This window comes from Diadema setosum, chromosome 4 (genome assembly GCF_964275005.1).
Source record: "Diadema setosum chromosome 4, eeDiaSeto1, whole genome shotgun sequence".
In the NCBI taxonomy this organism is placed as follows: domain Eukaryota; kingdom Metazoa; phylum Echinodermata; class Echinoidea; order Diadematoida; family Diadematidae; genus Diadema; species Diadema setosum.
This window is the reverse complement of record NC_092688.1, coordinates 43,131,894-43,203,982: the sequence shown is the minus strand read 5'-3', so window position 1 is coordinate 43,203,982 and position 72,089 is coordinate 43,131,894. Positions and strand designations below refer to the sequence as shown.

The following is a 72,089-nucleotide window of genomic DNA, read 5'->3' as shown; positions in this document are numbered from 1 at the left end:
TATGAAATTTTCTTACAAAAATTATTAGATTATTGTGATAAACACATTCCTTTAACTCCCAAAAGAAATGGAAGGAAAAAAGCTCGGCAACCCTGGATTACTCAAGGTCTTATTCTCACTCGAAACCGTCTTTATAAAATATCTCTGAGAAAACTTACTCCTGAAAACGTGAAAGGGTACAAAATATATAGAAATAAACTAACTACTTTGATTCGAGTTTCACGTAAATCATATATTTCGAATAAACTCGAATCTAATAAGGATGATAAAAGTGCTCTTTGGCGGACCGTTAATGAAATACTGAAAAAGAAACCTACGAAATGTCCTGACAGCTTTACTCATAACGATAATGTTATTACCAATCCTGACCAAATTGCAAATATTTTTAACAATTTTTTTTTTTGTTAATGTTGGTCCTTCTTTGGCAGCATCTATTCCCATAAATGACATAAAGAATTATAAAGATTATTTATCTGAAAGTAATCAAAATTCTTTGTTTTTCACTCCAATTAATGAATCGGAAATTATTGATACTGTTCGATTTTTGAAATGTAGTAAATCCTGTGGGCCTGATAACTTAAGTGTGAATTTGTTGAAAACAATAATTTACCCCCTAGCAGCCCCTCTCACCCATATATTCAATCTATCCCTACTCAACGGAAAGTATCCAGACTCCTTCAAAACGGCCAAAGTTATCCCCATTTATAAAAGAGAAGATCCCTTAATGGTGAAAAATTATAGACCCATTTCATTGTTACCTGCAATATCGAAAATTTTAGAAAAAGTAGTTTACAAGCGTCTCCACTCGTTCATGATTGAAAATGAAATATTAAATGCGAATCAGTTTGGTTTTAGGAAAGGATTTTCTACCGATTATGCTATAATTAAATCTGTTGATAATATTTTTGATGCGCTTACTAAAAAGGAGCACATAATTGGAGTTTTTATGGATCTTAGTAAAGCGTTTGACACTATTGATCATGACATTTTACTTGAAAAATTACATAATTATGGTGTGAGAGGGATTACTCTGTCGTGGTTCAGAAGTTATTTAAGTCATCGAAAACAATATGTTGCATTTAAATCCACTCACTCAATATATTCTAACGTGTCATGCGGTGTCCCTCAGGGATCTATCCTCGGGCCCCTACTTTTTTTGATTTATATTAATGATATTATCAACTCCTCTCCTCGTTTAAATTTCATCTTATTTGCAGACGACACCAATGTTTTTTTATTCCCACAAGGACATTGTAACACTGGTTGATACATTAAATACGGAATTAAGCAACATCTCGAAATGGTTTAGAAGTAATAAGCTTTCATTGAATATTGATAAGACATGTTTTATACATTTTCATACGTTGCAATCCCAACCCACCCTTCCTCAAAGTATTTTTATTGATGATATAAACATTGCTGAGAAACATTCAACCAAGTTCCTATATAGGAGTGACCCTAGATAGCAATCTAACTTGGAATACTCATGTTCAGAATATCACAACAGCAATATCTAAAGCAACTGGTGTTTTAAGAAGAATAAAATATTTAATTAATGATCAAACTTTAATTATGTTATATAACACTTTATTTTTACCATATGTAATGCACTGTATGGGGCAACAGTAGCAAAACAAAATTGAACACAATTTTTCTTCTCCAGAAAAAGGCTCTTCTTATATGCACACATTCAAATTTTTTGGCTCACACTGATCCCATATTTTATCGCCTAAAAACTTTGAAGGCCCATGATATACATCTATACCTACTGCCATATTTATGTATAAACACACTCGAAATTTATTACCATTTTTTCATAATACCCTAGTAACCAATGACCATATTCACTTGTACCCTACCTGTCGTTCCCATGATTTTCATTTAAGTAATCCGAAGCTTTTACTTGCTCAAAAGTCGATTAGACATCAAGGTCCGGATACATGGAACACTCTTCCTGAGGAGTTGAAACAGTGTGCCTCCTTGTTTTCATTTAAAGCAAACTTAAAGAAGTACATTTTATTACAGTATACTTCAAATACGAACTAAAAACAAACAAATTATACAACTAATGTTGGTCTCCCGATAGCAACAGCGCATATCGTCCCCTCTTTCAGGAAACCAATTTTATTATTCTAAATTCCAGCCTATCTGCCATTGTGCACCTTCAAGCACCTGCACACACATTCACCACCACCACCACCATCACACACTAGAGTTTATTTTCCCCTGCTACCTTCGCAGCAGAATTTATATTGTTACGAATCTAGTACGTCCTTATCTTTTCCTCGGGCCGGCCATCTTTTCAAGCAATGCTTATAATGGCGGCCCTCTGCATAATCGTTTCTTAACTATAAATGTTATTCTTATCACTGCTGCATAGACATGCATATTGTATATTATATTTCTCCATATCGTTGTTTATGCAAGTCAAAAGACTGTGTTAAATTTATTTTATATATTTCCTACATGTTCATGATTATGTACTTATATGTATCGTGGTTTATGCAAGTCAAACGACTCTGCGTTGAATTTACTTTGTATATTTCCTGCATCTTCATGATTATGTAACTTATGTATATTGATTTGCAGAAAATAAAGTTATCTATCAAACAAACAAACAAACAAACAAGTAATAAATTCCTATACTATACCAAAATGTCATGTGCATTACCTACATATTCCCCTGAAAGAAAACATCCAATCTGTTGACGATATTGGTACCAAAGTTGTACTACTCCTTGTTGAATGAGGAGCGAAGTGAAGCTTTATTGAAATTGATATCACATCTGATCTTTGTATATTTTTTTAAATATAAATCTTGAAGGATACAAAGTATTTAACTCTACATATATCTACAAAATGTATGAGAAATACATACCCACATAAAAATAGAACAGTATTTTTATGCTAGCATCATGAGCGATTCCTCTTTAAAAGGAAATCCAGTCCAAATATAAGTTAGTCTGATAAAAAAGAGTAAAACTTTAGAAGTTCAAATGTAAAAATTTGACTGAAATCAAATGAAAATTAAGGAAGTTATGAAATTTTGAAGTTTTGATAATTTTTCCAAAATAGTTCTTGTGCGGTGGGTATATGAATATGCAAATGAGTGAGCTAACCATGTCATACCCTCAAAATTTTGCATTGATCGTGTACTAAAAATGATGAAAATTCAATGTTTCTGTCATTGAGGTCTGAAAAATTATGTTATTCCTGGTTAATTAACTTCAGAATAGTGACAAAGTAGATATTCATAATGTATGAGGATTTCAGCCTTAGTCATAATCGTGTTTGAATGAAAAACAGGAAATTTCAAAATTTTATGTACAAACTACAGCATATGGTAGGTTGTGAGGGAATGACAGGCTCACTTTTCCATTCGCATATTCATATTGACTGTTAAAGAACCGTTTCCCCCCGATAACTTCCTTATTTTTCATCCGATTTTGATCAAATTTATACCGTTGAAATCATAATATTTTGCTCTTTCTTATCAGACTAACTTATACTTGGACTGGATTTCCCCTTTTATACAATGAAAGGATGTTATAAATGAGTAGGAGCCTCCTAAACTACATTTAAAACTTGTACAAAATTATAATGATATTTTCCTGTACATTAGAAATACATTGTACATGTATAAAAAGCTAGGAAAGACTCCAAACTCCACAAGAAGCCGTGCAAACCTACATGGAACCCATTGATGCAGCCCTCTATACAGGACTACTGGTACATATACTGGATCATAACGGTTTAATTTACATGTACAAAATGTAAGCTCAAGCTGCCACCCTGTCGTGATATATGCACCAATAAATGGAGACAGCAGCATGTCATGTCACTCTAAAAATGATAACGCTCTCTTTTCATACTGTCCCAGTATGTTTGAAGATGAAATTTGCTATGAGAACAGCCACTGCATAGTACACATCGTATTAGCTCAAGCTACACAATGTATTGACAGATTTACATACATGTATGGGAGAACTGAGAGATTCTCATTAAAGTATTTTCTTAATTTCTTTGAAGACAAACACATTTTAAAAATTCCACTTCGCAAATAAGAATCCCCTCACATGCAACTACATGTTAATATGTGTATGATTGTACAGTACTTACAGTGCATTTATGAGATTTGATACACTTTAGTATTTTCATGTTTGTTTGTTTTTTTACAGATTTGGCATTTAAAAAATTCAACCCAAATACAAATGTTATGTATGTGATAAAATATGAAGAGTTTAAAAGCCCAGAAACAGACATACAGCTATAGTCATTCAGGTATAAATTTGAGACACATTTGAGGTTACAGCTGTTGGAAAAAAGAAGAAGAAAAAAAAAACAATGAAAATATATGCTATGATTTTTTTATCTTCAGAAATATCTTTCTTTATGCAATTTAATTGAAGAGATTTCACTTTCCTCAATTTGATGATTACCTTAACAAAATTTGAAAAAAAGGGTTTGTTTCTTGCATTCAAACTCTTCATACAGTTAAGTGTATGTACATATACTGCACATCATACACAGAGGAGTTGTGAGTCTCTTGAATCATATTTCAGAATACAATTGTATAACACCGTCTTGTTATAAAGAAACAAAAGTCTGTACCAAGAGTTTGCTCATGATCTAGTGTTTCGTGCAAAAACATCTAATTGTGAAGATATTTTTCAGTACATTTTTTTTTTTTTTTTTTTGGGGGGGGGGGGGGGCTCGGCATATTAAACACAATTGCATATTTTGATTCCATGGACTTTCAAACACCTGAAATTCATCTTACCAGGCTGAGCCCCAAAAATTACTCGCGCAAAAATTTCCCACACTACATTTTCACTCTACACGCTGACAGAAAATTTTTAAATATACATGTAAAATCCATAATTTTAGGTGTGTCTTGTCTACACAATGCAAATATGAACCCAGTGATATAAACAATGAAAATTAGTTTTTGCATAACCATGTCTTTTCCCTTTGTGATGTCAAATAATTCCGACATTCACACTTTCTTTCATCACGGCTGAAATATGTCTGTACAATTATGGAATTTCATAATGTATTCTGATATTGGAATGTTTCTTTGAGATGTTTTGAGTAATTTGCGATCCCTTCATCTGCATCACCATTTTGGTAGGTCCGACTTTAAAACCAGAAACATTCCCTGCATGAAACTTTCATGAATTGAAGCCAACTGCTTCTTTTGCGGCATGAAACATTTGCAAATTGCCACTGGCATTGAATGCATTGTGTAGACAAGCAACTTTTGCATAAATTTAACTTTTGCAAATCTTGGCTCCATGCGAAATTTGCAAAAGTTTCATGCATGTTAAAATTTCTAGTTCTACAGTACTACAACATGAGTTTCATCCCATTTGCATTCATTTGCTGTTGCTGGATAGGACATGAACAAACATGATGTCTTGTAAATGAAACTCTTTCTCAAGTTGTGTGTAGCATTTAGATACATATATTAAACTTGAAAACTGACCACTACACATATTAATTGTCACTTGAATATACAGTGTACATTGTATACTGTACATATAATTTTTCTGCTGGAAGATAAGAACTCTTTTGTGAACTTCTGAACTTTTGTTAGCATTTCATTGCATCAGTATTATAGACAATGGGTGTAACATAATTTTGATTGTGTAAGTAAATGGCATCATCTTAGTGATGAGCATGTAGTGTGTGAAATCCTTGCATGAAAAATAGTAATTTATCAACACTGACATACATATTCCACTGATTGAACCGTTCATTTACTTGATAAATCTGGACATTGGTTGGTGGTAATGAGTTCTCATATAGGCAGGCACATTACTAATTTATTTCAAATATTGCGCCATGAAAGAATGCCATCTACTGGCATCACAACCACTTACCAGTAATCCAAGACTTTGATATCGCTGAATACTTAAGGTGCTCAAATATACACCAAGCTGTTTTCATATACTTCAGCTGAAACTGTAACTATTGCATTGTACAAGTACAGACTGCAAACCCTGCACTTATTGCACCATCACCCTCCCCCATTAAACCATTGCAGATGACCAGTGGAGATCATCGACTTTAACACACATGTTTAATAATGAATTAAACTGAGTACCAAAAGACCCTTTATCAAAATGTCCAAACGACATATAATTCAAAAGATTATTTCACTTTATGATACTAGTGTTTACTGTTATAGGTCTTTGGGTGAACACAGTCATGAATAAATACACATCTTCAAAAATTTAAGTACAAAATGCAGCTTTGTCTTCTTAAAACACCAAAATACATTGAATTCTACAATCTACTCTAGTCAAAGCTCATTGCACAGAACCTGCACTCAATTGTGCAACAAATACCTAATAGTCTCAGGACACACATCTCCAGACCTACATCTTGCCAAAGATTTTCACGTTTCTTCAAAAACCTATTTCATAAAACCGTACTTGGTTACAATTTGCCAATATTCTGTGGAAGTACATGTATTGCACATACACCTCTGGCCTTTAAAGACCTTATTCTGTGAGCTCAACTCGAACGTGATTGGCCAATTTCCTACTAAGACACTTTTTGTGCATCTTTTCCCTCCAATCACAGCCCTCCTTGTATTGACAAAAATTGCACTTCCATGCCTCCTCCACATCCACGCCAGTTGGCTCCCTTCGACCATCCCAGAATTCACTGAAGTGATCCAACCGATCTTTCAGCCACACAGGATCAAACTCGTACTCGCTGACGAAAAACGGCGCCTCGTCCTTTTGCGATGAGTACTCCACAGAGACGGAGTCAATTTTGGCCAGGAACGGGAATCGCTCCAAGACTGCGGATACGATGTCACCGACGGTGGTTGCGACAAGGTTCACAGTGAGCGAGTGAGCAATGATGTCATCATGGAGAGGTTTATCAGGGTCCAGTTTGAGTGCGTCCATAATGCTGTCTTTCCTTAGCAAGCCGCATACTGCCTCGTCAAAGAGCTCCTTGTACACCATGACCTGGGAATTTGTAGGATTAGAAACTGGTGTCATTGTTGATGACGGAACATCAAACTGCAACAATATGTCATTCACATCAGTAATTTCAAATTAATATGATATGAAGAGCATCTGTCAATTCATTGTTGAGTGAATTAAAGAGCACCATCATTGGGCCTAGCAAAGTTCAGATTTCAACTGAGAGGAAAAAAAAAAAAAAAAGTTGAATAGCCTTGGAGGGACCCAGGACACACGATGGGTTTTTATTTCATGTTCTCTCTCGCTATTTTCTCTCTCTCTCTACTTACTACATGTACTCTATTTTGCATTTCGTATATATCCACTCTTACAACTCTAACTCCTACTAAAGTCCCGTTTTAACAGAGTCTTTGAAACCAGAGTTACTGTGACAATGTCCGGGCAATTTTTTTTTTTTTTTACCCTGCCTGTTAAAATGGTCCATGCAAAATTTTACGCAGATGTTGTGACTTTTGCCAAATTCTGCTCTAGACAGCTTGGTAAACCAGCTCATGATCCTGGCATTGCCCTGATATTACCGCGGCAACACTTCTGTTTCGATGCTCTTGTGATAACAAATACAGTGCACTCCCGTTACAACGAACACGGTTATAACGAAGTAAATCTTCTGGTCCCAAAATTATCGCCATTAAAGTCTATGGTACAAAATTCGTTTATATCGAACACGGTTATAGCGAAATTTCCGTTATAACGAAGTCTTTTCCGAGCGCCACAGACAAAGAAAAACAAAAGAAATGTGCTCCGTTATAACGAAATGCGAATTGCTTTCGAAAATACGTAGTGGAACAAGCATCTATAGCGTCTCTGCATGGGTGAACGCTTGACACCACTGTGTGTTCGCTCCTTGTGTCACGCATAGTTTCTGAGGGGAACTTGCGTTTGCTATTGTAATACAGTTATCCCATCACATTTCACATAGCTTTCCAGTGTATGATGAGTGTTCCGCAAACAGAATATGATTTATACACGTGGTTTCCTTGTTTTCGTTATACATATATTGTATTTGTTCGGTTATAACGAAATTTCTTTATACGAAAGAAAACTGCCGGTCCCGAGCATTTCGTTATAACGGGAGTGCACTGTAGTCTCATACACACAGAATGACACAAACCGTGCCAATAATGTGCATAGATTAAAACATAGCCCCTTCGCGCATTAGCAGGTAGTTTGTCATGGAAACATGCACAGAGGTTTTTGATGTGTGTCTCTTATTAAAGACGGTACCCCTCACTCTCTCCTGTGGTTTTGTTGCCCAAGGTGAGAAACTTTGTTCTCTGGGCGTTGTCCCTACATTGTTGGTGTAAGGTCTGTTGAAACAGGGTGCAACAATCAATAACTTGGAAAGGAAGAAACAACTCACCTGTAGTTTGTCCTTGTTTCTCTGTGCTAATGAGGGAATACTCCTGGTATTTGCCCTTGTTTTGAACTCCACAATCTCCAGCTGGCCTTGACTATTGTATCTCACCTCGTCTATCACACCCACTTTGGCATTTCATGAAATGAAGACAGGAACGGGCAATGATAAATGGAGGTTTAAAAACACTGGGCAGAAATGGGTGGCTGCATCTTATGGGATACATACTGGATCAAATTTATGATAAATCATCTAAATGAGTGTAATAACGACACACGGATGCATTTCATCTCTTTCTATCGCTAGTACTGTAAAAGTGGACATTTTCGCAAAGTTAAAATTTTCACACATTTTGCGCAACCAGAAAGTACTGCGAAAATAAAAGTACGCAAATATTTTTACTTGCCATACGTTCCTGTGCGTGATGTATTGAGTCTGCGGAATCGTAAACATGTGAAATCCTCCTTACCTGGCCAAGCGCGAAAAATAAGTCGCGCAAAAATATCCACATTTACAGTATTTATACAGTTTCTAAGGGTTTCATTGTATATATGTATATGAAAACTATCACTGTCATAAACAACTATTTTGAAAACAGAAGAAAACAAAATTGGATGGGGTATGTTATTAGTATATGCAATCTGATATATGTAATACAGTGCACTCCCATTATAACGAACACCATTATAATGAAATTTCGTTATAACGAAGTAAATCTTCTGGTCCCAAAATAATCACCATAAAAGTCTATGGTAAAAGATTCGCTTATAACGAACACGGTTATAGCAAAATTTCCATAATAACAAAGTCTTTTCCGAGCGCCATAGACAAAGAAAAACAAAATAAATTTGCTCCGTTATAACGAAATGCGAATTGCTTTCGAAAATTTGTAGCGGAACAAGCATTTTATAGCTTCTCTGCATGGGTGAACACTTCACACCACTGTGTGTTCGCTCTTTGTGTCACGCACAGTTTCTGAGGGGAACTTGCGTTTATTATTGTGATACAGTTATCCCATCACATTTCACATAGCTTTCCAGTGTATGATGAGTATTCAGCAAACAGAATATGATATATATACGTGGTTTTCTTGTTTTCGTTACATATTGTATTTGTTCGGTTATAACGAAATTTCGTTATAATGAAAGAAAACTGCCGGTCCCGAGCATTTCGTTATAACGGGAGTGCACTGTATAATATATATATATATGATTGTTGCAAAATCTCACCACAAATGGTCCATTCTGGAAAGGTCTGCCACAGATGGGGATCTCCCTGACGATGCATCTGGATGCCACACCCCCTCCACCTCCACCTCCTCCCCCTCCTCCTCCTCGTATTAACTGATTCACAGAGATGAAGAGATTGAGAAACTTGATGGCCCACTTGTCCTCTCTGGTCTTGGCCTTGACTTTCTTGATTGTGTGAACCTCAAGCTCTGTATGTGAAATAATTACAATCAATGATAGAAACTATTGTAATCTCAATTCATTGTTGCAATTTATTCTGGTAAGTAAAGACAATTGCTGGTGTGTTTTCTATGCTGCTCAGCACAATAACATCCTTACACTAATTGTCAATATGCACCGATTGAGAGGGCTTGGGAGTTACAGCTCAGTGGATGGCCAAATAAAGGCTATCCAATAGATTGTTCACTTAAATGTCATATGAGATATCAATTGACATTTGTGTGTTAGATATGTTAATTGTAAAATATTTTGAATATGTGGATTCGCATCCCAATGGAATCCCATTTTCTGTTTCAATTTTTCAAGAATAAGATATGTGCATTCTCAAATTGTGAGCCTCCATGGCTCTGATCAAAATCTTCAAAGTATAAATTACCACTGACTGTAAATGCATTCACCTGTCTATGCTTGTGTTTTTTGGATGGATACAACATTACAAAATATTTTGATACATTTCCAGTTGCTAATTACAACTTACAAGACTGTAACAGTATTTCACACATTTTGATACTTGGAGCTGGAGTAATCTACAACACATCACCTTATTCCTCTTTACTTTACTTTACTTTACTTTAATCCATCGATGCTAGTACAATGTAGGTCTGGGCCTGTTCATCGATCGATTGGTAGTCATTTGAATCAATCTTTCAATTACGAGTGGTTCTATGGCAAGGTGTGTGTGTGGAGAGGGAGGATCCTCTCCCGAATTCCCACCACAGTATTCTACACCTGGAGTGTTGGTCAGTGCTACAACATTTTGTTGTAATACAGGGGAGGAAATGAAATTTGTTGATTACACATAGGTCTGCAAACTTTTAAAGGTGAAAAGTGATATTTTATTCTTTTAAGTTTATGTTATGAAAAAAGAACAACACCTCACACTTTTTTATAAGAATTTAATGTAACTAGATATATGAATTAAGTCAGTATACATGCAGTATACTAGTCAGTGCAAAATGCTTGAACTTGTGAAATAATTTGCACTGGACACACCTCTCTTCAGATGAATATTTGATCCAACTTTCATGGTCTCAACTTTAATGGCTTCCATTTTTATTGCTTCTTGGCGATCTGCAGTGTCGAGGAATGCCAGAACTAGTTGGCCTTCTGGAGAACTATCGTAGACCATCTTTCTTTCACACCAAGCCTGAGAAGTCAGATCGGTTACAGAGAGGTAAGTTCCCTTCAGCAACTGGAGTGGAGTCTTGTCCGGATCCCCCTTCCATAAGAACGAAAAGTCATCGACTACCTCCACATCAGCGTTTGATTCCAGTGGATGCTGGTCTGTCCTGTTTCTTCCTGGCGCAAGAGGTGATGATTCATTGTCATTGGCCAGCTTTTCGCCATGCTCTGTATTTTCAAGATTGTCCATTAGTTGGTGGAGGTACGGTTCCTCGTCGTCGCAGTCATGCCAGTCATTGCCAAAACTTTCGTCTCCTTGGGCACTGGAGGTGTTCCCGGCTGCATGGCTATGGGCGTTTCTTTGAACAGAGTTAGCTACAACAGCGGGGTTGTTGAGAGCTGCACCGTTATCAGACGCCTGGCCGACCGCGGCCGCGGCAGCCTCCTCACTGGTCGAGTTTTCCGTGGCCGTACCCTTGGTTTCCATTTGTGCACACCTTTCTTGTTCTGATGTTGGTTGGCTCTGTTCTTCTGCAGCTCACGCTCGCGATCTCGGTTGACAGGAGAATAACGGGAGTTTCCGTAGGTGGTTCACTTACCTGCGACATTTCCCCTTTTCTTCATAAACACTTTTTTCTAATACTACAATATTTTACCGTAGAATATGAAAGTTTCACAGTCTGTCAACAACCACGACTGGACCGCACTCTTATAACGCGTTGCTGGCGCAGCCTTTCGTAACCAGTGGCAGGTGAGTAAAAAAAGCTTGCGTAACTCCCGCGCTGGATCTCCGGTATAGTCTTTCTTCAGACCAAATTGTATTTACCATTTGAAGTGGGCTCATGAATAACTTTCAAGATTGCAATCACAATCGTAAAAAAAAAAAAAAAACAACCCACTAAATATGAAATCAAATATTTGTTTATATATAGAGTGAGAATGATATTTTGAAATTACACAATTATGTTATCTTTGAAATTAGTAGTTTGTAGTGCATCAGCAATACAGCCTGATATAACGGCTACGGAGTGGTAGATAAAGCTGAGCATGTGCGCACATGTTTACGGCGATTTTTCCCCCCTTGATGCACATGTAGTGCGTGTACAAGTACTGAATACCAGTGTACGTGTTGGGTGAATATGCACACTTATCAACATGCATGCAGTGCTTGAAGGCATATATCTGTACCTGATCTGTACTTGAGCTGTCAAGTTGAGCAGGGAACATTATGATTCAATTTCGAAACACAACATCTCTGGTTATTTGGGCATTGTACTCCATTTAAGCTCTACCGTAGAACATGGACGACGGGTTTCGTGTGGTTTCCAAGAAAAACAAGAGGCGAAATAGGCATCCCCGCGGCGCTGCCTATCCGAGAGTTGATCCGCAGCAAGCAGCAGCGAGTGCCCGCCATGGAGACCTTGACAACATTGATGCAACCACTCTGTCATATAAAATCAAGAGTTGTGTGTGAGCATTTCCTGCAAGGCATTTTAATACTGTAATTTTTTTTTTCATAGCTATCATTTCAATGAAAATAATTGCGTATGAGAGTTTAAAGGGACAGTACAGCAGTAGGGCCTACTGGTTGAGGTGGGGATTCATGTTTTTTAAACATTCCTAAGTGAGATATTTGCTTATGAGAAACCTCTTTATGAAATATGAAAGAGCATGTAATTTCAAGAAGGATTCAACATTTAGGCCTATTTGATGAAAATTGGTTTTCAAATGGCTGAGAGTGAGATATCCAAAAATGTGATAATAATAAAAGGCGACAGGCCACGCCTTAATTAGGATCTCTTTGTTTCACCTTGTTTTGGGATATCTCAGCCATTTCAAAACCGATTTTCATCAAATAAACTTTTGATACCCCTTCGAATTGCATGCTCTTTGACATCTCATAGAGTGGTTTCTGAATATCTCACAAAACGTTAAAAGCTTAATCCTCAACCAGAACTGTACACACCCTTTAAAAATGTAAGTAGACTCTAACGTTCTAGGCCCAAGCTAGCCCGACCAGACGCTGTTAGTACGCTGTGCAAATATAGCTACTGTAGCAGCTGTCGCGCTACTTACGGCTTATGCCGAAAGGGTGGGTTGGGTGGTGGCGCGTCGCGTTAATGGGAACACCACCCTTCGTCCAAAGCCCCCCCCCCCCCCCCCGGTTTTGCCGAAAGGGTGCGTTGGGAGCGTTGGATCGCGTCGCGTTGACTGGAACCCCACCCTTCGTCCAAATCCCCCCCGGTTTTGCCGAAAGGGTGCGTTGGTACTTTTTCTCTTTTTCTCATGTAACCCTATAAAGCCCAAGCTATTTTGATGTTATTTTTTGATGTTTCATCGTCACATTTGGCACATGGGTAGAGCAACTCATAGTCTACATGACCACATACTTGATTTTTTTTCATGGTGACACATAGAGGGCGCTATTTACCATAATATAAAGAAATACATAGGAAATATGCTAAAAACATGATTTTTCTGTATAATTTCTTTATCCCCAGTATGTCTTATCATAGACCAATATTTTTCATATTTGCCACAAATGATCTGCAAGTCAAAGCTCATTAGTTTTTATGGTTGAAATTTCTCAAGGTCACTACATGGGGGCGCTATTCATAACAAAATAAAGAAATACATTATGAGACCTGTGATGTATTGTTAGGGATAGGTACATGCATAGTTATCATATTTCATAGTCCAATAATATCGGAATTTTAAGTTTGCAGATTGATAATGTGATAAACAAATGATATTAGAGGTATAACTTGGGTGGAGGAATCAAAATGACACAAAATAGAATGGCAATCTTTGGAAAATACTGTTATTTTCAAGTATCTCTACTATAGCTACTGTTTTATGGCATTGTCACAGAAAAACAAAGGAAATAATAGGAAAAACATTTCAGGGCGATAATTACTTCACATTTTGCTCCTTCAGCAAATTTCAGCCAACAAACGCCCATTTTATACATTATAATATGGTTAATTGGAATTGGAACAGAAAAATATGCAAAATCTGACTGACATGGTTGTCAGTTTTATTGTTGCCATGGCAACCAGCAATATCAAATATAGCTAAACTTTATATCAAAATGTTGGGAATAAGATTTTTTGGAAATAAGATTTTTGGAAAAGTCACCAAATTTGGTTAAAACTGGATTAAGGGCGAAGGAGTGCCGAATGAAAATCTGGTAGGGGGCACAATGTGCCCCCCCCCCCCCCCCCCTTGGGCTTTATAGGGTTAAAAGACAAGTTTTGTATTAAACAACAAATAGCAATTAGACCAAACAGTAATTGGACGAAATGATGACTAGACCAACTGGTATATATCAGACCAACTGATATTTAACAGTCTATTAGACCAACTGGCTGTAGACCAAGTTGTAATAGAGTGTAAACCGATCCGGACGATAGCCTCTTTGAAATGGTTGTTTGAAGGTTAAATATAAATTCAAAACGCGTCTTTTAATATTACATGAGAAAAAGTACCAACGCACCCTTTCGGCAAAACCGGGGGGGCTTTGGACGAAGGGTGGGGTTCCAGTCAACGCGACGCGACCCAACGCTCCCAACGCACCCTTTCGGCAAAACCGGGGGGGCTTTGGACGAAGGGTGGTGTTCCCATTAACGCGACGCGCCACCACCCAACCCACCCTTTCGGCACAAGCCCTACTTACAGCGACTGGGCTGTGTATAGTTAGGCCCAAGCCAAGTCACGTCAGTATTGTCACTGTCACTAAGTAGTTATAATCTTATGGTATTTTGTTGACAATTGCCATTTAAAGTAATTTTAAGCAGAAACAAGTGTATGGTGGATCACAAATTAATGTCGGAATGAAATACGTACACAGTGCTAATCTATAACCCAGTAGATTGAGACTTTGTATGTGATATAGGCCTATAGACAGAAAGATCCGTCTGTTTGGAGGAGTCTTATTTTTTTTATGTTATCGCTCTCCTCCGTATAGGAGGGGATCCGTGAAGCCAGACGCAGTCTCCGCAGAACATTTCCCTGACGACCAGATACAGACTAATCTTTTGGTCAAGCCTATATAGCGTCTATGCCAACACTAAACAGTAATGACAATGTTACTTGCTAGATGTTGATTGTTAGTCTACTACTACAATAGGAATTGGGATTAGTAGGAGGTTTTGAGGATCATTGAGGGGTATCCTGAGATTTACCCATTTTCATTTACATCCCAAATTTCATTTTTGAAATGAGTCCTGTCTTCTTGTAAATGGGAAGTTGTCACTGCCCAGAGGGTTTGCATTTCCACATTGGTCATCTCGGTCATAGAAGAATAGACCTCTATAGCTGGTGGAGTAGAAAGAGAAAGATCCGTCTGTCCGGAGGAGTCTTTTATTTTTTTGAAGTTATAGCTCTCCTCGGTATAGGAGGGGATCCTTGAAGCCAGACGCAGTCTCTGCGGAATATTTCCCTGAGGACCAGATACAGACCGATCTTTCGGTCAAGTGGAGTGTGTGCTGTTAATAGTAAATGATGTAAGGTCTTAGACTTTGTCAAATACTGTTTAGGCTCCCTAGAGGAAACCTCACATCTAGGCTCAACAATTTTTTTTTTTTTTTTTTTTCGTTTTGGTGGCCCAGTCGTCACCAAAATCTTTTCTTAAATAGTAGTGGCCCGACATCTATTTCTGATGGCCCGCACCACCAGACTACTGCTAATATCAAGCTTTGTCAACATGTTGTTCAGTGTACTAAGTAGGCTCCCAGAGGTTTAAATAATTTAATCCTCATCTGGCAAATGCCTTATCTGATCCTGAAGATTTGTGCTGATATGATATTATTAGGAGTGAAAAAGATAATCTAGCTGTTCACTTTTAGTTGTAGTAATTACGGCACAAAATGAAATATATCATGTTTCACTCTGGGAAATCTGCTCATGATGGGGACTCCGTCTCACAAGGCACTCTCTCCCTCATGAGCACCTTTTGAGCTGGAATACTTATGAGGCTCCCTCCCCGCAGTGCTCATGAAGCCTCCTCTTCACTTCTCATCCATCTCACATCTGATATAAATGGTCATATTAAAGTTCTCACTGTGATTTTTTTTTTGTTACACACACATGTCCACTCTCCATGATGAGAAAAAAATTCTGTTTTGACAAATATTGAGTTTAAATCAAAACAGATAGATTTTTTCTTTTTCTCACCATGGAGGGTGGACATGTGTATGTAACAAAAAATCACTGTGAGAACTTGTGACCATAAAATATCAGATGTTAGATGGATGAGAGGTGAAGAGGAGACCTCGTGAGCACTGCGGGGAGGGAGCCTCTAGAGTTCCCCAGAGGTGCTCATGAGGGGTAGAGTGCCTTGTGAGGCGGAGCCCCCCTCACGAGTGGATTTCCCGGACTGGTGTTAACACAAGATCTGCATTTGAATTTGAATAAAGAATAAAAAGACTAATTGTTGGCTAATTTTGGTGGTTTTGTGTTTCATCGTTGACTTTCCAGGAATGATCTCCAGATTAGCAGTTTCTTCAGGGACTTCCAAGGTGAGAAGTTTGTATTCACCCTCAGTGGAAATTATTTTGATCACATGGTATTTCTGCAGATCAGCCAATGGAATCTATTCTAATACATGTATTTTGATGATTCAAGCCTTCCACAAGATGTGTAGTTAATTTTTATGTCATTTCATGTTTGTAGCTGAAGCCCTTATATATTCACATGGAATATTCTACACCTACTCCTGTTGAGTAGATAGATTTGAAGAAGTATTTGTCAAGGCAATGTATTTCAATCATCAAGGACATAATATAGACTTGCAGAAAGCCAAGTAGTGTAAGATCTTCCTTAACAAGCATCCAGGAGTGCATAGTTGGAAGTCTACAATCTCTCAAACAATCTAACATTTCTTTGATGTACACTGTATGTGGTTGTACTTTTTAAACACATGAAAATTCCATTACTTTCTTACTTTGTAGAGATATATCTCATGTTACTCCATATATTTCATAATGAACTTGGAGTAAATTACACTGGACAATGATTAGTTAAAAAAAGGAAAGATATATTTTGCAATGACCTCTCTCAACCAAATGAAAAAAGGTACAATCTGCCACTCAAGTTATGACTCTTATGACTTAGGAATATTGTATTTAAGTGGTTATGTAAAAGCACATTACAGTAAGTAATATCAGTTACTTATTTGTTTTGGGTTTTTTTTTTTTTTCTGTTGATAGAGTGCTGGAAACGTCTTGTGCACCTGCAGACTTTTGACCAATCAAAAGAAGATGCTGCTGCCTCCTGTCACCAAATTAGTCGCACAGCTTTGGAAACACCAGACTGTCAGTCAGGACAGACCCCAGATGTCATTCACGGGTCGAACGCCGTGGAAATGAGCAATAGTGAATCAGGATCAGCTGTGGGACGGAGCAGGTCCTTGAGAAGAATTGAGGGCATTGTTTGCTATGGACTGGGTAACTTTTCATCCTGCGTCACGGCTAGATATCAGCTGTCCCTCCTCATACTGATGGAATCCATGGTAAGATGATCCAGTGCGTTGTAGTGAAAAGCATGAATTTCAAAATTTTCTCCCCCCCCCCTTCTAAAAACTAACTAGCAGTGCACCACTGTTATAACCAGACAGTAAGATGCTTACTTTCCGTACAACCGAACAGTAGACTGTATGTAAAGATACATCTAGATGATAATTTAGGGACCTGAATTTTTACTTTGTTGTTACAAGAATTTCGTTATAACCATGAATATTCTGTATGTACAGGTTTAACTGTAGATAAATTTGACACAGTGCGCTCACTTACAAAGTAAAAACATCCAGTTTGTGACCATGATGTTAATGTGGTTTTCCTCTTTCAGTTAGGACTCTGAAACATAGAAGTGCTGTCATCTAACGTACCAGTCATTCCTTGTTCAGCTCAAGTGAACTTTAGTCTTCATCATATCTCATCTGATGTTCATATGTGGTTGCAACTAAATTACTATTTTCATGAGGAAACTGTCAGATCACATAACTTTCTTCATTTTCAACTGTAACCATTCTTTTTGTTCATTTTTAATCGCTTTGTGTTGGAAGTTAGCTCAACACGGAGTGATAATTTAGATCAAGTGATGTCAGTAGTTCGAAATGTATGTAATTCTCAATTTAAATGATGTGTCTCCTAATGTCGGCAATTCTTGTACATCATTTGCAGATACCTGGGGTAAAATGCAGCTTGTATGACCCCAACTTTACAGAGGTGGAAAAGGAGGTTATTCGAGATCTCGGCTTTTCATGTATTGACCATAATGAGGTACTTAAAGACTTTATCTTTTTCATAGATTGATGTTGTTTCTTTGTGGTAGAAATAAGAAAATCCACTATTCAGATCCAGGCAAATGCCAAAAAACAAAAACAAAAACAAAACAAAACAAACAACAACAACAAACTAACTCTTCTTGTTGTATGTACCTTATTAATGCTGTTTACTGACCATTAAGGGCCTAACCTAGTAAAATTTTTTTTTTTTTTAATCTGCTCTTTGAAGTGAAAGGTGAAGTGAAGGGAGGAACTTATATGCTTGAATCAAGACCATCCCCCTCACTGGACCTCTACTGTATATCCTGTATGTGGGACAGAGTGTCTTGCCTTAAACTAAAGAGCATGGCATCTTGACACGCAAGACTTTTTATCTTGACTGAAATTTAAACTGTTTGGCTGTAAGGCAGGGCAGGCATGTTGCTGAAGAAGCCAACCTGCCACTGTCCATGAAGAAGTACATGATGTCGAAATGATGTTGTATATCCAATGAAAGGATATATATATATTTTTAAAAAGTCAAAATACCATGGGTTTAGGATAGAATCAGTTTGATGAAGTACACTGTATTGCAAATGGGAGAGGATGAGGTGACACTTTGGTTTTGTTGTAGGATGAAGTCTTGAAAATGTTCACGGTAATTTTCAAGGGATGGAGTTGTTGAAATGTGCCCTTCTGTTGAGAAGTTTTTGTTCTCCTTTGTTTTCAGGAGGGAAAACGCCAAGTGGTGGTACCGACTCTCTTTTACATGCCTCATTGTGGTAAGCCACTCTATAACAACCTGTTGTGGGCCAACTGGGGTTTGAGGTTAGCGTCACTCATCATACTCGGCAACAGCTTCAACAATTTTGGCCAAAGGTGAGTAACCTTTTTGGATTAAATGTACTGTCTTTGAAAGAGACAAATGGATATTTGAAGCCTTCAAGCAAGGCAAGTGAATTTGCTTTTAATGTTAGTATTCATTGCTATGTATTCACATAGCATTAAACATTTACACTGCAATTACAGTCAAATATACCCATGCCACTACAGTGATAAAGACCTAGCCCTACATTTTTCCGTATTTAAAGATTTTTTGTTATCATCTTCAAGTGAAACCCCAAGGCATGCAGTGTTTGGGGAAATTCAAGACTGTGCCATACTCATTTTGATTTTGAAAGTCTCTGCAGAGGACTTTATGTACCGCTGTAAATATTAAAACATTGGGGTTTATCACCAATACTACACAGACTACTTTCATGAGGATAATATCAGAGAGTTCATGTATTGAGACAGGATTGCATTTCTTTCAATAAATGTGATAGGAAGCATTCAGCAGCAAATACTAGATCACAAAAGACTACATGTTGAATGTTCCATGTTTTTTGCTGAATGCTGTTTTATCATCAATTTCCAAGCAATTTTACTTACAACCCGTAATTTACTTCTTTTTCTGCAGATTTACCTCAAAACAACTTCATGAAGAAGTGCCTTACATACAAAAGGTAACTCATTATGATTTTATTTTTTGTTTTTGTTGTGTTCTTCTTATTGTTATTGTTATACTTATTGTCATTATTTTTATTGTTAGAACAGTATTAGTATCATACCAGTGTAGGTAATGGTTATGTTGTTACTGTCATGTATTGTTACTATTATCATTGCAGTTGGCACTGTAATGCACATATTGATGTCACTTTTGTGTTTGCAATTTCACAAGCAACAATCTGGGCCACCAGGTTATACACAAACTATTTGTCAACTAGAAAGACACTTAGAGAGTGCAGACCTCTGCCAAGCAGCTTATTTCCACCCATAAAGTGATTTCCAACCTATATTTTAGTCCTTCATATCAAGTGCATTATAAATGTAAATTAGATTCCTTGACTACCAAAACATACCCTTACTGCTCATCAGCTGTAGCTGCTGTGGCCATACTTTCTGGCCAACAGTGCAATGGCTGTGAGGGTTGCCAAAGCAAGCCCGCCATCTGGTGTTGATGACGGAGCTTCTAGGGTTGGGTAATTACCCGGGACCCTTCCCCTGGCCCTAATCCCAATCCTAAACCTGAACCTAATCCTAACCCTTACCCAAACTCTAACCCTAAACCCAACCCAAACTGTAAGCCTAAACCTAACCCTAACCCTAATCTTTTCTCTAACCTTACCACTAACCAGTATTTAGCCAGGGGGTAATTGTCCTCAGGGAGCAATTGCCCTGATACGATGATGGACCCTACCAGTGATAGAGAATCCTTAAAAAAAAAATGGAAGAAAAAAAATTGTGGGTCCAAATGGTGATGCAGATCACTACCGCAATTTATTCATCTGTTCCTTGTGTTATTATCAAAATCTCTATGGGAGGATGCACAGGTGTGATGTCTCACTTGGTAACCTAAACCATCCCTTCTCCTCTTCTTCCTCATTTGCTTTCTCCTCCTTTTCCTCCTCCTCCTCCTCCTCCTCCTCCTTCTCCTCTTCCTCTTCCTTCTCCTCCTCCTCATCCTCCTCCCTACTCTCTTTCCCTCAGGTCCTTCCTTACCACCAGGAGGTCGCAGTCAAAAACTCCTTCCAGTTTACAGACATCTTCAATGACCTAGCCATCCATGCCTTTCCCCCTGATGCACTGGGCCGCGCTCCAGCCAACCTGTGGACAGACTGCCGTGAGCCATGCTATGATCACATGGACAGTGTGGAAATCATTCTGGACTCAAGTAGGAGATGACACGAGCCGTAAAACGTTGCGGTGGTCTCACTTCCCTTGGACTCTGCGTACAAGTGATTGTTGAAAAGTGCTGCAGAAAGGGGCTTTGTTCCCCATTGCTTATTAAAAATTGTGATGGATGTACTAAAAGAGATACTGTTTTTTAAGAATAGTTTTTGCTGTACAGTGCACTCCCGTTATAATGAAATGCTCGGGACTGGCAGTGCTCTTTGGTTATAACGAAATTTCGTTATAACCGAACAAACACAATATATAACAAAAACAAGGAAACCACGCATAGTATTATATTCTGTTTGTTGAATACTCATCGTACACTGGAAAGCAATGTGAAATGGGATGGTACCTTTTTTATTTCGTTTACATATTACATTTAAAACTGTGCGTGACACACGGAGCAAACACATGGTGATGTGAAGCGTTTTCCCATGCAGAGACGCTACAAAAATGCTTGTTCCGCTACGTATTTTCGAAAGCGATCTGCATTTCGTTATAACGAAACACATTTCTTTTGTTTTTCTTTGTCAGTGGGGCTCGGAAAAGACTTCGTTATAACAAAAATTTCGCTATAACCGTGTTCGTTATAAGCGAATTTTGTACCATAAACTTTAATGGCGATAATTTTGGGACCAGAAGTTTTACTTCGTTATAACAAAATTTCATTATAATCTTGTTCGTTGTAACGGGAGTGCACTGTATTCTGTTTTCAAAATAAGATATGTTGTGACGACTTGATCATGCAGGACATGGGCTTTTTGGGCTGCATTTGAAGCAGAACCTTTTCATCTGGGTGGCTTAAAATCATGGTGAAAATGTAAGTAAATATGAATGTAATGGGGGGTGGTCACATTTTGTAGCAACAGGGTTGTGCACTAACACACTACCACATACAGGCTATAGATGTCCCAACCAAAGAAAATGAACTCTATGATGTACATATGTAGTGTGTGTTACGTTCATTTTTCTGATGTCATCATCTTGATACAGTACGCTGGTGTACCACTTTGCTTTTGAGTGCTCTTTGTTACAGTACAATACGATGCGGCACTGTACGCTTTTTTAGTTCATCAAGGAGTGGTCCACTTTTGGCATTGTAGGATATAGTGCTGTGCACTTTATGAGTGTTCAAGCGCTCCTCTGGCACAGGTATGGTATGCTTCAGGAGAGTGGTTGAACACATCCATGGTTTAGATATTCCCTGAATTGACTTGTAATGATAGCATGCATTTTGAGAGGTGTGGGTAGAGTATCAAGATTGGCTATCTTCTTGAAGGAAGTCTGATTTGTTTCACATCCAGTGCAATATATTTCAAGAAACTCCTGGCAAACTGCAGAAGGATTCTTTCGTTAGACCAATTCTTTGAATCTTGTAATCAGCAAAGCAAGTATGGGAAATAAAGACAATTTTTGAGTTAAATATATATACCTGCTATATTTCATTTTATGTGAACTGAAATGTCTCCAGACTGCAGATTATTTCTCATACATATGATATATACAATTTGCAATTGATGAAAAATTGAAAGTTCATGTACACGTGTCACATGTTTTGATACAGAAATTTGAGGTTATCTCAAGATATCATTTGTCCTCATATATTATGCATTTCAATTATTGAATATAAGTATGCTGTATTCATCTGGAAAGCCATTTGGCGTAAAATTTAGTGAAAACTGGGAGGAACAGAGAGATAGAACTTATAGAGATTCGCATTGAAGCTATGCTCATACGCGTACCAAATACTCCACTGAAAATGGACACACACACACACACACACATTTCTCAATAGGCATACATGTGGCATGGTACTATTTAATGTACAGTACCTTACACAAGACAAGAAGTCTCACTGAGATTTAGAAAATGTGAATATTTTTTGTCCCCGCCGAACGAGTTCGAGCAGGGGACTATGGAACGGGCTCCGTACGTGTGTGTGTCCGTGTGTCCGTCCGTCTGTGCGTCCGTGTGTGATCAAAATGTTCAAGTTGCTACTTCTCTGTCATTTATGAGCCAATTTTGATTCTGTTTGCTTTATATGATAGCACTACATGGGAGCTTTGAAACTTCTACACAGAATTTCAGTTGTGACCTTTGACCTTGACCTTTGACCTATATTGTACATTTTGCTTCAAAATGCTACTCCTTTGCCATTTCTAACCCATTTCAATTCCGTTTGCTTTATGTGATAGCACTAGGTGAGGGCTTCAAAACTTCTACACAGATTTTTGACCTTTGACTTTGACCTTTGACCTTGATTTTTGACCTATATTGTACATTGGCTACAAAATGCTACTCCTTCGCCATTTCTAACCCGATTTCGATTCCGTTTGCTTTATGTAATGGCACTAGGTGAGGGCTTCAAAACTTCTGCACAGAATTTTGACCTTTGACTTCTTTGACCTTTGACCTTGATTTTTGACCTGTATTGTACATTTTGCTACAAAATGCTACTCCTTCGCCATTTCTAACCCGATTTCGATTCCGTTTGCTTTATGCGATGGCACTAGGTGAGGGCTTCAAAACTTCTACACAGAATTTTGACCTTTGACTTCTTTGACCTTTGACCTTGATTTTTGACCTGCATTGTACATTTTGCTACAAAATGCTACTCCTTTGCCATTTCTAACCCAATTTCACTTCCGTTTGCTTTATGTGATGGCACTAGGTGAGGACTTCAAAACTTCTGCACAGAATTTTGACCTTTGACTTCTTTGACCTTTGACCTTGATTTTTTACCTATATTGTACACTGGCTACAAAATGCTACTCCTTCGCCATTTCTAACCCGATTTTGATTCCGTTTGCTTTTTGTGATGGCACTAGGTGAGGGCTTCAAAACTTCTACACAGAATTTTGACCTTTGACTTCTTTGACCTTTGACCTTGATTTTTTACCGATATTGTACATTTTGCTACAAAATGCTACTTCTGGCGGGGACATATTTTACGCACCGCGTAATTTCTGCTTTTCCTTGTTATTTCTGTATCTCTAAAATTTGTGCAGATTTATAGGTATAGCGTGTGGTATGTGTGTGTGAATGTGTGTGTGTGTGTGTGTGTGTGTGTGTGTCTGTCTGTCTGTTAGAGCATACAGTGTATTTGTATTTTGGTATTTTGAGCATGGGCGAAAGTATTGATGTTTTGTATGTGTCATGTGTGATACTACAGTCAACCTCGCCCAAGTCGACCTACACAAGTGAAAAAAAAAATGGCTACATCAAGGGAAAATTTTACCCTGGATGGATATAAAAACCAAAAAGGTGTTAGTTCTATTGGGCACATCAAAATTCATGTTAGTGAAAGGTTTTTTTAACCAGTTCCTTTGGAATCAACATGGGCGAGGTTGACTGTATGTGTAGGTGTGTGCAGAAGACATACACATTGTACATCTCGGATCCTTTGCGGAACAAGATCACAGTCGGGGAAATAAAGCACTTGTCACACACATTCCTGTTCGTGTTCTGGCAATATGATATATATTTACATATAAATACATAGTGTTAAATAAAAATCACACATTGTTCATTAGTCTTGTCTTCCATGCTCATCCCATAGTACATGTACTGCCATCTGATCAACTTGCCCCACATTGCCCAAGAATGCCCACAGTGTTTTACATCCATTACACCAGAGCATAACACCAATTGAAAGCAAAGATAAAAAGCAGCATCTATTCCTTTACGGCTTGACACCGGTAAGCCAAAGCTTCCGAGCCAACCTGAAGACTTTTTAAACTTTCATGACTTATTCTTGGGTTAATGATTCTTGTGCTTGAGGCAATACATCTTATCACATCTGCAATCATGTAAAATCTGTCAGGCTGTGGCACAGAAATTCAGTGAAATTTTCCAATTTTCCCACTAAATTACAACTACAAAACAGTAATGTCAGCTTTACTTGCATTGCTAGAAAACAGGATATTATTTCCATCCTGGCATATCTCGAGCAGGATAGTTGCATTTTTCTCTTAACACTTAGAATGATATAAGTCTGATATTCACTTCTTAAAACTCGGCTCAGATAACATAAAGAAGTTTGCTGAAATGAGCAAATATACACAAAAATGATAACTACCACCCTGCATAGCTGATGTATTCTTTTAAAATAATTCTGACCATGAATTCACCAACATCTCCAGTGAGGTATACAGTACAAGTAAACACACACAAACTGCGAGGTCAAGAAACTTTTTCTTTACAGCCCACTGCACACTGCTCACCTTTGGGTCAAGTTTGGTTGTCATAATGACCTTTGCCAAAAAGTGCACTCATGTCACCATAGCTGATTTAATCTGGTACAGGACACATGTAGGGTACATGTACCAATCACAGTTCATCACATTACTATGAATTGTGACAATTTCTATCGTGATTTTCTGGAAGGTGTGAACACTGCCTTGCGAATGCATCAGTTTACTTGATGTACTAAAATTTGGGGGCATGACTCCTGTGCACACATCAATGACAGCCAACCAAAATGGTTGGCTGAACCCTGGTTGATGCTTGCTTGTCCTTGCACCAACTTACATGGGCAAGTTGTGTGGGCAAAAGAGAATTGAAAGGAGTTATGTGGAATTGAAAACTTGTTTCCAAGAATACAGGTCAGAAATGTTCACATTGAAAACGGGTCAGAGTAACTGTCTACTTTGGGGTTGGGTGTAAGAAAGTAATACACTTTGTTGGTCTCTTGACTCATAGAGCCTAAAGAGAGATTTGGTTTGTCCAGCTGGGCAGTGTGGAGTGAGCTATGGTACAACAGGGGTTAACTAATCACTACTGCTGAAAAAAAAAGGCACTGTGCTGGAATCTTATGAATTGTACACACTGGTATTCAGGCAAAGCTCTCTGCAGTTGTGCTGTAGCATTAACCCAAAGCCTACCCAAATGTTCTGGTTTTTTTTTCAGGACATCAGTAGGTACATCATTCCACATAATAACAGGTAACCACATACTGTATAGGAAACATGATGCACACACCAAAGTTAGCATAGCACCATTTGGTTTGGGTAAGAACTTCAAAACACAGCCTACACAACCACAAGAGAATATCAAGTGTCCAAATGTCAAAATACAATAAATTGTAATATGTATTGACTGTAATTTGGCTTAGAGCAGTTCACATATGCCGAGACTGCAGACTGCTTGATATTGCAGCTGTTTCTCATGTTTACAATCAGAACTTTATTCCATACTCCAAACAAATACTGTGGTGTCAGTTTGAACATAGTAGGGACACACATTAAGTTCTTCATTTGGCATACACAATGGCACATCAGCACATCAAGCTGTGCATCAACACATATATTGCCATTGAGTGCAAAGAGAGATGGATTCAGAATACTGCACATGTGTACCTATCACAATCAAATGGTTCAGGACCAGATGAGTTTTAACATGCGAACAGGGCACAGCTTTTAACCCATACCATTTCACAACACTCCACAGATCAACCAGCTTATCACCCCTTAGCATTTCGAGTAGACATACTAGGGAAGCTGATCATATGATATTGGGCAAGATAATTGCGTTCAACTGCAAAGTGCCCAAGCTCAGTTTCTTACACTGCTTCTAACTCTCCACTCTGATCTCTGGTGACGCAGGTAGCTGTATCCTACTTGGTGTATACATAGCTGTTAACTAGTCATATGAAAGAGACATCCAATGTGGCAGGCCAGAGGTTTGTAAGTTTTTAGAGTCTGATACAGCTAAAATCATCATTTGAGAGCAAGAGGGGCACAAACCCAGTGCTCATCATATGGACTTACTGCCCTTTGCTTGTGTCGGCTGGCTGGAAACACGGTGGCATTTAAAATACTGTGCAATGACAGCTTTCCCACCTGGTCTGGTAGATAAAATGCATACTATGCAGTGGTTTGTGAAAGACAAAAATTATCTTGGTACACTGGGATGTGTGCATCATGAGGGGGCATGTGTAGGTTTGCATACGGAATGACACAGAGTCTTGAAAATAGTTTGATATGGTATAACATTTCAGCTGCATACAATCCTAACACAGGAAACAGCATGTCACAATAGTAGGAGGGCATGCCAGGCACACTGCAACACACACTGCTTAATTGTTTTAGTCGAAAGTTCTTGAGCTCACTCCTCAACTTCCCTTTCACACTAGAACGTGTGAATCCAGCGCAGCATCTATTGCTTGCAATTTAATGTAAAATTCAGCCTTCCGGGAGAAAAAAGAATATTCAAAATGGACTCATTTTTTGGAAAGCCTCAATTCAGACAAAAATTCTGTTTTTTGGTTTTTTTTTTCTTTGTATGTTGACATGTTCTCCCCTATTGGAAGCCCTCTGCCTTTCTCATAATGGCCATTTACTAGACAGAGTGTCCTCAGACTCACAATAATATTCAGCAACAATGCTCATTAAAAAAAAAAACATAAAAAAAAAAAAAAAATGGTGAGGAATCCCCAATCAGGGGTGGATCCAGGATTTCCACAAAAAACATCTTTGGTGCCACTGCTGGGTTTAATCAGCTGACAAGCAAAATTGTTAATTCAAAAAAAAGGCTCCCTGCAATTTTTCTGTTTAAGCTTAAAGCTTAAGCACAATTTTCTGCTGCCACTATAATGAAAAAAAAAAAATGAATAAGGGGGGGGGGGCGCACACGCCCCTTTCATTTTTTTTTTTTCATTTCTTTTTCATAAACATTTTATCCTTGGAAAAGACGGAGTTGGTGTGGTATCGAAAAAGAGTGACATTGGTTGGATGGACTGTCCAGTCAAAACAGGAAACATGAGTCACAGGCACGTCCTGTCTGGACAAGAATGGACGATCGCAATGCAGCAGGTGAAATTCTTGGGCTTGCAGTCTGTGACAGAAAGGGAAGAAAATTATTGCCTACGGTACGCTTTGCTCAGATGACTCAATTTGGTGTGCAGTAACAATGTCTTCCTACTTGGATTCACCTGTAAAGACGAGTAGTTGCAGGACAATACAATTATTATTTTTAAAAAACAGAGAAAGTGAAATATATAACAAATAAGCATCTCACAAATAAAAATAAAAAAAATCAAGATAAGTACTGTGATACTGATAATTTAATAGAAATTGATATTGAGAAACAAAGTTGTACTCTTTGTATTATATGATATACATAACATGTAAAACTTGAACATATTTATATCAAAGCCCCAGTATACTTTTGGAAATTTGACTAAAAAACAAATGTCATGATATGAGAGTTCAATTGATCATAGCAAGGAATATATAACTGTGGCTAAATATCTAAATGATGAAATTAAAATTTGGGGGAAGGGGGGGGGGGGGGTGGGGCAAAAATGAACCACACATACACTGGGCCCATATACCCCCATTCCTCTTCATAGCATTGTTTACAGAACAGCTTTTAGCAAAGAAAGTGTAAAACAGAATCAATCCCACTGGTAGTAATGCTTAGTGGAACTACAGAGATTGTTTAAAACTTGACAAAATACAGGTTTTTCCTTCCCAAAATAATATCTTCAACTCTTCAGTATACTAGGGCTTTGACTGGCAAGATAAACTTTACTTTTATGCTTGAATATTCTAGGTGGTTGGACATGAGTTGATGTCTTCGGCAGGTTAGTTGTAAAATATTGCTCTTACTCAGTTCTATTTGACTATATATCTTTTTGGCAAACATTTGTTAATTCAAATTCATGACATTTGTTAAGCTTTGAACTGATTGTGCATTAAGCTTCAGTTACTCGTATAGAATTACTGCCCTTCCTCAGTCATCCGAGGCATAAATATACATTATATCAACCCACATTTGCTTCCTCCCTACTTCTTCTTTTATCACTTTGATGTGCGAGGTGCATCCCCCCCCCCCCCCCCCCTTCAATTTGGGCAATCAGTCCTTTGATCAGATGTACCACTGACAACCTATGCCATTATTTTATGATGTAACGAAAGACGCGGACATCACAAGCAACACTGTCTCCTAAAGATCCAATCTACTCTAAGAAAACAACTGCAACTTTTTGTTTTGTGCTTGCATGTTAATCAAACAGCTGCTCTGAGGGTTACATCAACCTAGCATTACTCTTGAATACCTGAGTCCAAGCAAAATTTATAAACTTTCTGTAGATAGAAGAATAAAAGATATGAGCGTGGATCTAAGATTTAGAATTTAAAATGCAGCTTATGTGACTGAGATTCACTGAGTCTTGTAAAAAAGACTACTGTGAAGCAAGATATTTTCATGGCATGAAAATTTTGGAATTGGAGCCAACAGCCTTTTTCGCGGCATGAAATTTTTGCGAACTGCCACTGGCATTCAATGCATACAGTGTAGACAAGAAATTTTGCATGCATTTCAATTTCACGAATCTCGACTCTAGCAAAATTAAAATGCACGCTAGCATTTCTAGTTATAGAGTATCTAGTCATGACAGAAGTGTTCTACAGCCAGTTTGTAGACAAAAACAAACCGGCGAGAAATGTAAAAGGGAGGGCTCCCTTGTATGCAGGTTATCTAAGAGCCTGGTTGTATGCCTCCATGAACAATGTGCATAAATTATGGTGCCTGGTGAAGGGAGGGAACATACAGACTATTCGCTCTGCAGCACTTGCAATGTTAATCAGAGGCTCAAATCTTTCCAAATACAGCATTTCAATTTTGTGAGTATGACACATTTTGCTGAATACTAAGTACTGGCAATGCAAGTCACTATCTGCTATATGATATGGGCTATTCAAAGTACTATGAAATCAAACTTTTAACTTGTAGTAAACATTGTCTCCAGGCACCTAAAAGTCGTGAGCTATTATTATGCAGAACTTTTTTAAAAATACATTTCTGTAAATCATTAGTTGTCTGTCCTTTTGTTTCGTTTCTTTTTATGGGCTGCATAGAATGTGAGAACTAATTTTGCTGATTGCACGAGAAATATCACTACATTTTTTGCACTCTTTGCCATCTTGTCTACCCCCTCCCCAAAAATGTTCTTCCATCAGAGAACAATAGAGGACATGTTGCCCATGGGTAAACACAACAAACTATTCTACTGTTGCATGATGTTTAGCCCACCACAGGCAGGCGGTTTCTAACCCATATAATATATGTAAGTGAGAGCTGACATTAGACAAAGCTGCAAAAATGTTAATCAAGGCTCCTCTACCTGGCGGACTCACACAGGCGGACATTCTTCACAGAGCAAACTTGAGAAGTCAGTAACCTAGACTGAACATCAAGTGAGTTTCGATAACGTATGCGTGTGAACGCAGACTCACAGAGGGCTTGGAAGTATGAAAAGTACTACTTAAATTGTGGAAAATCAGCATGCTTGCAGAAAATCAAATAGTTGATAAATACTATACATGTAAATACCCTTCAAATTCTTATTAAACTGTTGAAGAATCATAAACAAACCATTTATATCAGATTCAAATATTTTTTCATGAACAGGTGAATCTCCTACTAAGAACACAAAAGAATAAAGGGCATTTTACGTTTCATGAAATGAAAGAAAAAATAATCAGCAAAATGTACCTTCCATTTAATTATTGCACTGCAAAATAACCAACTCTGAATTACCAACATATATAGAGCGCATAATTTACATCTTAAGGTATACAATTCAAATGTGTTTATGGTAATTTTTATTTTCCAGTTTGTATTAAGCCTGCCTGCCTAACTTCCCAAGAATAGAGACCTAAAACTTATTGGTAAAGATGCATGAGATTATATCCTTTAAATGTAGTACCAATCAATGCACTGAAATTCAAAAAATAGATATACCTATAGAGAATACATGGAGATATGTCAGAATTCAAATGCTCCCACGGGGGCACAAGGTCTGTGTGCATGAAATCAAACTTAATTGGATTAAAAGAAGATTATTAGCCAGCTTTACCTTATGGATTAAAGGCCATTAGAAATAACAGCCAAGAAATAAGAATTAAGATCTCCACATCCCCATAATCTCCAACTTGGAACGCCAAAATGGGAAAATAATTTGGCACACCAGGGGACAGTGGTATCTGAATAAAAGTGACATCCTACATATATTAACTGAATAATCCCCAAACTGCAAGGAAAAATGCTTGACATGTGCGCCAATTCACTAGCACCATGAGGTTCAATTTTGCAACTCTGCACAGCGAGCTTCATATCTTTATTCACACACATGAAGATCCTCTTTTTCTCTCATTTTCCTTTTTTATTGTTTTATGTAAGAATCTGGTTCGTGTGGAATCCTGTAAGTTAAGCGAATGCACATTCCTATCATAAATATTTGATACTGCACGCAAGTTTGATAAAACACATCTTTCTTCTTTTCTTTTTTTTTTTTTGCCACAGCATTACCCAAACTTGATAAAGGTCACATCAGTGATAATAGCATAATTACTCCCTGTGTAAGAATATGAATACATCACAACAAACTGACCAAGTGATGTGGCATACGCTCCAGATGTCCTGAACTACAACCCGTACGACAGCGTGAGCTGAAAATTCTGACGATTTCTCCTTATGTACGTTACTGCTAAGCAACAGCAAGGGGGAGCGGATACGTGTGCTCCATTAACGCTGACCTCACAAGGCCTATACATCCTATCTAAACACCAGCACCACTGACGGAGAACTACACAGTGCAGGACAGCGGACCGTGTTCGCAAAGCTGCAATGCTGGTGGACTAAATTATGTGAAAGAGATTAAGGACGTCAATCCCGTCGTCATGTGACGTTGGGGTTCCAGGACGATGACGGGCTCATGGTGGGTGTCTCCTGCCGGCTGGACGGGCCCGAGCTGTTACCGAGGGTGTTCTTGATGTCCATCTTGGGGCTGGTGGCGAAGAGGGCGGCCCGGTCCTGCCCCTGCCCCTTCTTGACCCAATGCCGGTAGATGTCGAAGGCACAGCCGTCCAGCGCCTTGCGGATGGCCTTGATGGCGTAGGGGTTCTCCTGGATTGTCCTGGGCGAGACTGGACGATGACCACTGTGGCGTCGCATCCGGCAAACCCCGTAAACTACCAAGCCTGCAGCCTGCATACAACAGGTCATGAAACAGACATATGGTTCAGAATGTTGGCAAGGGTTAGAGGCAAGTCATCCACATTTGGTGGAGACTGGTAATGAGACAATACTGGCAAAACTGCAAAGTAAATTCAGGAATGAGGTGATGTAAACAACCCCGGTGGTACGACTGACATGCTGGATAATCACTTCTCACATAGTTAAGGGTAAAAAAATATACACATATTTAATACTAACTTTACTTTTAGAGAATTCACAATGGTAGTTAGATCCCTTGATAGTTCAGTATTACAAATCATGTTTGCAGCACTTCTCAAGGCTAATATCTCAATAAGCTGCAGGAGTGGGTAAACACTCGACTAAGAATAAATGAGACAATTAGGCTGGTCATTTGTACATTGTTTATGTTGTTTGTTTTGTTTGTTTGCTTTTTGGTTGCATTAAAAAATAAAGAGAGAGAGAGAAAAAAAAAAGAATAGGTGAGACTACAATCAAGGATGCCAACATTCACACATCAAAATCAGGAAGGTTTAAAAAAGCAATCAGGCAGTTAACTTGTGTTACATGTATCTCAATGAGCAGCTCTGCTGCATGTGACTTGAATGCACTTTCAAGGAAAAAAATCATAGCTTACATTGAAGAAGCATAATTTCTCTTTGATAACAAAAAACAACAAAATACTAAAAAACAAACAATTTGGTCGCTCTGTATATGAAATTACTTGGCACATACACACACATATACCATTGTACATATCTACATAAATTGTTGGTTTTAAGAAAAACTCTATTTTTGATGAAATGAGTGCAGATTTGAAACAAACCTTAAATTTTCTCCTGGCATTGAATGTCGAAGCTGCAGGCACCTCAGACTGCTGAAAGAAGGGATGTTCCAATGCCTCCTTGGCCGTCAGCCTCAACTTTGGGTCTACTACCAGTAACTTTGATATCTACACAGAATGAGGCAAAGAGAGGGATGTGAACTTATATACCTGTGACATAACAACAGTGCAATATGTGTGTGTGTGTGTGTGTGTGTGTGTATGAAAAGGTTTGGACCGTGCATCATTACACCAAAACAATCCCCTGACAAAGACTTATGTGTGTGTGATAGTTTTGTGTGTGTGTGTGTGTGTGTGTGTGTGTGTGTGTGTGTGTGTGTGTGAAAAGATTTGGACCGTGTGTCATTATACCAAAACAAACCCGTGACAGAGCCTGAGTCAAGATAACATTTCAGCAATGCGAATCCTCTGAAGAAAATCTGAGTCAAGTTAGCATTAGAGCAAAAGAAAATGATCCCCTGGGGACAAAATCTGCAAAAAGATGATATTACTGCAAAGTAATCCCTGGCATAATCTGAGTCCAGACACATTACAACAAAACAATCGTCTGACAAAACTGACGTTTCAACTCAATTACACTGCCTGCCGTGAGGTTGTTGAATGCCATTCTCTATACTGTACAACCAGAAATTTTCATGTGCATGAAACTTGTGTGAATTTCGCAAGCCAAGATTCTCTAAAGAGTTTGTCTATACAATGCATTGAATGTCACTGGTGATCTTCCAAAGTTTCATGCCATGAAAAAGGCAGTCCGCACCGATTCACAAAGTTTCATGCTATGAACATTTCTAGTATAAAAGTTAATGGGCAGAAATACAGCAACCCCTTTCTACACTGCACAGATGCCTTTAGTGAATTGTATTCTATGTCCCTTTCATGAATAAACATTTAAATGACTGCATATTATTCATTTCTATGATGCATGCAAAAATCATGCAATTTCTCAAAAAAAAAAAGGAATAACAAATTGACCTAAAAAAAAAAAAAAAATGGTGGTGTCATTTGAGGAGCTTAAAAGGTCCACTTTCCTTAGGGAAAATACTCTGATATATCTTAAGTACTTGTCACTCTCTGATATACAATGGTATGCCAGCGTCTTCTCCAAAACTTGATTGTGCCCTTCTGTATGTATCCAAGTCAGTTATAATCATCAAAATCAACTTTTGTTGCAGCAAACATGAGAGTAAATATAGTGACAGAGAATCACAAAATTAGGGTGTCCATATATATTCTTTTTGCAAAACGATCAAATTTGTTATTATGTCAATGCCAACCACTCAACATATAGCTTGAGTAATATTCAGACAAGTATTACAAAGTAAATGGAAGCAGGATCTGACTAGATTGAGCTTGACAGAAGAAAGCAAAATGATATATAACAGTTGGGTAAACTGATACATATCAAAAGGCGAACTCACAAGATCCTTGGGCATGTCAGTGATGTCGTCCCACTCAGGACTGCCGAAGCGGTATCGTCCCTCCATAATTGCCCTCAGCATCAGCATCTTCTTCCGATGCCAGAACGGAGGCCTGCCGACAAGTCTGTGGAATAGGAATTCATAATCAAAGTCATATCGATTCATTCAATTTCATAATCACATTTACAGCCAAATTCACGTTTACATTCAATTTCAAATTCACTTCTAAATCTCAATATGAAATCAAAGGCATTTCTAAATCTGAATCTGAATTCAAGTTCACCATCAAACTCATATACTTAGTAAGCTAAACTCAATTTCACTATCAAACTCATCTAAATTCAAATTCAAATGGCACTGTTAGCATTAAACATTCTAAAAAAGTCAAAATACACATATCTAATAGACACATAACAGGATACCATTCCTTAAGGACCTTCATTACGAATGTAGTGGCAGGAAGAAAGGAATATGTTACCAGTACAAAATCAAACTCTGACTACAACAGAGCACAGACAAACATTCAAAGTAGATCGCTTCAACACGTATAAGAGTTTCAGACAAATCCAGGGTAGAGATTGAAAAATACATCAAGGGTCAGAGAACTCCTTTTGATGTCCTTTGAGAATCTTTTTGTTCTGGTGTTCTGTGGTTCAATCATGGCCAATCAAGCTTAAAGTAATTATTTTAATTGCCATGCAGCATTGTTGGACTTCACATCCCGTGAGGACCACGTGCAAAACTGTAACAGAACAGGAATTAGAAGTCACTTTCATGCAATGTATATATACCACCCACTCATCACAATGTCTTGCCAGACAGGACACGGTGACCGAACATCAAAGAAAATTTGGAGGACACTTTGTACAGTTTAGTTGTTTCAGTTTTTATCAAGGGCCGGTGTACTTTTACTTAGAAGAATCTTCTCATCCATTTAAAGTGGACACTAATGGACTGAATATTGCATATATGGACTATTTCACATATCAGTTGTATTGCATGCTAGTGACTTTAGAGAGGCAGATTCATCTAAAACATATTCACATATATGGTTCACACATGCTAATCTTCTAACACTGACTTGAACCAGAAATGTCCTCTCATGCATTTCCAACTGGGCATCAATGGTACAAAGTGCACATTCAAATGAAGACCGGCAATCATAAAGTCAATGAGGTCAGTGAATTCAACACTTAAAGAGGCACACACAAACACACACATACACACCAACTAAAGAATAAATCTCTGCAAAATAAGGCCAACAAAGTAGACTGAGCTGATGAAAGCAATCTCCAAGAGGCATTGGTCCCAGAGTTCACTTGTGATCTTTCAGCCTTCCTGCAGCACCCCATACCATTTTAAACAATATCCTCTCCCCTCTCCTCCATTTATGCCCTAGCACATAACTCTGGTACTGTGGATTCACTTCATCTATACAAGAATAGATTGCCAGTATGTGCAACAAAGTATCAAAAACTGCCAGGATAGTAGCCAAATTACAATGCACTAGCATAAAAATCCAATATCTACCAATAGAATACCTTTCTGGTTCATCTATAATCCAAGAAAAAAATCCAAGGCACAATGGTCAAAATTTATATTTGCAAATGAGATGCTTTGATGTCCTGGCCTGCTCAAATTTGTTGCTTCCAAATACGACGAGTTTCACAACATTCACATAAAACACGTCTGTAGGACAGAAATGTTGAATCTTATCTGGCTGCCTGGTGAATGATGACCCAATGTGATAAACTGGATTTCTCTTGTTGTTTATATATTCAGCTGGTTGGCACAGGACAGAGGAACACGACGACCAGAATTTTGCTTCCAAGTCACGCATCGCAATCAGGAAACCAGTCATGGTGTCCAACTTCCCTTCCCAGCGTGAGACATTTGTGACTTTTGTGGCATGTTGGAGTGAATGATCATTGGCAGTTCATTCCCAATGTCACATTCTCAATATCTACACTCTGAAAGACCCATTATTTCCTTCATGAATAGTTTATTTTACAATGTACAGTTGAACCTCTATTATCCGGCCTCCCTTTATCCGGATCTCTCTATTATCCGGACGCAATCTCGCCGTGATTTTTTTTAAATCTTTTTTTAATAATTACGGGAGGAAAGGGGGATTCCCAACTCCTTGAGAACTCCTACACAAACACACATGAATTACATATACTTGATACATTTCTTAATAATCATTTAGGTAAATCATCCCAAGAATTTATAAAAGACTAGAAATGTCGCTTTGGCGACTGGTATGCCTCCGCCATAATGCATGATTTTCCCAATAGGTCTAGATAGTACATGTGGACAATGTGTGATTACATTTTCACAAAATTGGCAAAATATTGAAATGACAAGTTTGTCACAAATGTGTTGAATGTTCACCTTCCTTGACCTAGGTTTAATTGGATGAATAGGAGAGCATGTATCTAGGGATTTAAGGACTTTAACTTGACTTTGACACATTCATACATTTAGGCATTGAGTAATTTTCAAGGTACAGGTGTGGAGAAAAAGTGCAATTTCTGAATTGAATAGTAAATTGTTACCATTTTCATCTGGCCCTTGACCCTAAAATTCATAAGATAATCACTTTCAGGTAGAACATGCATAATATGTACTAAGTTTCAAGATAACTTGAGCCACTTCGAGATATGGAGGAAAAAGTTAGTTCAGCACTTTCACTTGATCTTTGACCTTTTGACCTTTGAGGCAAAAAAAGAAGAAAAAAAAAACTTTCCAGAGAATTTCTATTAGGTTACACATGCATACACCAAGTGTAAAAAAATAATAACCCTGCTGGCATTGCATAAATATGAGGGAAATAGTAAAATTTTGAAGTGTTGCACTTGACCTTTGACCCCTGACCTTTGACCCCATGAACCCTACATTCTCTAGATAATCACTTCCAGTCAGTACATGTATATACTATGTTCCATGAAGATACCTTGAACAATTTTCCAAGGCACGGAGAAAAAAAAAGAAGTTTTGATATTTTTACTTGACCTTTTGACCTTTGACCTTTGACCTCATGACCCAAACTTTCACCAGAGAATCTTGATTGGGTAATACATGTATACACTAAGTTTCAAGAAAATATCTTCAGGCATTCAATAGATATGGCGAAAATAAGGAAATTTCATGTATTTGACCCTGACCTTTTGACCTTTGACCTTTGACCTCATGACGCAAACTTTCACCAGAGAATCTTAATTGGGTAATACATGTATACACTAAGTTTCAAGAAAATATCTTCAGGCATTCAATAGATATGGTGGAAATAGTGAAATTTGATGTATTTGACCTTGACCTTTTGACCTTTGACCTTGAGCATGTGCACCCAAAAGTTGATAGGCACAACTTCACCCCCTAATACACATACATGCCAAGTTTCATTAGGATACCTCAACAGGTTTTGATAGTTACCTTGTCCACAAAATTCATTACGGACGGACGGAAGGACGGACGGACGGACGGAAGGACGGACGGACGGACGGAAGGACGGACGGACGGACGGACGGAAGGACGGACGGACGGACGGACGGACAACCCGAAAACATAATGCCTCCGGCACCACTTCGTGGCGGAGGCATAAAAATGATTTCATTCTTGCAAACACGAACCTCTATTTTGGGGTCTGTTACTGAGTGTAACAATGAAAAGGTTGCAGTATACACATTACTACATGTGGTACTACAATGGGCTACATCAGTACATGTGTATGTATAAATGTACATGTATAAAGCATTGAGTCTCCCGTATCCGGCCAAATCCCTTATCCGGATGAGCCCCGGTCCCGACTTGTCCGGATACGAGAGGTTCAACTGTAGTTGAAATCTATCTTAGCCAAAAATTCTATGCAACAACAGTGCTGTAACCCTCTCTGTGCCAGGGACATTTAGACAGTGTGTACAACCCCATGGGGTTTCTGGGCAAATTAGCGTACACAGGGTCAACCACAGTGTTTGCAGTACTTTGTATTTAACTTGCCTAATGTGAGATTCATATGTTGAGATGTTTCTGCGTCTATTTCACTCAAACCCTAGCATCATGCAGTAATTTCTTCCAAATAAAAGAGACTGGTTATCAATAACTTTCAATGAACTTCCTGCACATTCATAATAATCATTTCTTCTATTTCTTCTATCTATTTCTTACTTTCTCCTGACAAAAGTTCATAAGTAATTGTAGATGACTGCAACCTGACCAACATTCTGCAATACTTCCACCAATTCCTCTATGTACATAAAACACAGTCATCAGTGTAGTATACAGCATGATGAATTAATTTGGATATAAATCATCAATGGACTATCTCAACCCTGAACATGATTTGACAAAAGGTGTTGGGAGTCATTACCACAAATATCTTGTACTGACACACGCTGTGCAAGAATTACTAATAGCATGCACAGACAAATCATTAAATTAGGAATTTCATGAAGTGAACCCTGAGTAAGATAGCAACAGTGTTCCTGTTTTGTGGTTTTCTGGCTCGTGTGACCAAAATAGCAAGCTAGCAGGACAAAGCTCATCACAGAGACATGGTTTACGACATATCCTTCCTCTAGTTGGCTGTGACGTTACCAGACTGTTTCCATTTGTTGCTAGGCAGCACTGTTAACAGAAGCAATACCTTTGCTTCACGCTTCCTTGACCTTCCTTGAGACGGCACGTATTTGACACAATCTAATCCCCATATTAAAAGCTACACAAGATTCTGCCATAACTGATTAGACTTCAGTCATAAGATTCTACTCACACATGAAATATAGTATCTGCACTATTCTATGTCAAATACAGAGAGTTGCCAAGATTACTTTTAACATCCTTAAATCCACATTCATTTCAATTGCTCGTAATGGTTGCATTCTAACAAGGTGTCATACCAGTCTAAGTTGGGACTTAGCAGGAGGTTGATGAACTTCCGTCTGTAACTTTTGTGCTATCTCACATTTCAGTCAATTTTGAAGACATACACTGACAACATACATGCTCAAAAATTTGCTAACAGAAGTCAATGATTCATTTAAAAGCAACATTGTTCTGTGTATACAACATTTTTGTTATGAATAGGTACAGCATCATCTGTACAACTGCAAGTATATATCTAAGGTACTCTTCTTTGAATATCTTATGCATATACACCATGCACACACAGACACACACAAACATTTAAACACACCACACAAACACATTTCTATCAAACAAGTAGTACCCCTTAATCAAGGTGACAGCATAAAGTTCACAATCCCACAACTCATGTGTCTGTCCATTTGTAAGTCAGTCTTTTCGTTAGTCCGACTCTCAGTCAGTCACTTGAATGAAGGAGTCTGTAGAGTAGTCAATGACTTTTTGGTTAGTCATTGACTAAGTCACTCATAGTCAGGCAGAAAGTTTAGATGTCAATTTAATCATTGGTTATAGAGTGTCTCCAGTCAAGGAGTGGGTCAGAAGACGTGTTCGTCATTCAGTCAATAAGAATCAGTATGAAGTCAATCATGAGTCTTTTAGTCAGTGGGTTGGCAGAAAGTATATGTTGGTCAGTCCTAGAGTTAGTCATCAGGTCAGTAAAAGAGTCTGTATCACAGTAACAGTCAGTCAATTGAATGACAGGCCTGTTTAATAGTGAAAAGCTTGCTGGACAGACAATACATCCATTTATCAGTCTGTCTGTCTGTCTAGCATTCCATTAAATACAAAATAAGGACACACAACAATGACAGACTTGGAAATGTCCCACACTCATGAATTTGACAATTTCAAGCAAGTTGTGCAAACTCACAGTGTGAACATAATGACCCCACAGGCCCAGAGGTCAATCTTCTGACCGTAGCTGGTGATGTTCTCCAATCCCATGCTGCACTTCAGCATCTCGGGTGCCATGTATCCCGGCGTGCCACAAAGCTCTGAAAGTTTTAAGTAAGGAAAAAAAAAAAAGAAATAAATCCAGATCCTTTTGCAAGACAATAATTCATGAAAGTCTCAGAGACGACTTGGATGAATATTGGGGGCAATATTGCACACAAAAAAAGAAGTGATCAAATAAATGAGGTGTCTTGACTTTTGTTGCTTGCGATTGTGAAGCTTGGTCTTTGACTTTCCTCTGGGAATTTTGATATCATGATCTTTAGTTTGATCAGTATATTTTTGCACCATAATGTGCATACATTAACGGATGAATTTGCAAAAAATCATACCAAACAAAACTATAGACTTAATAGCCGCACAGCCAAGCAAGAGACACCACACAGAGAACAATATTCCTGACAAAACAAATTTCCCTTCAGTAGTGTATGGCTGGATCATAAAAAGATTAAGTAATGAAGGGAAATTACTGATGACATGAATTAATAGAGGGCAATTTGTCCATCAGTTGCAATTATCTAAATCAGTCACCTCGTAGGAGCACGCCCCCGGAGAGTTCAGCTGCCATGCCAAAGTCTGAGATCTTGATTCGCATGTCGCTGTCTAGGAGAATGTTTTCAGGCTGCAGAGATGAAGAAAAATTGAAAGAAAATATGCATTTTTGAAGTTTTGATACAACAACGGCTCATCCTGTATCATATGTGTTTGCCATTCAGGATGTTGGTTGCCATTACCTAGAATGTACCCTAGAGAAAGTTGTTGCTCGTCACAAAAAGCTTTCATAACTGAGAAATACTAGTTTTGTATAGCCGCGCGTGACCATGCATGCTGCATTAGTAGGCATTTCACAAAATACAGCAGTAGCTGTACTTAGTCCTTTGGCGTGTGTACATTTCCTTTGCTCGCACAGTGTGTGCAAACATTTATATCAAATACTTTCTATCGCTATCACCTCACTTCCTTACACGCTTACAGCACAAATGTGAGACATTCCGACGCCGGGATGCAATTGCAGCAAGTCATATCCTTGCGTGTGTCTACAGTACATACTGTAAAAGTGGATATTTTCGCGCGACTAATTTTTCGCGCTTGGCCGGGTAAGTAGAGTTTCGCGTGTTCTTAATTTCGCGGAATCATGATAACATGCACAGGAACATACGGCAAGCAAAAATATTTGCGTGCTTTTATTTTTGTGCTAGTTTCTGGTTGCGCGAAATGCGCAAAAATTTCAACATCACGAAAATGTCCACTTTTATAGTATGTTACACATTATATGAATGCACGTAAAGCAAGCAAGGTGAAGCATGCATAAACGCACATTGCTTTTATACACCGTTGACTGCACATACCCAAGTGTTTGGTGAAGTTTTGACCAAAAAGATAGAAAAGATAGACAACAATCATCATAAGGATGCCTATCAGGTGCATTAATATTGTATCGTATTGTACCATTACAACCCCAATATCTTTTTACATTAACACTTCCTGAGAAAAATTTATGTAAAAACTTTTAACAGCCTGATATAAAGGTATAAACAACAATGTGAAAGAACTACTTTACTTCGAAATGTACAAGGGAAATAATAGAGTGACATTAAAAGGGAGAGGCTGTACCTAAAGAGGTATGAGAAATGACTTTTTAAAAAAAGTGGAATGGAAAGTATGCAAAGCTCTCTCCACACAGCAGTATCGTGCCTTGCAATTTCGAGGGTGCCCGGCCAGCTGCGCCTGGCGCGCTGGCTCTCTTGAGTCGCTGCTGCTACGCTGCGTCCTCATGACAACACATGCTGCCACGCTGCTGATTGGACTGTGCCATTGCCTGTCTGCACCCAGCTGCTTACGTACATACGTGCGTCTGCGAGTTGAAAAGGCGACACTGAACTTCAAAGTTTGTACAGAAAGTTATCGGACTATGCAATTAATGTGTAAATGCAAACAATAACCCTAGACAACTAGTCTAAGATCCCCAAATGCCAAAAATATACAGGTGCCTTGATCTTAGACAAGTTGTCTTGGGATTTTACACTTTGATTCTGGCTTTGGCCCAAGATGTACATAAGCTTCAAACTTCTATTACACTTTGCGACTACTCTATACCTAGTGATGCTGATAGAGACAGCCAAGATATTACACAAATATATTTTGTCTTGAGAGAGTGTTCTATTACTGAAAAACTATGGGCAGAGGTGACTCCAAAATAGCACTATTCACTGAGGAGGCACAGCCGCGAAGCTAATACTAGCAGTACTTTTGGAGGCACCGAGGCCTACAGTTTTTAACCAGAAACTTGGAATCAGGCAGAGTATATTAATTGCTTTATAGTCTGGATCAAAAATCTAAACAAAAGAACGGGAAAATGTGAGGCGAGAAGTTGCGTCATGGATGTGATGTTGACATGGAATCCTACAATGACCATACCAAGCAGTGCACAATGTCAGAATTGGTTTGTGAGAAATTGTTACATTCACAGGGTGACGGTTTAAAGATGTATTCAATGTCAGAATTGCTTTGTGATGTCACAATTGTTTTGTTAGAAATAGTTACATTTCACAGAGTGATGGTATGAAACAGCGCACAATGTCAGAATTGCTCTGTGACATCATTTTGCAAATAACGTTTGCAAAATGTCGTCATAGGAGTGACATCATTTTGCAAATTGTATGCCATGGAGTGTCAAACATGTAAACATTCTGACTTAGCTGAAGATATTTACAATCACAAGAAGCTCTTTCAACCAATCTTGAGAGGATAAATTTTTCACCAAAATATAACAAGACACTATCATTGTTACTTGCAATTACAAAGGTAAGACTAGACTTCTGAGACACAAAGCAGCATACATCTACACATGGTAGGTGAGGAAAGAAATCTAGAAAATACGTACAACTTTCACGTGTATAAAAAACAGCATATAAAAAGCAAATATTTACCTTTAAGTCTCTATGTACAATGTTATTGCTGTGAATGTATGCAACTGCGCTGATCACACTCCGCATTATTGCCCTGAAAGAGAAAAACAAGAATGCAAATATGGAAGTATATGTGCAGATTAGCCATTCATCAACTTCACGATTCTAAGACTTTGCTGGAAAAAAAGTAGTGTGGTCAACCAACACACTCTCTGCCTCAAGAAATCCGAGTTTGTCTTTAGAAGGTAAATATCTGGTAACATAGAAAAGAAATTTAAATACATACATTTGAAAAATGATGCTTACAATGAATCCACTGAACATCTGAGATATATGCATCAATGCCTACAAATATCCAAGCTGTATTGTCAAGGAATTGTGACATGATGAAGCTTTATTTCACTAACATGATCAATAAGTATCTTTTTCTTCCTTTTTTTTTTCCCAATGAGAAACAGTGAATAGTCTATGTTCAGGTCACTTGCTCAAAGTTGCAAATTCTGTGTGCTGTTTTTGTAATGATATGCAGCTAATACAATGTGTCTGTGGGGGGGGGGGGAGAAGGCTTTAATGAGAAAATATGATTGGCCATAAGAAATCATTATCGTCAGCAGCAAAATCGTCATAAATATCATAATTACAATGATGATGATTAAAATGATACTACTACTACTGCTACTGCTACTGCTACTACTACTACTACTGCTACTACTACTGCTACTACTACTGCTACTGCTACTGCTACTGCTACTGCTACTACTACTGCTACTACTACTCCTACTACTATTACTATTACTACTGAAGAATGAAAACAAGAGAAATAGAAAAAGAAGGAAAAGGAAGAGGAAATGACAAAAATGAAAATGAAGACCTGCCTCACCTTGTTTTCTTCTCTGATAATGTGACTACATCAGTGAGGTAGTCAAAAAGTTCCCCTGAGGGACATCTGGGGGAGGAGAAAAATGAATGGTCTCTGTGAAGCAAAATACTATATACACAATAAGAAAGCAAGTTAACAAACGATGACATGGACACCAGAAAACAAATGAGCAGAGCAAACAGCCTGATGTCAAAATGAGTTGTGTACACCCTATATACATCTACTGCAACAATACTGGAACCTTTTGATTTCACATGCTCACAGATTCAGCTTGATATGGTCATGCAGGCTTACCTACTATCTGGTAAACCAAGTATCATCGAGATGCCAAGCAGGCTTTTCTAAAGTTACCAGACAAAATATAAAGAATTATAAAAGTCAGAGGGAAAGATCAAGAGCTAAATATCTTTACCTTTCTGAAAAAAAAAATACCTTGAGGAAGCACAAAATCAATATGTCGATTTCGAAATGCCCGACTTGGAAATGACATACCCCGCTACCATAAAATAAGTGATGAGTCTGTCAAAATACTTACAATTCAAAGACGAGGAAGAAATAGGTGGGAGATTCGATGAAATCGATCAGCTTGACTGTCGGGGAAAGAGAACAAAAGGGAAATCATGCAGCATGAGTATCATGAGTAAAATATACCTGGTACATGAAGTTGCACACATCCACAAATTTAAACTGCACCACAGAACATAATGCCAGTGTGTCAGGAATACCTCTAACACACTGTATCCATAACAACATCAACTTTCCTGTTCAGCACTTTCACCACTTCTAATAACTCCATATTCCCAAATGTCCAGGTGAGGAAGTGACTCAAATCCTCTCCTGCCATCATATCTATTTTTCTCTCTCTTACCACATGCACCTACAAACACATATCGGTACACACATACATATTGTACATCTATACACACACCCATTCTTATCTCCCGTCTTGGCCCTATTGAGTATTGCATTGCATCTATTGAATGTCCAGAGGCAATGCTCACTGAACAAAAGCACAATTCCGTACCCAATGTCTTCCTCCCTGCTCTTCCCCTATGGCACAGATGAGATGTCTTTGACTTTGGCTTTGGCTTTGGCACTTGCTCCCACTGGATGAAATCGCCATGGCAACAGTGAGTCTCTGGCATATTGGCACACTAAAACTGGATCCTTGATCACCAAGAAATGGGACCAATCCTTTTATAATCAGGGATCTTCAGATTCGAATTCTTGATGAGATCATGGCTCACTTCTTGCTCAGAAGTACAGAGAAAACAGGGAATCCAGCGACATTCTGTCCTTTTTGATTACAGTCTTTTCCTTATGATGGAGTAAAAGAATGAAGCTCCTATACCAAGGGAACAACTTCTTCCAACATCAGTCTTAGTCCAAACTAACTGGAACATTACCCTTCATCACTGTTTTAAGAGTCCACACTGGCATCTACATGCACTCCCCTGGCCCCATTGCTTTAATGTCTAGACTGTGGGTATACATACAATAACAGAATGTACACTGTAGTGAGGGGGGCAAGGCTGATGATGTGGACAGGGGATCTGACCGCCTAGAAACCATGTTGGCAGCCACGTGATTTTCCAGCCAGAGTTCCGTCCTTACATAACTTGGGACTGGCTGTTATGCAAGCCCTCCTGGACTCTTCAAACAGTGCTGACCTCCCCATGACCTATAAACAAGAGAACCCGCCCTCCACACACCCACTTCTGAGATTATTGACCAATGAACAAATACAGAGGGATTATTCCTGGGGATGGGAAAATGCAAACAATGCAACCCTACACAAGCGCTGACCTCGTTTTTGAAAGGGGGCAGAAAGTAAGTTTGTATGACATAATAACATGCCAGCACTTTTTACTACAAGGAAGATATCACACGTTAATATTTCTTTGGTTGCTAGGGTTAACACAAGACTTAATTAAACCATGGGTTGGTTCATGTTGTAATGCTGAATGTAAATCACTGTAAATCTGGAATATGATTTTCTCTTCTCTTCCCCGTTTTTCTTGCAGTTCTACCTTGTTTTGCTTTTCCTCTTCCTTCCACTTGAGACTGGTTTTGATACACTGTACTTTCTGGTTTTTAAAAAGCAGGGCTAAAATATCATATTTCCCTATGGATACTATGTTTGAATTTGGCTTAGAAAGAAAAACATCACTTTTACACACTCACTGCTTGTATATAAATTGTCACAGAATGCTCCAATATGCTGTTTCTTTTCCCCACCATATCATGATCACTATGCATATGATATAATGTCACTATTTTTAAGATAAAAACCTGGCACCATTTACGATGGTACTCTTTACGCTCAATATACCAGACACTACTATTTGCTTAAACCCAGGGCCCTGCAGCATCATACCATAACATTCAACAGGGAGATAATTGACTCACAGGTTATTTAAGTAAAGTGATGTCATATCATGACATTACTCCCATAGCGCTCCAAGTAAATGATGAACAGTGAGAAATTTGAAGGTGTAAGGAAAAATCACTGCATACATTCATAAAAGATCAACAGGTCATAGGGCATTCCACACTGCAGGGATCCCACGAATCACCTAGAAAAGAGGGACATTTTTCTCCAAACCTCCAATAGGATTCAGTGCTCTGCAAGTACCACTGCAGAAAGAGAGATGGCCAAAAATACATGTAACATCTTGCATTTATTTTAATCAATGTCACGTAACTGACAGTAACCCCAGAGCAGCAACCCTTCACATTTCAAGGAAGGAATATACTCAAATAGAAGTCTGTTATCTCATGTGTTTATTCATGTGATGTATACACAGGGGACAGAGGCGAGACATGCAGTTGTATAAGCCAGTTCGGAGTTAGCTCATGGGCACATTGGTCCAAATGACCTTTCTTTTTTCTCAGTCGGTTACGGGGCTCTTCACTCGTTTTCAGAGCGACATAATGCATAAGCTTTACGTAACGATTTGCACATTTATAGTATTCGTCAATCCTGCTTAAACAAAGAATGAACTCGCATAGACCAGATGACCAGAATGATCCGTCAATTAACACTTGGGAAAGCATCCATTTCATTATCTTACATTGAATGTAAGAACAACCTCTTTCTATCGATATTGCCAAATACCACTTTTGCTGTCAGGTGGATGTGCTGGCAAGCAGCATTTATAAGGTTACATGAATAATCATTATACATAATAATACATCACAGACGCTTATCCAAGTGACTTTAAAAACCAACGTGCCTGTTGGTCCGAATGACCTTTTTTCTGCTCATGCGCAGAGTGGAACTCCGAACTGGCTTATATGCTCAATACTCCACAAGGATTCATCGTATTCCACTTGCAGAGATTTAACCTGCTGTGGCAACTGAGAGTGATCCTACTTCATGAGCACTGATTCATTCTACTGATTGTCCAATCAATCACCTTCAGCTATCGTGTATCAGAAACACAAATTACGTGTAGTTGCCCTATTAGGTAATAACACGTCAGGAGTGCCTTCTCCTTCTTCTTCAATGTGTATTGTACTGGATAGCACTTATGACAGTAAACTACAATGATTCCAGTGGAAGGTGTAACTCGATCCCCTTTGCTCATCCCCTCCCCTCACTCCTGGTCATTTTGTTTCCTTGTTATGCCTTCCTCTTTACAGCTCTTTGATCAAAAATTGGCAGCTCTATCTGGTATTGTCAACATGAATGTAACCAGTGAGCAGGCAACATACGGCTGATGTGTACTGTGTGTACCTCAGGGTCACATGACATGATTTAGAGCCTACAGTTGGTCCTACGGTCAGTGTGCAGTTGTTTGCGTGCAGCGATGAATGTCGCCGTACAAAAGTGAAGTGCAATATAATACAGCGCCCGGCTTGTGTTTCTAAATGGGCCTGTACCTGGGTGTTACAATGTGTGTGTGACATACAGTGTTACAAAAATGCCTTCCTCTTTCCCATGTCTAGCTTGAAATTCTCTTCTTGCAGAGAATTTCAGTTTCAAATACTACACGATCAGGCTACGACAAATTTTGAGCCTACAATGTGTGCGGCCCTGCTCCTCAGGCTGACTGCTCACTGGAAGAACAGATAACTCTGGGCCATGGCCGAGTAAGACCCCGTTTACAGTGCGGGGCCGGGCTCGGCCGCGGCCGAGCCTAGCCTCAATTGCGCGGCCGAGCCTCGCTAATTTTGTCCGTTTACACTGCTGGGCTCGGCCGCGCTTTTAATTCAAACCTTTCAATATTTTGTCGTAGTGGCGCTCTGCTTGTAAACAAACGCAATTTGGTATAGCCTGGTTTTCAGACCCTTTGCAAACTGGATTCCGTGGCGACGAAGTCGCCATTTGGGCAAAGGCCTTTGCCGAAGGAAAAATCCTTTGCAAGGCAAAACCACTTTCAACTATACTAGTTTTCCACGTTGAGGGGGTTAATATCGTGAATAGCGAAATATAACGGGCAGAGGGTCTGGAAACCAGACTAAAATTGGCCGCGCACTTGGCCCAGTTTGCGTTTACACCAAGAAGAGGCCGGGCTTGGCCGCAGCTTGGCCGCGGCTCGGCCGCGGCCGAGACCACCTCCAGAGCGAGGCCAAATGCGAGGCCAATTTTGGCCTTGCATTTGGCCTTTTGCGCGTTTACACTGAAGCGGGGCTGGGCTTGGCCAAGGCTCGGCCACGGCCGAGCCTCGCACTGTAAACAGGGTCTAAGATAAGGTGCAGTATTTTAACATTACTTCACATGAATGTTATTTCTACAACTGACATCCAAACTTTGATGTATACAAGCCATAAAGCTGCCATCCTCTAGCCCATGTTTTCTGTCATTTTTCTCTTCCCTCTCCAGCCATAATTGCCTTCATTATATTAACTTTTATGACTGCATTATCTCTCCCTCTCTTTCCCTTCCTTTTCTTTTTCTTCTTTTTCCAGCACTCCTTTGCTGATCTCTTTCCTCCACCTAGCTACTGCTAATATCCACTTTTAAACAATAAAAGCAACAGAGAAACTTTCCCGATTACATTCTCACTATTCACCCATGAAAATCAATTTTCTGAGCTCTGCTGTCTATGACAACATGAAATTCTCAGAAGCTCAGTGATAACATACAGTGTATCTCAGCCTAGGGGAAATCACATTTCCATGTGTTAAAATTACTCAATTGTCCCAAGAGCCCTGAAATGCCGCTGACAGCAGCATCGCTTCATTTTTAAAAGAAAAAGTAAAATAAAATGAGGAATTTACGATGTGTGCTCTCAAATGCAAAATGACACACGACAGCAAACACATGGTGATTTTGACTTTCCTGGGTCCTCTGGGAAGATATTCCCAAGTCTTGCAAGTTGCAATAATTGCTTTTGCATTGGCAGCAACCAAGTAACGACCCATCAGTCGTGACTATCAAAATTCATGCTGAAGTGACTACAATCACTGCAACTTAAACTTGCTAACATCTTCACGAGCCTGTTTCTAGATTTTGTGATCAGCATTTTCTAAACTTAGTGGTCATTTCTGAATATTCAATGCTAAAATGTACAAGGGGCAGAGACACTAATATGTAAAATGTAGGTCACAACTTGGTTTACAAGATACCCTGGCAGAGAAATCTGACACATAAAATTGTGAGGGTAGATACTCAACCACAACTACAATGTCACTGACTTACAAAGGATTAATATCATACTATACCACACACATCACAAACACAGCACTTGTTACACACACACAAACACACACACACACACACACACACATTTTTCAATAATCTTTATTTATTGACATTCAAATCAAGGAGGTTTGAGAAATGGAGTTCCAACTGGCTGTAAGCTGGCTGTAAACATTCGAACAGCTGTCAGTTTTCTTTTGACGTACAAAAGAATTCCACAGGTGCATTTGTGACTTTGATGATCAGGGTTCGATGCCGCCGTCTTCCCGAGCAAAGACACGATTCATTTGGAACGCTAACATAATGTCGGCTATATTTTGTTTGCCTTTTAATGAAAGGAAATTAAATTTCAGCTAATGATAGGGCAAATGAAAAAGAAAGTAACTCCTGTCAAGGATTATGTCAATAAGTGTAAATCTGAGCCTTATGTCGTGAAAATATTTGAACTGCACCCTTACTGATCAATGAAAAGTCGATTTTATCATCTTTCCGATCACTTTCCGACAAATGAAATTTATATGGTATAATCTTCAAGTGGAGTTCTTTATTCATTTATATGTATATAGCGCCGCGCCGACCAAGGATACTAGTACAGTAGGCGGCTGTACCGCCCAAGCCAGCGAGTGGCGGCCAGGCCTGTCATACTCATACACTGTAGTCCGAGTCCCCGCCGGCGGCCGGCCTTGCATTAGCATGCACCACTGCACGCAGCACATAAGCTAACACATACCGGTACAGCGTACTGCTTGATCATGCGATCGATGTGCGCATCACAGATCAGTCATCTCTGCATACGCTAAAAATATGCTGGAAAATATTCACCCACCTGGATATCGTCATAGAATGCCCATCTTTTTTTTTATTTGTTCTCTGTCGAAATGTCGTGAACAAAATCGGGAACGAACAGTGATCTCGAACTTATCCTGTCTCCGAAGCAACTTCTTCCAAGTAAGTACAGTACGTACAATGTACGTAGGCACTAGGCCTACTACCTAGTGCTACTACTACTACTAGTAAGTCGCGTGTGCACGTACTGCGCTGTGGAGTCACCCGCAAACTTCACCCACGCGGCCACGTCACGTCTCGCATGCCAGTAAGGGTCCTATTTCTGCAGATTTTTTTCATTTATTGTCGTGCGAACAACACATGGCAGCTTCGCAGCAACAACCAATAGTCGTATTAAAGGGGAAGGCTAGTAATTGATCAGTGGGAATCAGTGGAAATGCTGGGAGATGATTGTTCCAATCCTTATGGGATTCATTCAAGAGTTCATTGTATATCTATTGTTGTGTGAAAATGATTTGCTTCATAATGGTCTCATATTCAAGTAATGTGCAGTTTAATGCTTCCAGGTTAGCGTCCCTGGTCAGTGACGGAGCATTAATCTGCACATTACTTGAATATGAGACCGTTCTGAAGCAAATCATTTTCACACAACAATAGATATACAATGAACTCTTGAATGAATCCCATAAGGATTGGAACAATCATCTCCCAGCATTTCCACTGATTCCCACCGATCAGTTACTAGCCTTCCCCTTTAACAGCAATTTCTTAAGAATGGAGAAATTTCAAATCATATTAAAGCTGTAATTCAAGTCGAGAAAACAGGAAGTACACATAGAATACGGTCGGTTGTGTGTGTAAATAGCATTAGTCACGTATCACGCGTCAAACATCAAACATGGGATCAAAGGGAATAACACTGTTGTTACTCCATCTCTTGAACCTCCTTGTTCAAATCAAAGCAGATCATAATATCAGCGGATGTCGCTGTATAAACAGAAAGATCACACCTTGTTTTTGTTTTTTTGTTTTTAACACAATTTACAGTTTTGTTCTACCCAGGAGGTACTACCTTTCTTGCAGAAATAATGCTTTCTCAAAGACACACACACACACACACACAACAGAATAGGACTCAGGTGAATAATATGTGAAACAACACAAAAGAACAACTTTCAATTTCATTTTTCTTCAAAATCTGGGAATCTCTACAGGCTGCTTTATGTGATCTCCTATCAAAAAAAAAATGCTGAATTCAAATGAAAGAAGAAAAGTGTCTCACTGATGTTTGGATGTCCGTCACCCTCTGACAGCGTGTTGATAATCATCACCTCATTGCGGTATTCCTCCTTGATCGCTTTCGCTCGATTATCGTCGCCATGGTACTGGTTGGTGATGTCAATAATTTTGACAGCGTACTCTTCGTGCGTCTGGCGATCAGCGCACAAGCGCACCGTACTGCTGACTCCCCTAAAGAGCAAATATAATTATCCAGATAAACTTTGATACAATATCTTTTTATAATAGTGAACACACTCCTACATTTGCATTGGCATATTTGGTTTACTGTGATTGAATGGCACGTTCAATATCATTCCAGGCTGTCTACACAGTATGCTTTTGATCATAAACCAGTACGCTTTACAAATACAGATGTCCGGGTTGTGAAAAGGAATCAGAAAATTTGATGTACAAGAGCAAAATCTGCTGTGACCACCGGTCTGCACTACAGGTATTACTTTTCTTGAAGGCAAATACCTTGACTGACAGCAGCCAATACCAAGCAGGAAAGAGAAATAAACAGAAGTAGGAAACAAAGGAGTGAAGTCCAACACAAAAAGTATGAGATTTTGGGATTGATGAATACAGACAGACAAAAGAAAGAGAGTTAGGGAGAAGGTAAAGACGGTTTAAACAGGGAGAGGAAAAAATAGTGTACAGGTCAACTCTCATCATAACAAAGTCCTCAGGACCGGCAGTTTTCCTGTCTCATGCTGTATATCAAAATTTTGATAGAGCCAAACAGTTAAGATATACTTGTATACTGCTACAGTGTAGATAATCATTTTGGGACATTAATTTTTACATCGTTGTAACCATGCTTGTTCTAATGGGAGTGCACTTTATATACAAGACTGGATGAAGGTTTTGAACAATGACACAGATAACACTTACAGAGATATACTCAGAAATTAGGATGTAACATTGGGGTTTTTTTTTTCTTACCTTCCCAGGACATGCTTGGCTATGTACTTGCTTGAGAATGCATCATCGTACTCAATGCCAAAGTCTGTTTCATCCTGCGGATCAGCACTTCCTTCCACTGTCATTGTTCCGTCGGCAAACCCTGATGGGAGCGGTGTCGACCCTGTGGTCGTTTGCAGTCACTAGAACTTGACAACTAATTCTCCACTGATAAAGATTGATGTTTTGCCGATATCACGATCTTCACAGCACACATCAGCAAACTGTAGTTCCTTTGATGATTATGGATGTCAATTTCAATCCCTCATGATAATTTCAGACATAAAGGACCAATGATTGGATGGCTATGATTTTCATCAACTATGTCAAGAGCAAACTACTGTGACTCAACACAGGGAGACTAAATATCTTGTCTGCAAAAGTTTGTGCGTGAAAAATCCTAAACCTAACCAGGTATTTCCATAGTTAACAGAAGATTGGAATCCGTAATCATTCCATGGCAATGACAGCAGCTTATCAGAGCTGACATTGTACTTGAGCTCTTCCACACGCCTTGAGAATGTTCCCAGAGGTTCTCTGTGAATATATGCAATCAATCTCCAATCCTACAATGTACGTGTCACCTTCTCCGACTTCCTGCGACTCCAGTCATGCGCTGAATCAAACAATGCACTGGTCAATGGGCAGAGATGAGGTTGAAAGGATGCTTTGTTCTTGTTGTTGCAACCTTGATCATCTTTTACAGCTATGAGTAAAACATCACCACATCAACTTGAAACAACAGATCTTTGTCAGATCAATGAACCCGCACGTAGTCGACAGATGTCACGCTTCCTCAGGAATAGAACAATTTTGCATGTCAAGCAAAAGTCACCTGATTTCCACTCTACATATCTTCAAATATCTAACATTTTGCAACTGGACAGCACTGACACTTATCACCATGCTATATTTGGCTTCCAATCTGAAATTGATGGATGATGGTACTTCCGGCACAGCTTTTGCTCAATCTATGAATGATGTTTCTATGACAAATTTCAAAACTTGAGTTGACAGCACACCACAGCAATCAGAAATCCTTTGAGCTCAGCACTTTTTTCTCCCTGCTCAGTGTCACACCATCAACCTGTAAACAAAAAGAAAAAAGAGAACACATAGAAATAACATACTATGCAAGTCTCATTATTGCGCAATTGGGCAATTCCACGTTACTCACGTTACACTTTTTAGGTGTCTCTGCATATTGTAATTGCCATATTTTTTATACTGGAAGGTTTGACATACTCTCTGTTGTACAATAGATGCACAAGTCCTTAGTCTACCATGCAATATTAATAGAATTTTACTAACCACATCCATACCGGAAATGAAGAAAAAATACTTTCGTTACTCACGTTACATTTTTCGGGACGACATAAAAAGCCAGCATGCCTTTATTCAAAAAGTGTCCTCATACTGGGCAGTATTTCAAACAACTGTTGTATGATTTATATGACTCATGTTGTGGTACTCAAATATAGGGGGTCAAAATTTTGAGAGCATTGGAAATATTTGACAGCAATAGCAAAATCGTCGTTACTCACGTTACACGTTACTCACGTTACATATTAGCTCATAATCACTACCACATAACTGACAATGAGAATTAGCTGGAAATTAAATGCTTTTGATGAATTTAACCTCTACAGATATTTTGTCCCTAAAATAAAACAATACTGGCACTCTTTCATACTTTTCCCACTGTCATACGGTCATATATTCCACATACTTTACTTTTCAGAATCCGAGTAACCGCTATAAAACAAATGCAAGAAAATATAAAGTAGTAGATACTAGTTCATGCAGTGAATTAAGATATTCTCCTTCTATTCCCTTTCACAGGAACTTAAATGTAAGTAGTTTTAATCATGAGTGAAACACTTGCTTTCATAAACTGTAAACTACTTTAGAAATAACATACAGTACATTGTCCACAAATTAGCTACTGTTACCAGTGTGGACTTTCCACTCTATGTCAGGGCTGCCAACTCTCGTGCAATTCATCAAATTTTAACTAACTCTGATAAAAGAATTCTCACACTTAACCCCAAAAACAGCATGTAAAAAAAAAAAAGTAATGTCCCTAAAATTCCTGATTATCCGAACATGCAATATGCCCAAGCCCAAACTTTCGAGATTTTCCCACAGGCAAACTTTCTCTATGGCATGTGTTGAAATCTTTACTAGAGTATGCACCAAATCCATCAGTTAAAATGCAAAATTGATGAAGTTCACTCCAGTGGAAAGGGGGGAGGGGAGAAACCCCCCTTCCACACCATCCCCAACCCCCCTCCCCACCACTGTCACTTTGATTAGTCGCTTGCTTACTCACACTTCACTCCAAATTCTCACTCTAGTTTGGCAGCCCTGCTATGTACAGTCTTTGTATTCAGTGATCTACCTCTTAACCCAAAAATTATTCTTGTATCTTCTGGTAATGGTGGATTCTAACTTTGAGTAAGTTATTGTAGTTAAGCAATTGTCATTATTTTGGGTTGATAATCCCAGAGAATTATGTATAAGAAGCTGTAACACTGACAATTCTTGTAAATGTCTTAAACACACATAATGTATTTACCAGCTGCCAGAAAATGATTATTGTTAACCCCCCCCCCCCCCCCCCGCTCAAAAAAAAAACAAAAATGGCATTGTAAAAAGAGACAATGCCAACTCTTGCTCAAAGTTACATCAGGCATACAGATTTTTGTTAATCTATTATGCTTCCAATTCATTTGTAAATTGCATCGAGGTGCATCGTTATATTCCCATTTGTCTTACGATTGCTCCACTAACCAATTACCAAAATTGTACAAATTACAACCTTAAGCATTAAAAAAAAGCTGGCTCTAAAAGGGACTTAAAGATATCCATAGCTGATATCTGAAATGATATAATGTAAGGCTTAGAACTAAAAAAAAAAAAAAATTATAATGTCCACGATTATTAGCCACATCTGGTTCGTCTAATTTGCCAATCAAGATTTTCTTTGGATAGCAAGTGTGTTTAGCCTAGATGTATTATATAACAACCAATTCAAGCAAGGTCATGTAAGGTTATTTACAAGACCATACTCTCTTTATGCTCCCTCAGCTTACTCAAGTCACACAAAAAAATATTTACTGTCATTGGTATAGAAATACATTTGTATTTCGTGATTTTTTGTCGTTACTCACGTTACACCCTTGTTACTCACGTTACATTGTTACTCACGTTACAGTTTTTGAACCTCTCTCATTATAATACAAATGCATATACACAACTCTTTCACCATTTTTCATATTAGGTAGAGGCAGTATGAAGAGAATTTCCATTGGCACATTTTAAATCCAAAGGAATATTAAGATATGAAACTATTTCAGTATTTTCGTTACTCATGTTACATTAGTTTTAGCAGCTTGGCAGTATGCATTCTACCAATTCATGGGAATACGGATCATTTTTTCCTCACTGACAACTAGTAACTAATACCCAATACATCATAAAAATCAACAAATCAATTACTTACCATTCTTTTATATTCTATGAATTCAACTCAAACATTCAAGTACATTTTCAATGTAATTCTCAATGAAAATGTAATTTGACTTTAAAGTGTAATATCTGCCATTCTGGAGGTATATTAGTGTAAAAATTGGCTGTTCCACATGCCCAGATGTATACTGAACAAAATAAAGTAGGTGGCAAGTTTCAACATAACAATTTATTTTTTCACCCCATGACACCAATCTCATGGAATTGCCCAATTGCACCATCAAAACAAAACCTCCGTACATTTGATCCACAAAATAACCCTTTTTAGAGTTCACAGTAAATAGGCCTATCAAGTCATGATACCTGACCTCATCAATGCAGAAAAAGAGGCTGCACTGGTAACTCGAACATGTTTGAAATGATATGCACATTTATATGATGACACTGATTGCGACGAACACTTTTTCCTCATATATTCATGCCTCCTTCTTACGCTGTCTGTCATGAACAAACACACACACTTCACGCATACTCTGCACAAACAGGGAGAGCATGTGCTGCATGTGGGAAAGGTGACTCTCTGTATTGCACTGATGGGGTGGTAAGTGCAGGAGTAGACGCTGACGATGCTTGATGTGACTGCATGCACGACATCCTACTGCGCAATGGCAAGTATCTAGACTGTGCAATTGGCATTTATAATCTTGTCCAGAATTGGTAAGAAAATATTCCTTCTGATAAGGAAATGAAATCCTTGCGATGATTTCTAAGGATTTACTTATTGTGTCTAGACACTAATGGCAGGCAATGGAAGTGTATCAGCCAGAATTTGTCCCGATAAAGCAGTTTGTGGTTCTGATTATGTGGTGGAAATAACATACAAATTTGTTACATCAAGACTTGGATTCCCACTAAAGAGATTCCAAATTAACTGGTGAGCACTGCACTTTAAACAAATACTATTATCATGAAAAACAACATATTGTAATGTAGATTGGATGATAATCTGGTTGTTAAGATACACCAAGTGTCCTCAAATCAAAAACCCTAAAAATAAACAAACAAATTTCAACAGTACGACTATAAATGTGACATACACTGTATGGGGAAATACAGCTGTGGTTTGATAACAACTGTGTGATTACCAATACTTGGAATACTAAAGATAACACATACACTATCTATTCATTCTATATTATAAAATGGTTCAAGAATGTAGCCAATTGGAAGCGCTGAAATGAGTCACGTGTGCGTGCATTAATTTCTAGTAAATGCACTAAGAAGAGTCTCTCTTCCACCTCCCTGGCCTGACGTACGTCACAATGTTTACACTAGCAGTGCACACTCAATCAGCTGTTACAAGTGCGTCATGCGCTACTATACGCGCTGTCAATCCAGTAAACAACTTCTAGTTCGAGCCGCGGGCTGCCACAACAGCCGGCGGCCTTTCTTGTGCATAACACGTGGCGTACGTATACTCTTATACGTACGTACAGTACTTATGTGCGGGATTTCCGAGTGCGACGTGCGTAAATGTTTGGGACGAACATCTTCGGACATCTTGACTTTTGAGCGAGTGCTACATGTAGCTGACTGGTATTGACCCACAAAGGTACGTGAATAATGCTGTTAGTTTTCGACCCATTTTATAAAACAAATGATGCACAGGATTATTTCGTGGCGTTAGTGAAGGTGCTGACAACGGTTGCAAGCATGCACTCGGCTGCGCCTTGTGCATGTCGCACCATTGTCAATACTCTCGAGCGCGCCGCACCTACACTAACACACTCTATCCTGTGCATCATTTGTATAATGTAACACAGTAAAAATGGCCTACTTGGCGCCAAAACATCATTCCATTGCCATATATGTAGATCCCCAGAGCAAAAAGTGTCTGCAATGGCAAGACTAGCAACCAAGGCAGGGTCAGTGGTGATGCAAGGTTACATAACACACCTGACAGTCTTTTGTGAAGGGCAAAAGGAAGGTTGGGTGGGGGTGTGTCTCTCACACAATGGACTTGACCCACACTGTACAAACCAGCCCATGCCTGTAGAGTGTGATAGAGTAATACACTGAGACTTGTGGAAACTGGCTTCTACACGAATAACCCATGGTGTTGATTGTTGTATGCACTAAGAATTTCCCAGTCCAGTGATTCTAACACACACTATGCTGTTATTTATCTTGACAAACTTAGGTACACCTGAACAATACGTGGGTCGCTTCTTTACTTGCTTTTAGAATACACTGTGAAGAGAAGGAAAAAAAAGTGAGTCTGTCCACCATCTTGTCCACCATATCCATTGATCTCCAGTCATGCGTTTAAAGGAGACCTCCGGATGATTTTCAGATTTTTACATTTGAACAACTATAACTTAGTTATACTGAGGACAGAGTTTCAGAATTTGTGATAATTGGGATGAAGAATAAGAATATTTTCAAAATTTAGAACAAATTGCAACGAACAAGGATGATGACATGGCAGAGTCACAATAAGAATGCATGAGTTGGGGCTCGTGGAAGCAGAACAAAAGAAGAAGGCATGCATAAATTATACACAGGTGAACTCGCAAGCAAGCGGTATTGTAATGAAATTACACTGCTACATTTCTGAAATATGTGAACCTCTATGTCATCATCCTTGTTCAGTGTAATTTGTTTAAAGCTTTTCAAAGTATTGATTCTCTGCTCAAGAATCACAATAAATTCCACAAATCTATACACGGAGTTGTCGATTTATGTACTACATGATGTGAAATTATGAAAATCGTCTGGAATGTCCCTTTAAGATCCAGCATTTTAATAAGAATATACATTTGTACCTCCAAAGTAAAAGACACTGTCACATATTTCACAGTGTTGATCAAGTTTTATACACCAACCATGTATATTTAAACTATAGGAAATTGTATTTGGCTGTGTGTATTTTCTTTCTGTGAAAAAAAGATAAAAGAGTTAGAATGTCTCCTGAATGATTATAGGAAAGTGTGGAATACTGGTACGGTGGCACCAATCAACTTCTCCTATCAATATTTGAAAATGCAAAATATGTACCCTATGCCACCAAAACTACAGTTGTATTCCTTTGTAAATGTATGCTTTAAAGCCACTTAGATTGTACTTTTGCACATAAGGGACAACACACACTTCACTTAAGACTACGGGTATATGAAAGTTCGATCACATGATCAGTAACTTTTAGCTTGTGTGCATATTCATGAAAAAGAAAAATCCCTTTAATTTGCATAAATCTGTTAATGCTATAGTGCCCTATTGGGAATACTTGTCAACTGAGTAGAGAAAATGGCATGTTCTTTTTTGTGGGTGTGTGCCAAGATTAGTATTTTAAACCTACGCTCTGTTATCAAGAAGACGCCTTAAAACACATGTACAGGTATAAAAATTCGACAAAAATTCAAAATCACACCACAGATTTGAGAGCCTGTGCCTGGTGTAGAGTTTACTAATACCAGTGAATTCCTTTGCACCTCTGAAGAGTTCACTAGAATGACAAATAACTTTTAAACATTATTATCATTCAGAGAATCAATAGATGAAACATTAATATCACTCAGTATAAGTGGAGAACCCAAATCAGTAGCTTTACTGATACACATATAAATGGTCTTTTGAAAGTTTTGACAGCTGCATTGCAAGTTTACACCCAACTTCATATGGCTCGATCGTCTCTACAAATCGTATTCTATTTGGTAATATCACACTATTTTACTTCACAATGAACCATCAAGTAGTAAATGTGATAACCCCCCCCCCCCCACACACACACACACACACAAACATTTCTGCGAAGTTCAGAAGAACTATTCAAATGTTATGAAAAACTGCAAGTGACTCAATGTCACGCATAGACAAGTAGACTGAAACTAGACAATCTTCCCACTCAAATAACCTCTGAAAAGCTATGGTTACATCCTTGGGGGTAGGGATTAAAACCAATTACATATCGCAGTTGCAAGAAAACCGCTACATTAATGATGGACTTCCTAAATTCTACGTCTAATCTATCTCCAGACACCCGAGCAATCTGACAGGGTAATATAACTGTAACTGTACAAGCAAGCCATTCATTATGGAAACAGGAAGAGAACCATCAAATCAATTTTCAGGTCAAGAAGCACTCACTGTCTAGACTACAATGAAGCTATTCTTTGACAGGGAACCATGATATGTTTTTTTTTTTTTTTTTTAAAGACAAACCAAAAATGCACAAGCAACAGAACGGTTGGCCCACAAGTAGATATTTCTATATTTCACATACAAAAACATCTATCCAATATGAAAGCAATGCACACCATTTGTAGCACACTATTAGTTACAACATTGCATCATGTTGGTCTAATCATACAAACTTTGCACTGAGATTATGAAACAAATGTAATATGTTGCAGCAATCGCTCCTGAAAATCACACACTTTAAACAGATTATCAAAAATTGCTGATATTTATCATTCATGGGAAATGATTCAGTTCTCTTCTCTCAGTTGGTTGGAAATCAACAAAGATTTAAATACATCCTGACAAATATGGGGGTTGATATTAACAAGTACCATTCCACGATCGTGCAGGAAGAAAGAAGTAAAGGAACAAGGAAGTCAATTTCTAAACATAAAATAGATGAATGCAATCACCTATCAGTATACAGTAAAATTCAACATGCTTTCACTTTCCTAGCATAATGAAAGAGCACTTGACTAACCACTTTCACAAAGCAGGGGGAATAATTGCTACCTTTAACATACAAATACAATGTACAGATTTGTATGTCAGTATCAAGTTGATGGAATGTGTAATTTTCATGAAAAAATGAATTTTTGTGGAATTCCCTTAATATTTTCTTCATATTGTTGTCAACACATACAATATACGTCATGAACTCTAGTAGTCTCCTCATCTAGCGGTGCCAACACCAAAACTTCAAAAATTCATATCTTTTGCATCGATTGTCCCATTTTCCTCAAACTTTCACTGATGTGTTCTACTCATGTTGCTGCTTTCACTCAATCCACATTTCTCTTGGGTTTTGGTTTCCTTTAACACTTTGTTTTCTGTTTTGGTAATTTCAAACATTTTGTTTTTTGTTTTGGTAATTCATCTCACTGATGCAAACAGAAGTCACTGGGAGGAGACAGGAGAGTCAGAGTACATTCCAGTCTAAGGTCAAACGCTATCCAGCTAGTCTCACCCACAGACTTAACTTTTTTTTTTTCCATATTTATTGACACAAATAATGACAGTGCTACATGTATATACATAGACTACAGTGGTACAATGTACTGCAGTAGAGAGATGTGGGAGTCGGGGAGATGCAGATTTCAATTATTCCAGTTCAAGAGGCATGCTTCATGAATGGAATAGACACCATAGTTTTTATTCTAATGATACAATAAAAATATTAAAAAAAATCCTACATGAACAACAGTGGACTGCATTCAGTCAGGGTGCAATATAAACATCACCAATCTGTATAGTGATTGACAGAATTGATGAAAAATATTGGAAGACAGAAAAATGTGCTGGTATGCACTGGTAAATGTATATGTCAAAATTGATAGTAAACCATGGTCGGCTGTTCCTTTGACACCAACACACACACACACACACACACACACACACACATTTAATGCTATCAAGGCCACAAACATACTGTAACACTGCTAAATGTTAATTTGAGCAGTATCTTTTGCTTTAACCTTTTAACCTGTTCCGTACAGGAACCTGGTGGCCTGCATTGAAGTCTATGGGCATTTCAGAATTCAGTATGGAATGGGTATAACTTGGGAATCTTGAAGCTGCAAATCATGCACACCAGTTTCCATGTATTCATGGCATATCAATCACAAAAACAGCCTGTCATTGAAAAGCTATCATGGGCTATGAAGCAAAGGTCATTATACTGTAGGCCTATATGATAAGAATAGTGCCATACAAACCTTCTGTTCTCTGTACTACTATAGAACTCTCTAAAGGGCTTTCCCTCCTTGCATATAATGGTTCTGCTCAACCTATCAAAGCAAACAGAACTGCTCTGAAATATCACGCCAATCTTTAGGAAACTACATGTATAAATGGCAGCATTTGTTGAATGGATTTCATGTGCTGCAACCCTAACCCTACACAGTGTAAAGTATTGAGAAGGCATAGGCCTACTTCACCAGAACTAACAGGGAATAATTTTCCTTCTCGAAATTGAATAGCAATTTTTGTCGATGGACACACATTTTCAACAAAATGGTATACAAGTCTATGTAATGAAACTGCTATAGATGCAAATTACATTTTGTATAGCAGTCGTACCAAAATGCATAGCAAATTGCTATGCGATACCAGGAAAATTATTCCTTAAGTATTCTAAATTGATGTAAGATTCATCTAGCATTTTTCCTCATACTAAAATATATTCATTAACATAAACATAGGACTTTGTTGTTGTTGTGTGTGTGTGTGTTTTTTTTTTTTTTTAAATAGATAACATGCAGAAGCTCAAGAAAGCCTGTGCAAATCCTGAACAGCCTTCCATGGAAAAGGCTAAATGTCACCACCTACTCGGATCCCTGTGCTCAAGTGTGGAGCTGCACGTAATGGATCTGAATCATATCTCAACACCATCCCAGAAGAGCATAGTTAAAAACAAGGGATTTGTGTGTGGGAGGCAAACTTCTCCTCTTACGCCTTCCTTCCATTGCACAGTTGAATCATGAAGCTTACGGGGTTTGTAGCTTCATGGTTGAACTCATGCACCCCACAATGGAACTGAATATCACTCGCCAAACCGGTGCATCAACAAGACCATTGTGTGTGCATGTCCTACACATTGTATTACAGTATCACATGTACCTGTGCACGTGACAAAACTGAATCATATCAAAACACCACGCCAGTGCGGGACAGACTCTGGGTCTGCAGACAAAGGCTACTCAATAGTGCTACACACAGAGTAACATGGCACGTGATGAACATGGCATTGGCACATTAAAGTTCAATAGTTCAACCAAAGAGGAAAGGCTCTGTTTGCGAAGCCTAGCTCCTGTCATCAGTATCTGTACAGTATGTGGCCCTGCACGTGATAATACTCATTTCATTAGACTGCACTACAGTGTACTGTATACGCCATATTTGTATTTCGCAAGTCTAAATTTTCACGAATCGAGACTTACCAACAATTTCGCGAGTGGTTATAAAATTCGCGATCATGGAGTCCTGTACTGAACGGAGAAATGTATACATTGTACATGTGCGTCACATTCATATTGGGATCACAGTCAATATTTTCGCGCGTCTTTAATTTCGCGAATAGCAGCCGACTCAGAAAATTCGCAAAAAATAAAAATCGCATGAAATATTCAGCATGTACAGTATGTAGTACTGGACAAAAGACAATCTTGATTATTATCAAATCACACAGCAAATGTGAACAATGTGTCTGCTTTGTATACTCACACACTATGAAATACTGGACAGTCATTCCTGTATCTAACAACAGGTCTGGTACTTAAGACTACTTTTCTAACACACCCCCCACAGGAGGTGAACAAACTTTTCAGTTGATCCTTCCTAAATGCTAAGCTGTCATGTGATGATTTACTGAAGGGGGTCTTGACAGTGAAATATGGGAGTCATGGGGCTCCTTTTTTGTTGACCAGCAACTCAGCCATAGCATCATTAGACAAATGATCTAGCAGACACAGAGAATCACAAGCCCTGATTCTCTTTACCATAATTGTCCCTCTACACCTTGTATGTAGCTCTAATTAAGACTAAGGGCTCATACCAGTAGGTACAAGTGTACCACAACCACTGTACTTTAGTTGTACCTAACAAGGGCCCTGTTGCAAATATAAGTCAGAAAATCAAAAATAAGTCTCTGAACACTCAATCCTGATTGCCTGATACCTGAATTATGTTTGATTTTTGTACCGGTACTTATATTTGATGGCATCTTTTTATGCAACAGGGCCCAGATTATATAATGGCACCTAATTAATAAAGTTTAAAAGCAATCTCCTTAAAGGTATTAGCCCACATTTTTAAACCTGCAGCAATTGGTCTCATAGTTAGCATGGAGTTTGGGTATGATTGCAGTAACACCTGTGCAAAATTTCGTTCCAATTAGTCCATTACTTTCATAAAAATAAATGAAAATGCACCGTAATCCGTATGCATGCGTATAACGCTCGCTAGCTCCGGTCCACGTACGTGTTACATGTACAATGTACGTAGCTATAGCCCGCGCTCGTAATTCGATTTTGGGTCGGGTTGACCCGGTTTGAAAATTGATTTTAAAACGATGATTTTTCTCTCTTTTATCGAATGGTATAGACAAAGAGCGACAGGTGAGGTATGTTACTGTTATAACTTGTACTTGAAGTCATATTGGACCTGTTTTATGCAGTTTTGATTTTCGTGGGTTTGCAAATGTGGGCTAGTACCTTTAACCGTACCATGGACATAGAACATGCGAATGCTCCTCATGAACAAAACCTTGTGAGCAATCCATATATCCTGACAAAACCCTCATACAGTTTGCTGAACAGGCTTTGATGAGAAGCACCTTAGAAGTAGAAGTCAAAGTTACTCATAATGTGCTAGAGTCACTAACATAAACAGCACAAAAACAATGGAAAACATCAGAGAGGGTCCATTGTATCATGCAGCATATCAAAGTATAAAAATTTTTGTGCCATCAATATAGTCACAGTCACATAAATCATACAATGCTAAGCAAAGGGCAGACTTTATTATACTGTAATGTCTGTGTCGGTAAAATAAAACAACAAACAAACAAAGTGCAAAACATACCAAAACCCCAGATTTTTAACAACTCTTAATTCCAGGAAAAAAAAAAACAAACACAAAAATAAAATACAAAAACAGCAATACTATAAATATGTTTCACTCAATCGAAGATTTTTGTGTTTGCTTTCATGTCAAAAACATCATTTTTAATTCGAAGGGGTTCCGGCTTTAATTTAAGTCATACATGTATACATTGTAATATGTGCATATTTTCCCCCACTGTGTGCGGGTGCATAAACTACATGTACTGTTCTTACTCATTTTTTTAATTTTTTTTTTTTTTATGTCGAATGAACTGAATTGAATTCAACTGAATTGAGCTACTCGACAGATCACGATCAAGAGCATGAAATTCCAGGAACTCTTTTCAAGGGGGATAATCATCGCTTCAATTGTATCTGAGCTCTTATTGCTGCCAAAGGTGGATATTACAGAAACACTCATGTGATCGAAGAAAATGCATCCCTTTGCACATAGGATTTTATCTATTCAATCCATGCATCCATATAATTTGTACTTCATACTGGAATATGACCTGCGTCTCCGTTGACCACTGTATTTCACATGATAGCTTTTGCATGAAAAACTACAGAACACTTTTGTTACTTCTTCCTTATAAGACTGACAATAACTACTACACTTTATATTCATGTTGAAGGAACTGCAAGAGGTTAATATTCAATGTACCTCATTCTCTTAGTTGTAAATGCAGTAAATACTACATTACATACAAGGTATTAGAAATTTCCACTACACATATGTAGCCTACAGTTCAAGTTGTATGTTTGATTTTTCTCTCAACCACACAGCCCTTTTTAGCTCCCTCTCTCCCTCTCTCTCTCTCAATCTGTCCTCACAGATACTATTTTGTATGACGTGCCTCCGAATGGATCTGATCCCTATGATTGTTTGCACTGTGACGTCAGACCCCTGTTCCAAATTTATGCATCGTGTGGGGATGGACGTCTGCACTTCTAGATTGCCAAAATCTACAATACAGCTATACCATGTATACCTTCTTGCATTCTATGTCTTTCCAAAGGTTTTGGTACGATTTTCTGGTATATTCTATAAACTGTACATGCATAAAATTAACAAATGATGATCCATGATGAAGATGATAATAACAACATCAATATTACTACTGCTACTAACAATATCAACAATAACTATAATGGTGATAATGATGATAACAATAGCAACAGCAATAATAATAACAATTAGAAATGTCGCTACAGCGACTGGTTATACCCCCGCCAAACAACATTTCATAAGCTTTGGTCAAAACAACATTTCATAAGCTTTGGTCAAAAAACTGAGGAAGTAGTTAAATCCGCAAGATCTTTCCTTGATCTTCTGCCATTAATATGCCGTTACCATGGCAACGTACTTTCGGGTACTGTCGAAAAATGCGTCTTGCACATCTACAACCAAAGGCACACATCTGTACCAAGTTTCATGGAAATTGGGCAAAAACTGAGGAAGTAGTTTGCAACACAAAATTTTCCATCATTTTGGCTCATAATATGTGAGCTGTTACCATGGCAACATACTTTTTGTCACTGTCAAGAAAGGTGTCATGCTGACCTATATCCTAAGACAAACATTCAATATGAATTCCATGAGAATTGGAAGAACACTGATGAAGCAGTTTTGCCATGAAGCATTTTGCCCTATATTTTACCAATAACATGCCGTTACCATGGCAACGCACTTTTTGCCACTGCGGAAATATGTGTCTTGCACATAAACATATTCAGATGAACATCTGTACCTAATTTCATAAAAATTGATCAAAAACTGTGGGAGGAGTTCGCGACGCAAGATTTGTACCCATTTTTGCCCATAATATGCTGTTACCATGGCAACGTACTTTTGGGTACTGTCAAAAAATACGTCTTGCACATCTACAACCCGCACATCTACAACCCAAGGCACACATCTGTGCCAAGTTTTATGGGAATCGGTTGAAAACTGAGGAAGTATTTCGCGACGCAAGATTTGCAACGGACCGACCGCCCGACCGACCGCCCGACCGTCCGCTGATTCCTATATACCCCCTTCAAACTTCATTTGGCGGGGGTATAATATTAATAACAATACTACTACTACTACTACTACTACTAATAATAATAATAATAATAATAATAATAATAATACCAACAATCATCATCATTAATTTGATAAGTAATATTAAAACATTGTGAGTAAAGCAATTTCATTCGATCCTATTGCAGTGATGGCTCAAAAGAAACATGACAGAAGAAGTATATCTTTGTTACTACTGTATACGGTTTTTATTTTCGCAAATTTCGCAAGTCAGCTGCTATTCGCGAAATTAAAAGTATGCGAAAATATTGACTCTGATCCTAACATGAATGTGACATATGCAAGCACATTTCTCCGTTCAATACAGTACTCCGCGATCACAAATTTAACCACCTGCAAAATTGTTCGGAAGTCTCAATTCGCGAAAATTTAGACTCTCCATTTATATATCAAAAAGGTGCAAAGCAAGTACAACATAATAGGCTTGTTTTGTACAGCAGTTTAACACAACACTCAAAATTCTGAACACACCAGATATGTTCCTGTTGAGTGGTTTGTTTGTTTGTTTGCTTGCTTGTGTGTGTTTGTTTGTTTGTTTGTTCTTGTAAATTGTGTGCATGCATATCAACTGATATTTGCAATATTCAGGCGTTCTGGATCAAATATTCAATCACTTGTGAAATTTTATCTTACCAAGTCCAGATTCACCTTAACACAAGAGAATGTTTCAATATTCTCATCAAAGTTTAACAAAGGCACATGAGGTACAAAGGTACATCAAAGAATAAAATGTGTACAAAGATATGCACAGGTGGGACTGCAATTGGCATGCTTTAATACCATAATGATATTATCTGCCTTGCATCAGCACAATCGTGTCAGTCTGGAGACTCAACCACTTAGTAATGTACATGTATGGTATTGTACACCTTTTTACAATCGACATGTGTACATTTATTACATCTTTATTACCAACACACAGTGACAGTGATATTTTAGGGTTCTATACAATAATGTATCTATATAGAAATTGTAATCAATGGTTAGGTTTTGTTTTGTTTTGTCTTGGTTTGGTTTTTTGCTTAGTGTCACAGGTAATATTTTGCACCATTTAAAATAGCCTACAGTTGAACAGTCAACTTGTCATTCTGGGTTCAAAAGGTCTAGATTTTCTAGCAACAATGAACAAGAACAGACCAATAGTCTAAGTGAAAGTACACTGCAGGCAGCATGCATTCCAAAGCTATATTTTTTTTACACAATAGACTCTATGAGTACATGTACTAGTACTAGTAGAGTGTATCATGAGTTTATCATGTGACCATACAAGCCCATGCCAGAAAAATTTACTTTGAATAAAATAAAAAAAGAAAAATAAAAAATCTGGGAAAAATTCAACTGCAGTAGAAGGGGAAAGGGGCAATCCAGGGGGTTTAGGGATGACGCACAATCATGACCTAAAAATGACACTCATTGATATTTTAGGTTTCAGAAATGCAGTGTCCCATGTTTCAGCTTCTTACTGATGCCACTGCAACCAAACAATGGTCATTAAGTTCTGAAATGCACTTCTTGCTTCTTACAGCTGTAGATTCTATTCCCTGTACACAAATGCAGGCACACATTTTTATTATTTCATTTGTTAGCCAGTCATTGGGATGATGCTATTGCTATCAACACAATCCTGAACTGTGGGACAAGCATGGTGATGTAAATCTACTTGGTGGGGCTTTGTTTTTGTTTTTATCTTTTTTCACTCTGGAGAGAAATAGAGAGAGAGAGAGAGAGAGAGAAGAAAAAGGACAACAAACATACTTTACAGTATAAAAACATCCACCGAGGGAAAATTGCCTCATGTGTCCAACAGTTCAAGAGTGTTCAGCAGCCAGCATTCTCTGATAATTCAGTGCAGTTTCGGTTCTGGCTATTTATTCAGCAGAACATGGGCGAACACTAGGACAATGCCTGTACTCAAATGAAGAATAGCGAGTGAATGTTGAAGTGGTATTCATAATCTTACTGCACAGAACACAGCTTTAATTCAAGCAATTGAGTTATAAATATATCCCATGATGTGTAAAATTGACTGATACGACAGTGACTGCACGATCAGTCAGAGCAACTAAAAATATATTCTTTATATTTTCATGAGCATTTTGAAAAAATATTCAAGTTATCAAAAACTGAGGCGGCACCAAATCGCATGCACAAGAGGACAAGAAAGTATTTTTTGTTTTCCCTACTTCGTATACTTGGCCTAGACTCTACACCCAAGTGGTGTGCATTGTACTATACTAGGCCTACAGTCCAGAGTCTACAGAAGTAACGTTATGCCTTCTTGCCAGACATTGAATTTCAAGTCACATGTATGCAATGAATGAGCACAATAAAACGAGGGCTTCAATAATTCAACTTAAAGGCACATCATGGTCCCGGTGGTTTAGTTGAATGTGTACGTGGACGCATGGCGCAAGTTTCCTGTAGAGACCTACGCTATCGACTTATCGAATATCAACTTTTAAAAGCCCTAAATACGCTTTGACTCATTTCCCCCCCCCCCCCCCCCCCCCGAGTCCGAAGAAGTCTGATCCACTTTTAAGTTTTTAGTTGGTGGCCCGATCACAGTTTGGCTCATGATTCGGCTGAGGGGGATGACAGCTTTAGCAAACTTCTTTTGTGATGTCATAAATAAAGAACCACATACACCACGCACCCTGGCATTACTACAGACTGCGTGATGCGCAGAGAAGACAACGAAGGCAACATTACTTAGCAAAACACCTACGCACTTTACTCTTGATGACCAGGTTGATGACAACTCAACGATCGGGACTAGTAATATGCGCCTTTTTAACGTGAAGGCAAATGTTAAATCAGGGAGCCATAGACATTACATTACGATTCAGTGAAATATTCATTCGAAATTTTGTCCTTGATAAAAACCAGGCATTAATGAACAGTGAATTTTCGCGTTTTCCCACACCATCCTCATCAATGGTCAAAGCTAATCCATTTTCATGTGCTCTGCGCGCAGTGAAGTGCGTACTAAGCGTTCTGTGCGCCAATGTATACGCGGTCGGTTTCAAAAAGGGTGGTCGATATGTAGTAGGGCCTATGGTTGGACCTACTACTAATCGACCGCCTAATGTTTATTTGCTTGATAAGAATATTTGACACTGAAATTCACGTAAAAAACTTGACCTACTGTACGTGATTGAGAAAATCTATCAAATGCCGTTGTTCCCTTTTCGATTCGAAGTTTCAGTGCAAAAATATCGCCGACGAACTTGCGTGGCCTCGTTTCAGCTCCCCGCGGTAAATTGCGTTATTAGGATCGACCGCTGTTTTTGCATTGACAATGCACGCAAACCAAGTTGTATTGAACACCGTGTTGTACGAAGCTTTTTAGAAGCCTTTTAGGCACTTCCATAGACATTACATTGTGCTGCCATTACGATTCGGTGAAAATATTCATTCGAAATTTTGTCCTTGATTAAAACCATTAATGAACAGTGAATTATCGCGTTTTCCCACACCATCCTCATTCGATCTACATTCAAAGCCAATCCATTTTTATGTGCTTTGCGCGCAGAGAAGTGCGTACTAAGTCAAGTGTTCAGTGCGCGAATTATACGCGGTCGGTTTCAATAAGGGTGGTCGATATGTAACGTTAGTAGGGCTACCATACTACTTAGTAGGGCTACCATACTCATAGAAATCTATGTAACTGTTACTCAGTGTTAAACTGTTAGGCTATTTATAGCGCCTGGCTCGAGTATCTTTTTTAGGTAGAAATGAGCGATCTCACTATTTATTTATTAAATAGGGGGCTCCTACCTAGAGGCTAGACACTAACACTAGCTTTATCTAGACCTCTAACATGTTATACTACTATTACTAGCAGTGCAAGTAATCTGTGTGACAAACAGAATGAATGGAAACATTGGTTGGAGTTCAAACACCGGCTACTGTAGAATCTATGCATGAAACTTCACAGATAGCGATGCCGATAGTCCACACGCGGTACCCGCCACGCGCAGCAGCACGCAGTGAATAAGTAGGAATGTATACACGCACTTTACATAGCCATTCGTTTGCATGCTTACCATCATCACTCCGATACATCAAGCGCCGATGTGATTTCAACCATAAAATTCACAAGGAATACGAGTCTATTGAGCAAACACTGAAGCCGTTGTGAAATATGAAAACGATATTCTACATGTAGGCATGTATTAATTTCTTCTCCGTTTCCCACTTTGTTATTGATAAACCGGGGCCGTCTGCGACGCATTGAAGGTCACCGTGCACGACGCTGCGATCATCCGACGAGCGAAGGAACATGACATCGACAGTGCAGTGTACATGAGCGATCAGAGCGCGAGCATACACATCACAACTAAACAGCAACACAGCTAGCCCAGCCAGATGATTGCAAAGCTGAACACGAAAGCTGCTAGCAGACGTTGGGCGAGCCCCCCCCCCCCCCCCCCCCCCCCCTCCCCCGCCAGCCTCCGCCTCCTTGCTCCCCCTGCTCAACTGTGTTGTTGTTGTTGTTGTTGCTGCTGCTGCTGTTGTTGTTGTTGTTGTTGTTGTTGTTCTTCTTCTTCTTCTTCTTCTTCTTCTTCTTCTTCTTCTTCTTCTTCTTCTTCTTCTTCTTCTTCTTCTTCTTCTTCTTCTTCTTCTTCTTCTTCTTCTTCTTCTTCTTCTTCTTTTGGTGTACCACAACCTTTCGCTCACCGGTAGTCTTCTTTTCAGACAGGATATTGAGAAATCGTACGATGGTTGGGGTGATGATGCTGCTTGCTGGTGCTATGGTGATGATGATGTTGATGACGATGATGATGATGATGATGACGATGACGATGACGACGATGATGACGATGTTGTTGTCACTACTACTACAACTAGACCTGTACTAGAACAGTAGGCCTATACAAAATGTACTACTTTATGAGTTACTACTGCTGTTGCTGCTAATCTCATCATCGTAATCATCATCAAAATGCAGTGAATTTTGTCGTTGCTGATCATACGTTTCACTTTTTTTTCCCCCTTTACTTTTCATTGTCGGGTGTGGCTCTTCTGTAGGAGAGAACAATCAAGGCGCTGACATGTGCAATTTTTCAGATCAGGTTCCAAATACTTAAAAAAGAAAAAAGAGAGATAAAAAAGCAGAATCACTTTCCGGGCGGCCAGCAAGGGATCAAACAAAACAACGGATACTCTCTAAAAAAAAAAG

The 72,089-nt window shown here is 38.6% G+C and overlaps 3 protein-coding genes across 3 annotated transcripts; 1 reads left to right on the top strand and 2 right to left on the bottom strand.

Moving 5' to 3' along the window:
* Window positions 1–6,506: 6,506 nt before the first annotated feature.
* Window positions 6,507–11,433, bottom strand: LOC140227911 (exonuclease V-like). Its single transcript, XM_072308293.1, has 4 exons — window positions 10,818–11,433; window positions 9,575–9,793; window positions 8,362–8,483; window positions 6,507–6,983 (listed from the first exon to the last, which is right to left on the bottom strand). The coding sequence occupies exons 1-4, from the start codon at window positions 11,431–11,433 to the stop codon at window positions 6,507–6,509; spliced, it is 1,434 nt and encodes a 477-aa protein (XP_072164394.1).
* Window positions 11,434–12,140: 707 nt separating this feature from the next.
* Window positions 12,141–22,346, top strand: LOC140227301 (SRR1-like protein). Its single transcript, XM_072307723.1, has 7 exons — window positions 12,141–12,416; window positions 16,425–16,465; window positions 17,156–17,457; window positions 18,128–18,226; window positions 18,941–19,089; window positions 19,670–19,715; window positions 20,740–22,346. The coding sequence occupies exons 1-7, from the start codon at window positions 12,247–12,249 to the stop codon at window positions 20,932–20,934; spliced, it is 1,002 nt and encodes a 333-aa protein (XP_072163824.1). The 5' UTR covers window positions 12,141–12,246; the 3' UTR covers window positions 20,935–22,346.
* An 8,688-nt stretch (window positions 22,347–31,034) lies between these two features.
* On the bottom strand, window positions 31,035–52,909 carry LOC140227300 (phosphorylase b kinase gamma catalytic chain, skeletal muscle/heart isoform-like). Its single transcript, XM_072307722.1, has 10 exons — window positions 52,493–52,909; window positions 51,549–51,736; window positions 44,369–44,423; window positions 43,834–43,899; window positions 42,975–43,047; window positions 40,576–40,666; window positions 39,962–40,085; window positions 34,168–34,291; window positions 32,732–32,857; window positions 31,035–31,917 (listed from the first exon to the last, which is right to left on the bottom strand). The coding sequence occupies exons 1-10, from the start codon at window positions 52,594–52,596 to the stop codon at window positions 31,609–31,611; spliced, it is 1,260 nt and encodes a 419-aa protein (XP_072163823.1). The 5' UTR covers window positions 52,597–52,909; the 3' UTR covers window positions 31,035–31,608.
* Between the last annotated feature and the right edge of the window lie 19,180 nt (window positions 52,910–72,089).

Bases quoted from the DNA above. Each gene is read 5' to 3' on its own strand.
- LOC140227301 (XM_072307723.1), top strand. From the start codon at position 12,247: ATGGACGACGGGTTTCGTGTGGTTTCCAAGAAAAACAAGAGGCGAAAT. The intron at 12,417-16,424 runs GTGAGCATTTCC...TTGACTTTCCAG, and splicing joins TATAAAATCAAGAGTTGTGT to GAATGATCTCCAGATTAGCA. The intron at 17,458-18,127 runs GTAAGATGATCC...CATCATTTGCAG, and splicing joins TCATACTGATGGAATCCATG to ATACCTGGGGTAAAATGCAG.
- LOC140227911 (XM_072308293.1), bottom strand. From the start codon at position 11,433: ATGGAAACCAAGGGTACGGCCACGGAAAACTCGACCAGTGAGGAGGCT. The intron at 9,794-10,817 runs GTGTGTCCAGTG...TTTCACATACAG, and splicing joins AAATATTCATCTGAAGAGAG to AGCTTGAGGTTCACACAATC. The intron at 6,984-8,361 runs GTGAGTTGTTTC...ACAAATTCCCAG, and splicing joins GAAACAAGGACAAACTACAG to GTCATGGTGTACAAGGAGCT.
- LOC140227300 (XM_072307722.1), bottom strand. From the start codon at position 52,596: ATGACAGTGGAAGGAAGTGCTGATCCGCAGGATGAAACAGACTTTGGC. The intron at 43,048-43,833 runs GTGAGGCAGGTC...TTTCTCTTTCAG, and splicing joins TTATCAGAGAAGAAAACAAG to GGCAATAATGCGGAGTGTGA. The intron at 31,918-32,731 runs GTTTGTTTCAAA...TGTTGTATGCAG, and splicing joins ATGCCAGGAGAAAATTTAAG to GCTGCAGGCTTGGTAGTTTA.